We start from the raw sequence: 72089 nt of genomic DNA on the forward strand, positions 1-72089 counted from the left end.
TGAAACTGGAGTTGGCCATGCTGTCCTTGAGGGTTTGCAGCTATGCCCTGTGCAAAAGAAATATGCTCTGTTAGCCTGCCAGGTATGACCAGGCTGAGGGTATGTGACCTCAAGGACCAGCCAGATATAGGATCCCAGGGAATTGGGGCCAATGCAGTCATTCACCAAGAGATCAACTTTACTTCTTCTATTTCAGGTAGGTGTTAATAGTACAAAGGACATGAGGCAAGTGTGCCAACAAAGATTTATGAAGTTACCACACTCCTGGAAGCACCCAGCATAATGTAATTCGTGTCCATTTTTTGGTCAACTGTATGAATCAATAACAATACTATTTAAAATGATGTTGAGTCAAGGTTTTCATCCCATGGTTTAACCTAAAAGGTAAATCACATAAAAATGTTGCTCATGTAAACAATTGCTTTTCATTAACCTCATCTTTTTTTACTTTAATTTTTTTTTATAAAAAGGAAAAAATACACAAAATTTTACTTTGTGAATAAATCTGCCACATGCAGGACTTGAAGTGATATTACTAATGCAGTGAGCATTTCTGGCTTGCTTGAGATGGGGAAGAAAGTGTTAAATCTTCCCCTGCTCTAGATTTAACACAGGTGGGACCTCAAAAGGTCTTGAACATGATTAGTGGTATTTTTTTTAAAGTGTCCTGATGGACAAAGGGTTTGAATCTCATTCCCATTTGGTCATGGTCATGGCCAGGACTGCAGAAGCCAACACTGCTCTGCATACACTAGAGACGTTGGCTTCACCAAACATGGTCTCATTTTCTCATAAATAGAGAAATGCCTCTTTAGCAAAGAGCTTATAATTTTTTATGTGAAATAAAAATTATCCTTTTTGGACAATATTTCTGCTGGAGTCCCTGGATAACTTACCTCCTTTCCTTTTGCATGGCTGTAATTGTTTTGAACACTATATACATCTAGATTGAAGAAACTCTTTCAAGGAGACGTCTTAGGAAACACTTAAGAATAATACTCAGCTTCATGTCCTGCATTCTTTAGATACTTAACAACTGAGTTTTACCCAACCCCCAATTTCTCTCATTCCATTTTCACAATTTTCTTCAAAAACAGCCTCTCAAACTTCTCTATTTTATATCTACATTTAAGCACAGTTTTCTCCACCTTTGCTTTAGTAATTTGAAGAAGGCCCCTTGGGGAGCACCTCCAAACTCCATCTGGTCCTTAGTTTTATACCGCCTCTGCTCACCAACCAATCTTTGTGGTCTCTTGGAAGGAGCCCAGGCATAATGCGGGGGTCACTGAAGAGGCTATGTATAAACCATAAAAAATTACTAATTTAATAATTAATTGAACAATTTAAAATTAACTTCCATTCAACCACTGCTTCATTCATATTGGTGTCTTCCAGTTGTCTATATCTGAAAAGTCCAGGTATATTTCCTCAGTATTCTACTTGCTGGAGAGATGGGGGGAGGGCAGGCAGTGTCGGTAAACAGCTAAGCAACTGCTGGACTACCTTGATGGTATGCTGTCAATCTGCTTTGCTACCTTCCCCTAGTTCTGATTGTGGTTCTGAATTCTTTGAAGACTAAAAAGAAATTCTGGTACTTAACAATTGAACTAACAGCTTGACTAGGGGAAAAAATACTGCTGAAATCTGTCAATGAATGTCGCTAACTTACGTTGCATTTATAGACAGGGAGAAAACTAAACCTAGCAAGTTCTTGGAAAGATGTGCAAGCTGGCTGACAGGTGTGACATCTCAGCAAAATAAGTTAAGGCGACACTGAGCAGTGAGTTTTGTCCAGTGAGACTTGATTGGTCACAGATGACAATTCCAGCTCCCTGAGATGTTTCTCCAGTGTCTATGATTAATATCAAATGTCAAGTAAGGCTCACTTCCAACAATAAGGTCTAAGACATACTCAGTTAAAGCAACATAGGATTTTCATTTCCCATAACCCAGTGAAGCTATCCAGACATTTCCTGGGGGATTATCCCCAGGATGAATTACATAAAAGGGGAGCTACAAGGGCTTTCTTCCTTAAGTAAAACTTCAAGCAGTGCACAACAGAAGCAGATACGTATCACTTGCATGAGGAATGGTAGGACAGGCTTTTTTTTTTTGCCAAAGGTGTTGGATAGGTTAAGATAGAAGATTCTGAGATAGACTCAGATGAAACCTGGATAACACGTAATCAAGGAACAAATGATTTCAACCAAAACCAAAGTTTGGTTATGTATTTTCAGAGTAGAAAAAGAAGAGGTGTTCTTTGGCTTTTTCACTATTGATGCATACATTCTACAGTATAATTGATGATAAATGTGGTGCGTCTATACATGTGTGTATATTTTCTTGTTTTTGATGCCTAAAATAGCCAAGGGTCTTAGCATCAGCAGGAAGAAAATGTATATATTCGTTTTGCAAAAACATTTTTATAGGAGATGTTTAAAATCAGAAGTATTAACATAGTTTATGTAGAAGACCTAGATGGTTTTCCACCTTTTGTCCCCAGAAAGGAGTTACTTGCAAGCCCTAAATTGTGGGTGTGTCCCTGCTTCAGATGAATCACACTTTTGGGAGAGGTCATAAGTTGGTAACAAGATTATATTTATCATTTAATATTTAATTCCTTCGGTTAGTGTCTCAGAAGAAATCAAGAAAGTTCGAATTAAACCCATTTTCTTTTTTGCCCCCTACATCTTACTTATCACTTCTATCTTTATGCCTCTCTCTTTACATATTTATTTGTCAATAATTCCACAAGGATTTGAAGTTGCTTAAAACAAGAGTGTGAATAATAAAATAATATTATAGAAATAAAAAGTCAAGATTGAATAAATCCTTATTATACATAAAGGGAAAATGGATTTTAGGGAAGGGTTTAACAAGCATACATGACGAGGAGTCTGAATTTGAGAGTGCCTAGTAGAGGGATCTGTACTGCTATTGCTTTATCAGACCACATCTTTATGTACTGTCAGTGAAATGCCGATTTTTGGGGATCTTTGTGGTTGGACAACAAGTCAATAAATGCTATATGCCTAGAAGTGACATTGAGAGTTAGGTTGGTTTGAAACTAAGTTTATATGACACCAACATTAGCGATTACAAAGTAAAAAAAACCAAACAAACAGAGCGTTGAAGATGAAGGCAGATCCTGACCTCACCTTTCCGCAGACACAATAAATCTACAAATACACATGGAATAATTCCTTTGGAAAGGGACCTGAAATCCGGATGAACAGAGCCTCCACAATTTAATGTTTTGCTTATTTGATAAGCAAAATTTTTCATTTTCATGTCTTGTGTATTTATTAGTAAGTTTGAGAATTTTTGTTTTCTGAGAAAATTACATATTTATATTCTTTACCTTTGTCTTTTCCTTATAGATTTAAAGAAAGTCTGCATATATTAGGGAAATTAGCTTTTTGTCTATTTCAGTTTTAAAATATTTTCTTCAGTTTGATTTTTTTCCTTTAACTGTATTTATGGCAACTTTGTCATAGAGAATTAGGAGTTATATAGTCTTGCTTGCAGTTTTTTTCTTTAATGCCTTCCTTAATGGTTTCTTGTCTTGTTTGGAAAGACATTTTACTTGGAAAGGCCTCTAGTTGTAATTTTTTCCGTATTTTTTTCTAGTGTTATTTCAGTTTTTTTTTTTTTTTTAACATTTAGAACTTTAAGTGATATGAAATTTATCTGAATATTTGGAGTGAGATGAGCATCTAATTTTATTTTCTTCCATTTGGATATTTTTCCTATTATCATTAAATATCATTGAATAGTCCATTCTTTTTCCACTAATTTGAAATTCTGCTTTTATCATATACTAAATATCCATGTATTTATGGATCAGTTTCAGTACTGTATTTTCTTCCTTGAATCTACTTGTTAATTTCTGCATCGGGACTATGCATCAATAAGTACTGTAACCTTTATGTATCTTTTGTTATTGTAGGGAAGTGCCTTTTTATTATTATTTTTCATAACATTCAAGTCTTTTCGGTCATGATTACTTTTCAAGCAAGGGGCATTTATTTAGAACATCTGTTTAGGTCATCTTTTACGTTCGTTAAAGTTTTATAGTTTTCTTATAAATTTACACGTCCTCGTATTTACTTTTATGTAGCTATTTTATACATTTTGTTCCTCTTATTATTGAGATTTTTTTTACTGGATATTCTTGGTATAAAGGAAAGCTTTGGGTTTTTAAAAAATATTAATTTAGCTTCTTATTAAATTCTGTTAGTTCCAATTGTTTCCCATTGATCCATATCCTTTTGAAGATTTCTTCTAGCACATGACAGTATATGGCTGCCTCAAGTTCTGATTCAACCCAAAGACTTGGCTCAAGTGTCTGCTCCTCCAAGATCTCCCTCCCTTGTGCAAGGGACACCTGTGGCATAATAGAATGAGCATGGAAGGTACACTGAGAACACAGGAGCTGAACACTGCTTTATATACCATATTAGCTAGGATTGGGTTCAGCTCCACATATCAGAAAACATGAAAAGAAGAGCGGTTTAAACACAAGATTTTTTTTTTTATTGGAGTATAGTTGATTTACAATATTGTGTTAGTTTCAGAGGTACAGCAAAGTGATTCAGTTTTACATATATATATATATATATATATATATATTCTTTTTCAGATTCTTTTCCCTTATAAATTATCATAAAATAATGAGTATAGTTCCCAGTGCTATATAGTAGGTCCTTTTTGGTTATCTACTATATATATAGTAGTGTGTATATGTTAATCCCAGACTCCTGATTCTTTTCTTGCTATGAAAGAAGTCTGAAGGTGGGAGTCAAGGGCTCGTTGGGTGGTTTACAAGGTTGTCTGTGACATCCCTAGGACAAGACCCTTGTCCTTAACGTTCCAAGGAAGTGTTTCTATACCAAAGGTTATGTCTGATTCCAGGCCGGCAGCAGGAGGAAGAGCTGAAGAAGCCCATCATGGCCCTTCCTTTAAGGCCACTTCTTTAGAATCACCCATACTCCTTTTATTTACAGTCCATAGGGTAAACCTACCCATGTGGCCACGGCTAGCCGGGAAAGAGTCTGGGGAAAATGGTTGTTGCTGAAGTAGTTGTTAATGAGCCCTGAAATTGGGATGTTTATTACTTAGGAAAAGTGGGTAGAGAGGGATTTAGCCATCTCTTCTGAGTCACTAAATTCAAGAGTGAATGTATGCCAATTCACTTTTTTTCCAAAAAGAAACCATTTTTTTTCTGTTGACAAAATAATATACTTCCATTGGAAACCATTCACACAAATCAAAACATGTGAAGGTGAATAACTGACATTCTACCACTCAGATAAATCCCCATTGCTATCTCGGTGAATATTTTTTCATATATCTCCTTGAATATACACCACACAATTTTGCAGAAATGGCATCTTTTCATCCATTCCTTGCTTTCTCTAAATCTGCTGGGTGGCATGCTTTGCCTTACAGTGTTTACACTTATGGTTGTCTTGGTCTGCAGTGCCCTTTCTTCAGCTGTGAGTAAGAATCACATCCTCACTACCCCCCTCCCTTTCTCAGCATAGCCACCTCTTTGCTTCCTCACTGTGGCGAGGTGCCTCATTTCCTTCAGGGTTTTGCTCAAATGTCTTTTTCTCAGTGAAGCCTCCTGATATCCGCTCCATTTATAATTGTACTCATCACCCTCCTTTTCATATTTTATTTTAATTTTCTCCATAGAACTTATCACCTTTTAATATGTTATTTAAATTCAGTTATTTTCCTATTTTCTGTTTCTTCCCAAGACCATGGAAATTCCATGAAAGTAGGGGTTTTTGTCTTGTCCGCTGCTTATCCAGTGCATAGAATAGTGCTCAGCCCAAAGTAAGTACTCAATAAATCCTTGTTGAATGAATAAAGTCACAGCACCTCCTAAAACCCGATCACATCATTAGTTGTGAGGATTAAGTGAGATAACATGGATGACAGCACTTAGCACAGGGACAGATGGCAGAGGCTCAAAAGAGGGATGGTGAAGCTCCTTTTACGTCTAAATCTGCTTTCCCTGCTTCTACCAGAACACCTGCCATCGTATCTTTAAAGTTTTATTTAAATGTTTATTTCACCCGTAAGCCCCATGGACTCTTTGAAGGTTTAAACTATTCTTATTTGTTTTTGCATCACTGGCATTGACCATAGCCTAGTATACAGTAGGTGCTCTATAAGTCTGAGTTGACATGAATCCTTTGTGACTATTCCTAAATCTGCAGACACTGCCATACTTTCTAATTTCTAAATGCTTTCCCCTGCTCTCTGTACTGAAATATTTATGAAGCTATTTGGTACTCAGAGGAAATCAAGTTTTAGCACAGCTGAGGCTCTCTTCTCTCTCTAGTCAATGGTTTTGTTGAAAGCTCATTTTAATAAATGCACTAGAGAGGCATTTTTGAATAGGAAAGAATCACTCAGCTTTGTGAAATGTCCAGGTGGAATAAGTATTAGATACTTTTGTTATTTCTGCCACTTTGGTTAATGAAGCTGTCCCCTTTATAATATAATTAGATCAAGAACAATCCTCTCACCAAATATAAAGTGACACACATAGGGTCTTGTTATTAGAGCATTCCCTCGGAAGGGTAACAGGAAACCATTCAAACACCAGACTTGAAATACTAGGGTGAATACAGCCAGTTAAGAAAATGGTAAGTGATTTCATGAGAGAAATTCTAATCTTACTAAAGATTAGAATTCAGTGTCCCTTTTGTATCAAATAATCTTTTATTTTTTAGGATCCAGAGGAAGCTGTAGCATAAACATGTTTTTATTTTCCCTGGATGGGACATTTCTTTAAGACTGTGGTAACATTTGTACTTCTAAATACAAAGTCAGAATTCAAGGAGAAAAAAAAAGTGTGCCTATAGTGATCTCCTGGAGACTGAAGACAAAATTGGTCTTTTAAATTCAGTAGTCTAGCTCCTGTGAGCGCAAGATAAGTCAACAAAAAGCAAAGAGTCCCCAGAGGTACAATTCAGCTCCTCTTCATGGTCTATTAGGCCCGATACTTGTCTCTCAGAGAGGACTTTCTTTCGTCTAAGTCGTAGAAATCAGTGTTATACATAAAGTGGCAAGTCCACTGCACTAATTTGCACTTTGGTTGCCTGACTTTTCCTTCCATCCATCCAGCCCATCCCCCCTAAATGCCCCTGTACACATTTTCCAGAACAAGTATTGCATTTCTTCAGGGTTTGATAAACATATACATCTTTCTTATCCAAAAATGTCTACATACAGTCAAGAAAATGGACTCTGTAGAACTGAAACATCTTGGGCTTTAACTGAGATGCACCGAGTTCATCCACTAGACTAAATGGCTTGAGCTCTATATCAATCATTTACCGCTACTGTAGCTGAAGTAGGATAACTTTTTTGTAAACCATGCACCACATATTTTTGGGTGTGGCACAGATGCACCCTAAATCTTTACACAGCAAATTACTAAAGCAGTGTGAACACATAGGTTAAATCATGTTTGAATTTGTAAAGTTTTAAGGTTTCAGGACTTTGCTGTAGGATTTCATGTGGTTTATAAGGAAGAGGTAGATAACCTAATGTCCTTTCTCCTTTAAAACTTCCTCTTCTTCTGTTTGAAGATGCCAGACACCTTTTGGAAGTAGTGAGCTTAGTTGGAAAAGCCTGAGCTTTAGCATCTGGAAGAACCAGGTTCACATCTCCTTTCTGTCATTTCCTAGCTTTGTGGCCTTTGAACACCTCTTAATCTATCTGAATCTTATAAAAAACAGACAGTAGCACCTGTTTTATAGGATGAATGTAAGGGGAAAACATAACGTTATGTTGCTTGGTTTTTATATAAAGCAGGAGCTAAATAAATGGTAGCTGCTTATTTACCACATTGTTTTGTAAGATTTTAGTATTTTGTTTGGGGAATTCTCTATAACAGATGATGTTTTAGTTGACTAAAACAAAAAGCATATTGTAACTTATAACAGTCCATACAGATAAAAATTTTAGAGCCATTTCAATAGTTCTTAAAGCATTGTTATTAGTAATATTTACCCTGTCACTAAATAAAGGTTATTTAACTTACACATTATGATTTTGTGTTCTATATCCATAGATGAACATGGCTATTCTTTCCAGGGCCATTCAGAGTGGCTGTCACATATGGTAATACCATTCTGTGTATTTTTTGGAATAACCTTGAGTTATTAGTTTGGGGAAGGGGTAAGATGAGAGAGAAGATGTGCTGGGGAATCACTTAGAAATGAACAGAGTGTGGATAACTTAGGATGCCTAGAGGACAGAATGACTGAATTGTTTTAAAGGTTGATATGTAGGATGTAGAGGGACATTTAGCAAGACAAGAACCAATGTGAGGTTCATTGCACAGAGAAGGAAAATGGTAGGGGTGGGAGTGGTAAAAACATGCTGGGTTTTTTTAGACTTTAGTTGGTCAGGCTGTGGGAGGGTAAACAGATTGAAAACCCAGTTTGCTTATCGACAGAATAGCTGAGAGAAATTACATGAAAATGAGAAAAAACACTTCGGGTCATTTTGTTCTATTGGAAGTGAAAACTTTACAGACCCAATGCCGACAAACAATGAACTTTAATTAAGCCTGGATTGTTTGTGTGAATCTGTGTGTATTATTTTTCCCCCTAGGCATTCCTCTTTAGAGGCATGACGGTCCATCTGAGTTATTATTTTATTGGCTTTGATGAAATTTCCCCCACTCACTTCAGCAATGGTGTTATTGATGCAGTGATATTAGTTTCTAAAAGTCCTTTCTGGCTTATATCATGATCTCATTGGCATTTAATTCAAACCCAGGAAGCGAGGAGAGAACTCCTATTTTATAGGCAAGATGTCTGCAAAGTCGAGGGTGCCCGGCAGTGAGCACAATGGCTAATACTTTGAATTTTCTGGCATGAAAGTATCAAATGTGTCCAGTATTTTTGTTGAAACCGTGTGGCAAAACTAAAGCCTCATATTTGGCTTTGTTCAGTTACAAGTATTTTAACAGGAAGCCAAGAGGAGCATGACAAGGTCGGGGCCACAGAGGAAGGGTCCTGTGTTGGAAGGGTCCTCCTGCTTCTGGAACAGAGGCCTGTTGGGACCGTGGGGGGATGGGGGCGTGTGGCTCTGACACACTGCTGCAGTGTGCGCGGTGGTGGGCCAGATGGAGAAAAAGAGAACAACCGCATCCTGGAAGAGATGCAAAGGCCCCGATGAGAGAGCATCCTTAGGAAACTGGGAGGTGAGGGAAGGAAAAAAGCTAGGTTAAGGAGGCTCAGGGGGCCAGCCAGCTGAATTGGTCTGGAAGGATTCTGGAGACGGAGTGCTAAATCCTTTGGTGGCTCTTATGCTTTCAGCACATTGGCAAGGACAAATTATCCTTTTTGAAAGAGCTGGGAGGGGTGATCAGAATCACTTAGTGAACCCCAGGTCTGGTTTTGGGTATGTCACCAACAAACTCACTAGATGACTCAGGACTTGTAATTTATCTTGAAAAGGAGTTTAGTGGAATGATCAATGAAGACCTCAGGCATTTTGGTTGTTGTTAATATTTATTCTAATTAGTGGATGACACAGAACTGGTGTGACTTGAAAGAAAAATTAGGAACTTCAGTGGAAAACTGTCAAAGGCAAAATTTGCATATACAGTCCTCAGATATTCAGATTCAGAACGTGAAGGAGAACACCAGACAGAAGGCTTCCTCTTTACTCTGAAGTCCTGCTTGTTTAGAAGCTCCTTTGACAGAATGTCCACAGCTTGACTTTCTGTCTTTCCAATTCCACTTTTGAAAATTCAGTTTAGGGAAGGTCACTTCTGAAAATTCAGTTTACAGAAGGTCAGAATTTGTACTTATAACGCAAGGGAGATAAGAAGTAGGTGACTCTTTCTTCTTAGGAGCTGGGATCATGGATAGTACGGAATTCTTCATTTTTAAAAGCAGCAAGCAATCTTGGCAGTAGAGCTTCTTAATTCTGGTCCAGGAAACATATAAGGCCTTCCATTTAGGAGGCGGCACTGAACCAGTGAACTCTGGATTCTTTGTAATTAGTTTGTAGAAAGATAAGTGCTAGTTAAAAAAAAATAAAACCCACAACTTTGGACATTTGGTATTTACTGAGAGGACCTTTCTGTTGGGGGAAATATGGCCTTAGGAGCAATTAGCTAGCATTTATTGCTGTAGGTAACATACCTTGCTTTTCAATCTTGATTTACAGAGAAACTTGGAGTAACTTTCCACTAAGCAAGGAGTTTCCTTTTTGCCTATTCAGTTTCTCATCTTTATTTTCACAAATAATTTTAATATCTAGAACATTTTTCCTTAGGTCTTTTTTCATCTGTATGAAATTATTAAATTCTAATTAAAAATTAATTAAGGAGTTAAATCCAAATTCTAAGCATGGTTTATTACTGTTTTTCACCTCTGAATAGCCATCTTGCCTTAGGTAATTACTTCACTGAATGTGGCCTCAAGATGTGTTTTTACAACTCCAGATTCAATGTTTGCTAATGAAAAATGCAATCAAACAGCTGGTTGGTTGTTCTGCAAAATTGCAAACCAGAAGAATACTTTCTCTTAATTAACTGAATATAGAGAAGACCATGTGGTCATTTCTTCAGTGTGTCCATTATTAAGAATCTGACTATTAAAAAGGCAAATGACAACTATTTCTTACACTGTGCCTATGTGTGGTGGGGAAAAGGAGGGAATAGGAAAGGAATTAGATGATTTGAACCTTTAAAAGCAGGTTGCCTTGGACTTCCCTGGGGGTCCAGCGGGTAGGACTCCATGCTTCCTATTCAGGGGGCCCGGGGTTCGATCACTTGTTGGGGAACTAGATTGCATATGCATGCCGCAAGTTAAGAGTTCACATGCCGCAACTAAGAGCCCACATGACACACTGAAGATCCCGTGTGCCGCAACGAAGACCCAGAGCAGCCTATATAGATAAATAAATATTAAAAAAAAAAAGAAAAGAAAAGCAGGTTGCCTTTTCTTGCACAAATTTTTTTTTTTTTTCTTTCCTCTGTTTTAAGATCTGCCTTTAGAATCTTGGTGGGAACGAAAGAGACATATTTTGTTCTTGATATTTATTATAGTAGCAAAAAACCCAGTTATTTGAACAGTCATTCTCCTTTGTAGGAATTCAAGTATTATTTTTCTAGGTAAATTATAATAAAAACACAATCTGGATTTTAAATACTTAATCCAGTAAGGTAAATTATTTGTCAGAATTTAGTTATTCATTGATTCTTCATTCATTCAACAAGTTATGAAATACTATCAACTCTGAGCCCCCCAGTCCTTAAAGCACCAAGTAATTTCATACAATTCTTACAACTGGGTTCATCGATTATTATTCTGGATGGCCCACCATGGGTGCTTTACCAGTTTTTAAAAAGACTTCATTTTTCATTTACTTTGATTCAAGTTGGTAGGTTAGGGAAATGTGATGGACATGAACTTTCAGCCCACCCTAGGCCTTAATTGATTTGGTAATGCATGAGCCAGGATTTGATTTGGTGGTATTTAAACCCAGAAAAATTTCCGAAGGTTGAAAATGATTCGGAAGTTAAGATATAGAGACACTGAAATCATATCATGTTTTTGTTTTAAACAGGAAATCATTCAAAATTATCTGAAAGAAGCCTGGTTTCACTCAAAGGCGGAGAGGACTCCAGGTATGTTGATATGTTGTGCCTGAGGGGTTTGGCTAACTAGAATATCCTGAGGCCAAAGCCAAGGCAGCCAAGGGGGAATTCAAATCCCAGTAATGGGGAAAATACTGCTGTACAATGGGGTGCTGCAAATGGGAAAAGGAATAATGATGTTAGGAGCTGAAGTATCTGCACTGTGTAAAGTAGGTAGGGGCAAGCGATTCAAGACTAGTATTCAAAGGTGAAAGCCTGGAGGTTTAAAAACATGTTATAGGACAAAGCAAAAGTCCCTTGCAAACCCTATGTATTAGTTTCCTGTGGCTGCCATAACAAATTACCGTAAACTTGGAGACTTAAAACAATAGAAATTTATTCTCTCACAATACTGAAGGCCAGAAGTGCAAAGTCAGTTTCACTGGGCTGAAATCAAGGTGTCAATAGGGCTGTGCTCCCTTTGGAGGCTCAGAGTGGCCTCTGGTTGTTGCCGGCAGTCCTTGGCTTGTGGCTACATCATTCCACTCTGCCTTTGGGTCACATTGCTGCCTTCTCTGTGTGTGTAAAATCTCCCTCTGCCTCCCTCTTATAAGGGTACATGTGATTACATTAAAGGTCCACCCAAATTGTCCAGAATAATCTTCCTACCTCAAGAACGCTAGCTTATTCACATCTGCAGGACACTCTCCTCCCCACTTTTAAAACTACATAAGGGAGGAGACCTTCAAGATGGCGGAAGAGTAAGACGTGGAGATCACCTTCCTCCGCACAGATACATCACAAATACATCTACATGTGGAACAGCTCCTACAGAACACCTATTGAACGCTGGCAGACGACCTCAGACCTCCCAAAAGGCAAGAAACTCCCCACGTACCTGGGTAGGGAAAACGAAAAAACAGAGACAAAAGGATAGGGACGGGACCTGCGCCAGTGGGAGGGAGAGGGGAAGGAGGAAAGTTTTCCACACACTAGGAAGCCCCTTCGCAGGCGGAGACTGCAGGTGGCGGAGGGGGGAAGCTTCGGAGCCGCGGAGGAGAGCGCAGCAACAGGGGTGCGGAGGGCAAAGCGGAGAGATTCCCACACGGAGGATCGGTGCCGACCAGCACTCACCAGCCCGAGAGGCTTGTCTGCTCACCCGCCGGGGCGGGCGGGGCTGGGAGCTGAGGCTCGGGCTTCGGAGGTCGGATCCCAGGGAGAGGACTGGGGTTGGCGGCGTGAACACAACCTGAAGGGGCTAGTGTACCACAAGCTGGGAGGGAGTCCGGGGAAAAGTCTGGAGCTGCCAAAGAGTCAAGAGACCATTGTTTTGCGGTGCGCGAGGAGCGGGGATTCAGAGCGCTGCTTAAAGGAGCTCCAGAGATGGGCGCGAGCCGCGGCTATCAGCGCAGACACCAGAGACGGGCATGAGACGCTAAGGCTGCTGCTGCCGCCACCAAGAAGCCTGTGTGCGAGCACAGGTCACTATCCACACCTCCCCTCCCGGAAGCCTGTGCAGCCCGCCACTGCCAGGGTCCCGTGGTCCAATGACAATTTCCCCAGGAGAACGCACGGCGCGCCTCAGGCTGGTGCAACATCACGCTGGCCTCAGCCGCCGCAGGCTCGCCCGGCACTCCATAACCCTCCCTCCCCACGGCCTGAGTGACCCAGAGCCCCCGAATCAGCGGCTCCTTTAACCCCGTCCTGTCTGGGCGGGAACAGACGCCCTCAGGCGAACTACAGGCAGAGGCAGGTCCAGATCCAAAGCTGAACCACAGAAGCTGTGCGAACAAAGAAGAGAAAGGGAAATCTCTCCCAGCAGCCTCAGGAGCAGCGGATTAAATGTCCACAATCAACTTGAGGTACCTGCATCTGTGGAATACCTGAATAGACAAAGAATCATCCCAAAATTGAGGCGGTGGACTTTGGGAGCAACTGTAGACTTGGGGTTTGCTTTCTGCATCTAATTTGTTTATGGTTTTATGTTTATCTTAGTTTGGTATTTAGAGTTGGGAGATTTGTTTATTGATTTGGTTGCTCTCTTCCTTTTCTTCTTTTCTATGTATATATATATTTCAGTTTTCTCTTTTTGTGAGTGTGTATGTGTATGCTTCTTTGTGTGATTTTTTTCTGTATAGCTTTGCTTTCACATTTGTCCTAGGGTTCTGTCTCTCCGTTTTCTGTTGTTGTTGTTTTATTTAGTACAGTTTTTAGCGCTTGTTATAATTGCTGGATTTGATTTCTGGTTTGGATGCTCTCTTCGTTCTTTTTTTATCCCCTTTTTTTAATAACTTAAAAATTTTTTTAATCTTAATAATTTTTTTATTTTAATAACTTTTTAATTTAATTTAATTTCTTTCTTTCATTCGTTCTTCCTTTCTCTTTCTTTCTTTCTTTTTTTCTTCCCCCTTTTCTTCTAGCCATGTGGCTGACAGGGTCTTGGTGCTCTGGCCAGGTGTCAGACGTGTGTCTCTGAGGTGGGAGAGCCGAGTTCAGGACATTGGTCCACCAGAGACCTCCCAGCTCCATGTAATATCAAATGGCAAAAGATGTCCCAGAGATCTCCATCTCAATGCTAAGACTCAGCTCCACTCAATGACCAGCAAGGTACAGTGTTGGATATCCCATGCAAAACAACTAGCAAGACAGGAACACAACCCCACACATTAGCAGAGAGGCTGCCTAAAATCATAAAACGTCCACAGACACCCCAAAACACACCACTGGACGCGGTGCTACCTACCAGAAAGACAAGATCTAGCCTCATCCACCAGAACACAGGTACCGGTCCCCTCCACCAGGAAGCCTACACAACCCACTGAACCAACCTTAGCCACTGGGGGCGGACACCAAAAACAATGGGAACAACAAACCTGCACCCTGTGAAAAGGAGACCCCAAACACAGTAAGTTAAGCAAAATGAGAAGACATAAAAACACACAGCAGATGAAGGAGCAAGGTAAAAACCCACCAGACCAAACAAATGAAGAGAAAATAGGCAGTCTAGCTGAAAAAGAATTCAGAGTAATGATAGTAAAGATGATCCAAAATCTTGGAAATACAGTGGAGAAAATACAAGAAATATTTAACAAGGACCTAGGAGAACTAAAGAGCAAACAATGATGAACAACACAATAAAAGAAATTAAAAATTCACTAGAAGGAATCAATAGCAGAATAACTGAGGCAGAAGAACGAATAAGTGACCTGGAAGATAAAATAGTAGAAATAACTACCGCAGAACAGAATAAAGAAAAAAGAATGAAAAAAATGAGGACAGTCTCAGAGACCTTTGAGACAACATTAAACACACCAACATTCGAATTATAGGGATCCCAGAAGAAGAGAAAAGAAAAGGGACTGAGAAAATAATTGAAGAGTTTATAGTTGAAAACTTTCCTAATACAGGAAAGGAAATATTTAATCAAGTCCAGGAAGCACAGAGAGTCCCATACAGGATAAATCCAGGAGAAACACGCCAAGACACATATTAATCAATCTATCAAAAATTAAATACAAAGAAAAAATATTCAAAGCAGCAAGGGAATAACAACAAATAACATACAAGGGAATCCCCATAAGGTTAACAGCTGATCTTTCAGCAGAAACTCTGCAAGCCAGGAGGGTGTGGCAGGACATACTGAAAGTGATGAAAGGGAAAAACCTACAACCAAGATTACTCTACCCAGCAAGGATCTCATTCAGATTCGACAGAGAAATTAAAACCTTTACAGACAAGCAAAAGCTAAGCGAATTCAACACCACCAAACCAGCTTTACAACAAATGCTAAAGGAACTTCTCTAGGTAGGAAACACAAGTAAAGGAAAAGACCTACAATAACAAACCCAAAACAATTAAGAAAATAGTAATAAGAACATACATATCGATAATTACCTTAAATGTAAAAGGATAAAATGCTCCAACCAAAAGACAGACTGGCTGAATGGATATAAAAACAAGACCCATATATATGCTGTCTACAAGAGACCCACTTCAGGCCTAGGGACACATACAGACTGAAAGTGAGGGATGGAAAAAGATATTCCACACAAAAGGAAATGAAAAGAAAGCTGGAGTAATAATTCTCATATCAGACAAAATAGACTTTACAATAAAGACTGTCACAAGAGACAAAGAAGGACACTACATAATGATCAAGGAATCAATCCAAGAAGAAGATATAACAATTGTAAATATTTATGCACCCAACATAGTAGCACCTCAATATATAAGGCAAATGCTAACAGCCATAAAAGGGGAAATCGACAGTAACACAATCATAGTAGGGGACTTTAACGCCCCACTTACACCAATGGACAGATCATCCAAAATGAAAATAAATAAGGAAACACAAGCTTGAAATGATACATTAAACAAGATGGACTTAATTGATATTTATAGGACATTCCATCCCAAAACAACAGAATATATTTTCTTCTCAAGTGCTCATGGAACATTCTCCAGGATAGATCATATTTGGGCCACAAATCAAGCCTTGGTAAATTTAAGAAAATTGAAATCATATCAAGTATCTTTTCTGACCACAACATTATGAGACTAGATCAACTACAGGAAAAAAATCTGTAAAAAATACAAACACATGGAGGCTAAACAATACACTACTAAATAACCAAGAGATCACTGAAGAAATCAAAGAGGAAATCAAAAAATACCTAGAAACAAATGACAATGAAAACATGATGACCCCAAACCTATGGGATTAGCCAGATTCATCAAGAAAAAAATGGAGAAGACTCAAATCAATAGAATTAGAAATGAAAAAGGAGAAGTAACAACTGACACTGCAGAAATACAAAGGATCATGAGAGATTACTACAAGCAATTATATGCCAATAAAATGGACAACCTGGAAGAAATGGACAAATTCTTACAAAAGCACCACCTTCCAAGACTGAACCAGGAAGAAATAGAAGATATAAACAGACCAATCACAAGCACTGAAATTGAGACTGTGATTTAAAATCTTCCAACAAACAAAACCCCAGGACCAGATGGCTTCACAGGCAAATTCTATCAAACATTTAGAGAAGAGCTAACACGTGTCCTTCTCAAACTCTTCCAAAATATAGCAGAGGGAGGAACACTCCCAAACTCATTCTATGAGGCCACCATCACCCTGATACCAAAAGCAGACAAAGGTGTCTCAAAGAAAGAAAACTACAGGCCAGTATCGCTGATGAACATAGATGCAAAAATCCTCAACAAAATACTAGCAAACAGAATCCAACAGCACATTAAAAGGATCATACACCATGATCAAGTGGGGTTTATCCCAGGAATGCAAGGATTCTTCAATATATGCCCATCAGTCAATGTGATATACCATATTAACAAATTGAAGGAGAAAAACCATATGACCATCTCAATAGATGCAGAAAGAGCTTTCTACAAAAGTCAACACCCATTTATGATAAAAACCCTCCAGAAAGCAGGCATAGAGGGAACTTACCTCAACATAATAAAGGCCATATATGGGAAACTCACAGCCAACATCGTTCTCAATGGTGAAAAACTGAAACCGTTTCCTCTAAAATCAGGAACAAGACAAGGATGCCCCCTCACACCACTATTATTCAACATGGTTTTGGAAGTTTTAGCCACAGTAGTCAGATAAGAAAAAGAAATAAAAGGAATCCAAATCAGAAAAGAAGGAGTTAAGCTGTCACTGTTTGCAGATGACATGATACTATACATAGAGAATCCTAAAGATGCTACCAGACAACTACTAGAGCTAATCAATGAATTTGGTAAAGTAGCAGGATACAAAATTAATGCACAGAAATCTCTTGCATTCCTATACACTAATGATGAAAAATCTTAAAGAGAAATTAAGGAAACACTCCCATTTACCATTGCAACAAAAAGAATAAAACACCTAGGAATAAACCTACCTAAGGAGACAAAACACCTGTATGCAGAAACCTGTAAGACACTGATGAAAGAAATTAAAGATGATACAAACAGATGGGGAGATATACCATGTTCTTGGATTGGAATAATCAACATTGTGAAAATGACTATACTACCCAAAGCAATCTACAGATTCAATGCAATCCCTGTCAAACTACCAATGGCATTTTTCACAGAAGTAGAACAAAAAATTTCTCAATTTGTATGGAAACACAAAAGACCCCGAATAGCCAAAGCAATCTTGAGAAAGAAAAATGGAGCTGGAGGAATCAGGCTCCCAGACTTCAGACTCTACTGCAAACCTACAGTAATCAAGACAGTATGGTACTGGCACAAAAACAGAAATATAGATCATTGGAACAGGATAGAAAGCCCAGAGATAAGCCCACGCACATTCACTTTATTTTGATAAAGGAGGCAAGAATATACAATGGAGAGAAGACAGCCTCTTTTCAATAAGTGGTGCTGGGAAAACTGGACAGCTACATGTAAAAGAATGAAATTAGAACACTCCCTAACACCATACAGAAAAATAAACTCAAAATGGATTAAAGACCTAAATGTAAAGCCAGACACTATAAAACTCTTAGAGGAAAACAAAGGCAGAACACTCTGACATAGATCACAGCAAGATCCTTTTGGACCCACCTCCTAAAGAAATGGAAATAAAACCAAAAATAAACAAATGGGACCTAATGAAACTTAAAAGCTTTTGCACAGCAAGGGAAACCATAAACAAGAAGACAAGACAACCCTCAGAATGGGAGAAAATATTTGAAATAAAGCAACTGACAAAGGATTAATCTCCAAAATTTACAAGCAGCTCATGCAGCTCAATATCAAAAAAACAAGCAACCCAATCTAAAAATGGGCAGAAGACCTAAATAGACATTTCTCCAAAGAAGATATACAGATTGCCAACAAACACATGAAAGGATGCTGAACATCACTTATCATTAGAGAAATGCACATCACAACTACAATGAGATATCACCTCACACCAGTCAGAATGGCAATCATCAAAATATCTACAAACATAAATTCTGGAGAGAGTATGGAGAAAAGGGAACACTCTTGCACTGTTGGTGGGAATGTAAATTGATACAACCACTATGGAGAACAGTATGGAGGTTCCTTAAAAAACTAAAAATAGAACTACCATATGACCCATAAATCCCACTCCTGGGCATATACCCTGAGAAAACCATAATTCAAAAAGAGTCATGTACCACAATGTTCATTGCAGCTCTATTTACAATAGCCAAGACATGGAAGCAACCTATTGACAGATGAATGGATAAAGAAGTTGTGTGTGGCACATATATACAATTGAATATTACTCAGCCGTAAAAAGGAGTGAAACTGAGTTATTTTAGTGAGGTGGATGGACCTAGAGTCTGTTATACAGAGTGAAGTAAGTCAGAAAGAGAAAAACAAATACCGTATGCTAATGCATATATATGGAATTTAAAAAAAAAGGTTCTGAAGAACCTAGGGGCAGGACAGGAATAAAGACGCAGATGTAGATAATGGACTTGAGGACATGGGGAGGGGGAATGGTAAGCTGGGACGAAGTGAGAGAGTGGCATGGACATATATATGCTACCAAATGTAAAATAGATAGCTAGTGGGAAGCAGCCGCATAGCACAGGGAGATCGGCTCGGTGCTCTGTGACCACCTAGAGGGGTAGGATAGGGAGGGTGGGAGGGAGACGCAAGAGGGAGGAGATATGGGGATATATGTTTATGTGTAGCTGATTCACTTTGTTATAAAGCAGAAGCCAACACACCATTGTAATGCAATTATACTCCAATAAAGATGTTAAAAAAAAAAGAAAAAAAAACTATATAAGGTAATATGCACAGGTTCTAGAAATTCAAAGATTACGACATGGATTTCTTTGAGGAGAGGGAGGGCATGTGTTTAGCTTACCACATCCTACAATTCTCAAGTGATGAGAAAAGCCAGATTTGATCGGCTCAGTGGTAGGAGAGAACGCCATAAAATTTGACCCATTAAAGATACTTCATTTTAATCCCATTCTATCTCCTCTCTGTCTTCCAAGAATGAAACACGGAAGCCAGACAAGCAATTACAGCTCTCTGCTGCAGCAGCTTCTTATGATTGTCTTTGTGGGAGACATCTTGAATAAAATCAGAGAGCCATGCCGAAGAATCTAAGTTGGAAATGGTCCTATGCAGGAAGAAAGAGGGTAGGGAGGGGAAAAGGGAGAGAATAGTGAGAAGAGGGAAAGAGGACAGGAAGGAGTAAGACCTATTAGAGGAAAGAGAAAATGTAGAAGGTACTTCGGATTTCAGTACTTAAACCAGGGTTTTAACCGTTTTGACTGAACTGACCATATGTTTATAATTAAACATAATTAAGTATTATAATACTTTATAGAAACATTAGATAAATATTATTTATATGGAATTACGTGTGTGGACACGGCTTGAGAAGAAGAATCAAATGCCACCTCTTCTCTGAAAGTTTTTCTGAGTTGCTGTGTAGAATGACTCATTCTCTTTTGTTTGCTCCCAGAGTACATTGCTCACTTACCTAGAGCATTGCATCGTGAATGTGCATTGCATATTTTTCTCTCCAGTAGGTTATGCACTTTATGAGAAGAACTCTATCCATATAACTAACACTTATTGCTAACTTGCTATGTACCAGGCATTTCGCAAAGCACTTTGCATGTATTTAATCCTCTGAACAGTCCTACAAGATGCATATTTTTATTCCCTTTTTTTTTTTTTTTTTTCGTTTTGCGGTACGCAGGCCTCTCACTGTTGTGGCCTCTCCCGTTGCGGAGCGCAGGCTCCGGACGCGCAGGCCCAGTGGCCATGGCTCACAGGCCCAGCCGCTCCGCGGCATGTGGGATCCTCCGGACCGGGGCACGAACCCGTGTCCCCTGCATCGGCAGGCGGACTCTCAACCACTGCGCCACCAGGGAAGCCCTATTCCCATTTTAAAGATGATAAAGTCAAAGCATGGAAAGTTGAGTATTGTCAAGGTCATACAGCAAGAAAGAGGTAGAGCTGGAATTTGAAAGTAGGCAGTCTGGTTCCTAAACCTTCACTTGTAAGTAATGTAATCTGTTATGCTACCCTGCACCAAACATATAATAAGATAGTTCAGTTACTTCAATTATTCGTGGTCAGATTCTTTCAAAGGCTAATAAATAAACAATTTCTGTAACCTAGCTTTACTGCAGATTTTTTTAAAGATTTATTTTAAAGGAAGGCTCTTGCCTTATTCTTCAGGTTACATTTTTTTGCCAACTCAGGAAAAGTATGAAATGCCTCTAATTAGATGCATCAAAGAATGTAAGATGTTGTGATAACCTCAAACTTCAAACAGGTTCCATTGATGTTAGAGCGAGGAGAGAAAAGTTAAAATAAAGATATCATTTTAAGTTTTTGTTTCCTAATAGATATAATTTATTTTGCAGAACTCAAAAATGGTCTCATAGGGCCAAGATGTAAATGCAATCTACACACTGAATAAAAGGAAGTGGACAAAGTAGAATTTGTGGAAGGACTGAGCCACCATATTTCATTCATTGCCACATTCAGTAAACATTTATTGGGTACCAATCTGTTTAGAGTTCTCCAAGGAGAAACTCCAAATGTAAGTTGCTGAATAGTATATCTATTTACCTTTGTACCATCAGGAAATCTGGCAGTGTCACCCTGTAGTTTGAACTTTGGTGATTTCTTAGATGACTTACCTTTTTTTCTTAGAGACGCTAATAGCAACTTGAGGGTAAGGATTGTGGCTCATACAATTCCTGCTTTCTGATGATACCTACAAGGGCTATTCTCATAATGGTTGGTCAATAAATATTTACTGAATGGATGAATGAGTGGATCAATCAGTCCATTGAGAGAGTTTGACTATTCGCAGTAAAAAATAGCAAAGCGCATTAAATCTTACTAAGTTAGAACATTGGTTTGATTCAATGATCTTTAGATACTGTCAAGGACGTCATCATTTTCCTCTCTTCTACTTCACATTTGCTTTTCCTCCTTTTCTTTTCTCAGTCTTTTTTCCATTTATCTACTTTTCACTTTTTTTTCCTCTCTTCCAACTGCTAAGAAGTGTGTCCCCATGATTTCTGTCATTAACCAAATAGATATCTGTGTTTATGGGGAAAGAAATGGAATAAAAAATGTGATTTTGATTTTAAATTACTTGGGTTTGAGATGGCAATGAAGTGTCAGATACTTATCATGTGGAAATATAAATTAGGAGAGAAGTTGAGGCTCGAACATAGATTTGGAATTTATCTAGCATGAAGGTAATATTCTAAGGTGTGTGAATAGATGTGACCACAGTGCCTTAACCATGGCACCAGAGTTTACTCTGAACAGTAGCTCTGCTACTCGAATCAACACCACCAACAGCAAGGCCCTTACTAGCACTTACTATGTCCCAGGATTTTTTCCTCCAGATACACAGTTAATTCTCACAGCAATGTCAGTACTAGTATCTGATTTTGCAGAATGCCTGTGATTATTAGTATTATTCATCAAATTGCTATTCATCTAATTTCCTTTCTTTTTCTGATTGTGTGATTCAGGATAAATTACTTAACTCTCTGTCTCGCTATATATATATGTATACATATATATAACACACACACATATATATATAGTAATTTTCTGTTTCTATGATCTTATCTTTGTGTTTTCATTATTACCATTACCAAAACTCAGATGCTTTTTTACTGTTACTTAATTTTATGCATAACATAATTTTATTTATAAATATATAAGAATGTATGTTTATCTTATCTAAACCTCATAACACCCATATGAGGTAGATTCTGTTATTAGTCCCATTTTACATATGAAGAAAACTGAGGCTTTGTGAGGATTATTAACCTGGCCAAAATGGCAGAGCTAGTCAGGTGAAAGTAAAAATGGTGTGTTTCTGATCACAGCAAGTAGTAACATCTATCCACTTATCCAGACCAGAAACCTGGAGTCACTCAAGATCCTTTCCTCCAACAATCTCTGCATTTCACTGCCTAAATGCATCTTGTGTCCATTCTATCCTCTACGTTTCTGTTTGTATTGTTCAAATTCCTCTCTCTAGTGTCCAGTTTTGCCCTTATCAAACCTATCAGTCATGCCGTTGGCAGAGTAATTTATCTGACAAAAATCTTTGCCATTTATTTGCTTTTTTTGTTTGTATAGTATGTTTAGTAACCCCAGTTTACCACATTGATGCTATAGCGCCCTGTTAGAATCAAGCCACACAGGTACCCAGGCAGCACAACCATAATTACTTCACTTCACTTCTTAAGATGATTTAATGGATTCCTATGGCAGTTAAGATGAAAATTTAAATCTTTCCATGGCCTTCAAGCCCCTGCTGGTGCCCTCTGCTTGTTTCTCAGCCTCGTTTTGAACCACTTGCCCTCTTGTCCTCACTCCAGCCACAAGGGCCTTCTAGTTTGTGGGAGCTGCTACACTGCTTTCTGCCTCAGGGCCCTTGAACATGCTACTCCCACATTTGGAATCTCACATCTCTTCCTCCCTACTTGGGACACATGTGCATTCAAATGAAAGACCGATTGAAATAAAATCAGTTTTATTATTGTTGTAATTCTAGGATCTCACAGAACTGTGTCTCTTTCAGAGTACTTAATTCAGTTTATAATCATAAATATGGTAATTTGTTTAGTGGCTTCTTCCTTATTTCTCTGTTGGGCAAAGGCCATGACAGTTTTGCTTATCACAACAACTGCACAGCTGTACTGTGCATATATGAGGCACTTAATAAATGTTAATTGAATGAATATTCTCTCTAGTATTCCTGATGTTTTGGGTGACTTTATTCTTTTTTCCTTAGAGAATAATTTTCAACAGACCATGTAGAATAAATGGCAAACTGAGTTTTCTGATTGTAAAGAAACTTTGATCTCTCTTAAAATACACACACACACACACACACACACACACACACACACACACAGACTCTACAAGGAGGAAAATGCATGGGGAGAAGGCAGATGTTTTCATAGTTCCTCCAGTTTTCATTAAATTTGGGATTTTCTCACTGAAGGAATCCTATTTCCTCTACCATACTTGGTTCTGAGGCATTAACTACCCCCTCTCCTTCTTTGTATTCTGTGCCAAGAGGGAAAAATTCCCTTCCTTTATTTACTCTTAGCCTTTTGATATTTTCCACCTAAAAAGAATTGTCTAAGGAATAAGGAAGAACTGAAATAATTACTGGAGTTCCCAAGGAACAGCTAGGTTGCTGAGCCCAGGTTCCCTCCAGCTTGAGGAGGGCAGATTTTTTTCCCCCTCTCATCACATCTCTGATCCATTGGTAGTGGCTGCCTGGAGACATGTGTAAGAGGGATTCTGAGGGCACCGCCAGCCTCAGTGGGAAAGTGTACCATGATTAATTCATTGAACACATACTTACTGAGTGCGTGCTATGTAATTAGCAGGGCTGGCTAGGGGCGTGGGAGTACAGAGAGTTGGCAACCTTGTTAGCCTTTCTCTACACATGGAGGGCAGATACAATTCTGTAAGCATCTTGATTATTCTCTGTCAGCTCAAAGCTTATCCCTCTGTTACATGGCTTTCCATCACCACTGTGACTTCCTGACCCCAGAAGCAGGTCTAATAGTGAATTTTGTTCTGTTGCTAGACAAACAAAATTTGTTCGTCTAGCAAAAAAACAAAGGGAATCAAAAGCCCTTTCTTCACTAAAACTCCCTAATTTTCATGACTTGAGACAACTGTAAACCATCATTCCTCTTCCTTTTTTTTTTTTCTGCTTTCTCTTTTGAGAGACAGACTTTGCTCCCATCTAATTTGTACTGACAGAATCATGACCCTTATTGAGGGCCAGTGAATAATCTGGACCTTAATTCTTGAGCTGTGGTAGAGACTTCTAACTGTTTATTCAATATCCATTTCCCTTTCTTTCTTATCAGGGATGACCAGTAAGTAGCCATTGGGTGGGGATTTTCACACATTTTGCACTTTCAGTCTTTCTTGCTAGAAAGTGGATGTGATGGCTGGTATTTCAGGAATCATCTTGTGACTCTGAGGCTGGAAGTCATGATGGCAAAGCTGGAAGATAGTTGGAGCCTGGGTCCCTGCTGAACCTGATGGGGCTACTCTTCGAGCTCTGGACTACTTACTTTCGGGCATCATTTTACGTGAAAGAATAAAACCCTAACATGTCAAATCTACTGTAGTCTGGTTTCTGTTATTTACAACTGAATGCAATTCCTAGCAATATGGGTTCTTCAGCTCTGATTTCTCCCTGATTCTTTTATTGTATGCTTATTCAGGTGAGACCTCACTCTTCACCCAGGAAGGACTATTACATTCATGTTACTCTCAGATTGGAAGTTCCATGAGGACAGGGAATGTGACTATTTTGCTCACCAGGGTTTCCTCAGTGTCTAGCACATTGACTGACACTTAGACGTTGGCTCAAAAAATATGATGTGTGAATGAATGAATAATAACATACTTTCTTCAAATACAAGTCATAAAATATTAAAAAGAATTAGCAATCATACAATTACTAGAGAGCCAATCTCTCAATGATTAACTGAATGTTCTTCTTACCTGAGGGCCAACAAAACTATATGTGGTTATAGGTTTTGTGGAATAAGAAAAAATAATGCTTGACGTTAAAACACAGTGTAGTTTGACATTTGATAATTTGTAAGAAATTTGGTGTTGGCATCTGTATACTTTAGTTATAATAATAATGTTTCTTTAATGTGTCATAGTTTAAGAACATTTCACACACTCCCTGGCTTAGAGAATAGAAAGTATATTTAAAGTTTTCCACAAGGTGCTCCTGCACTTTATAACTTTAATATTTGCTGAGTGCTTCCTACATGATCAACTGAGTTATCATTGTTTTATATGCACTAACAAATTTAATCTAACTGATGGTCGAGAGCCATGTTATTCCCGTCGTATACTTGAAGAGACTGGGTTACAGAAAGCTTAAGTAACTTGTTAGTCTTAAAGCTAAACAAGCTATATGATACTTTATTTGATATTTTTTGGTGATGTGTACCTTTACTAATTTGTTTATCCATTCATCAAACAAAAATTATTGTTTGTTGATTGCTTGCTTGATTAATTGAATAGTTACTCAGTGTCAGGCACTTGGCTAAGCTCTGGGAAAGTAAAAGTATTCCGTTCCCCACATTAAGGTGCATAATGGTCCAATGTAGCATGATGAGTGCTTGATACAGAGGTTGGATAGAGAGGAAAGGGCAGATTCCAGAGGCTTCCAGGAGAAAATGTCACCTTACAAGACAATCAAAGTTGGCCAGATAAAGAATGGGAAGAATGGTGTTCCAGAGAGGAACATCCAGAGAGAGACAAATATCATATGATATCACTTATTTGTGGAATCTAAAAAAATGATACAAGTGAACTTATTTACAAAACAGAACCAGACTCACAGACATAGAAAACAGTCTTATGGTTACCAAAGGGAAGGGTGGAGGGAGGGATAAATTAGGAGCTTGGGATTAACATACACACACTATTATATATAAAATATTTAAATAACCAACAAGGATCTACTGTATAGCACAGGGAACTACACTCAATATCTTGTAATAACCTGTAATGGAAAAGAATCTGAAAAAGAATATATATATATATATATATTTTATATACATATACATATATAACTGAATCACTTTGCTATACACTTGAAACTAACACAACATTGTTAATTAACTGTACTTCAATTAAAAAATGTTTTTTTAAAAAGAGGAGGGCTTCCCTGGTGGCGCAGTGGTTGAGAGTCCGCCTGCCAATGCAGGGGACGCGGGTTCGTGCCCCGGTCCGGGAGGATCCCACATGCCGCGGAGCGGCTGGGCCCGTGAGCTATGGCTGCTGAGCCTGCGCGTCGAGAGCCTGTGCTCCGCAACGGGAGAGGCCACAACAGTGAGAGGCCCGCGTACCGCAAAAAAAATAAAAATAAAAAAAATAATTTTAAAAAAGGGAGGAACATGTGCAAAAGCATAAGAGTGAGGAAGTGTGGCTTATTTGGGAAACGAGAAGTCCTTAATGTGGTAGAGGCAGAGCCTGGAATGAGCAGCACAGAGAGATGGGGCTCTTGACTGTGATCCACTGCGGCCAGGTCATCAAGGGCTTCTGCTTTCACCCTAAGCAAGCTCAGATACTATTCTGTAAGTGGCAAGGGCCCCCAAAAAGAGCACTGTAGTTACCTTTATATTTCCACAGAATAATTTTGACCGAAGTATGGAGGCTGGCACAGAGAAGAGTAACACCTGAAGTCTCAGGTAAAGGTGAATGAATTAGGTTCCTACCATACTGTTGGAGTTCCAATTTAACTGGAATGAACTCCACTGCAAATTTTGAACACCTATCATTATTTAATGCTGAAAAGCTTCATACCTATGAAACATCTGCATGTGGTCAAATATTTCAGATAGGGTCAAATCTCTCTTTTCCACTCTAGGGAGAAGGAACAGAGAAATGCATGACACAAAGTGATAGATAATGTCAACTAGTTAATTCTATATGTATGCATATTGATTATATATATGTTTTTTATTATTTTTGAATTTAGGAACTTCTAAAGTCTTAAAGATTTATTCCCAATCAAACAGCAAAGTGGGCTAAAGAGAAACCCTGGGACAGGCCCAGGAACACCCCACTCTTCTATGCTGATCTTGGCTTTGCATCGTAGCCTCCGGCCATCATATTCAATTCTGGGAATTGCTGGCTGCCTTCTCAAAAGCATGCACCAAAATAGTGTTTCTCAAACCTTCTGTGATTGAAGTATTATATTCAAAATTGCAGTCGCCCCAATTCTTCTCTGTAGAATATGAAATGAGTAAGGGAAACGGGAGATATTAAACAGATTAGTCAGTGGTATCCATCCTTGCCTTCCTCCTTGTGACCAGAGTAGGACTTGGATTTATAATTCTTTATCTGTAGCTCCAAATCCAAAAAGCTGAAAAACTAAAGTGTTTTCATGGCCAATTTGGTAGCAATACCTGACTAAACCTGAACTCATGTGGTCATAAAACCCGACCCAAGCTGACGGAAGTCTATTTATAATCTGCATTCCACTTGGTGCGAAGAGTCACACGCTTTGCTGCAGAAATATTCACGTTTGATATTGTTTGCAGTGTTACCTAATATCCTGAATATGCACTTTATTGCCTTTTTAATGTTTCCTTAATTTGTTTTTATTTTGAGACTTGTAGATCTGTGTGCAGTTGTAAGAAATAATACATGTAGTAGGCGCTGCACCTAATTCACCCCCATGGTAACATTTTGCATAACTATAGTACAGCATCACAACGAGGAGATTGACGTTGATACAATCCATGGACTTTCTTTGGATTTCACCAGTTTTACATGCACTCAATTTCATTCCTTGCAATTTTGTCACATAGAGATTCGTGTGGCCACTACCACAGTCAGATGCAAAATAGATCCTTGTTCATCACAAGGATCTCTCCTGCTACCACATTACAGCCGCAGCCACCTCCCTCATCATCCCTCTCCCTAAACCCTGCAACCACTTTTACGTTCTTCATCTCTACAGTTTTGTCATTTCTACAATGCCAAATAGAGTTATACATTGTGTGATCTTTTGTGATTGGCTTTATTCACTCAGCATAATTCCTTTGGAGATCCACGCAAGTTGTTGCATACTTTGTAATATCTGAAAATTCTGAACTCCAAAACACATTTAGCCCAAAGGTTTTAGATAAGAGGCTGTGGAGCTGCACTGAGAGTCTGCTGCTGCAGTTAGAGCCTTGTCTGCTCTTTGAACCACTGAGGAGCTAGGCTGGCAGGACCTGAGGGGCTGCGTTCTCATCAGTGAGTGGGGTCTGGAGATAGTTTGAAACCAACGTTTCTGGTGTTCGGTTTGAATGCAGCTCCCGCCGCCCATGTGACATTTGTCTCCTGTTGCACCCTAATCATTCAGTGTTCACAGTCATCTGCCTTACTTGCCTTTGCCTGGGTTTCTCACTCATCGCACTTCCCTTCTGGGCCTAAATTCTAACCCTAATTTGCAATCTGCTTTCCTTAGTCTTGTTTCTATCAGTCCCTTTCCCTAGCACTGCACCTGGCTTCCTATATCACTTACATTGACTCCACTCAGCATGCAGATCTGTGACTCAGGGCTCAGATTTCAGCCCCTGCCTGTCTCAGGGCTGTGTTGTGTTCTCTCTGCCACTCAGATTTCAAGAGTTGGATACAGTGTCTTCCTTGGAGAGCTTCCCACTGTGGATTCTCATCATCGTTAGAGTGAGTTTTGATGTCCATAAAATTAAGCTTTAGAAGTATAGTTACTGTTTATATTCTAAAGTAAAATTTGCCCCATTTAAGCTGATATTCAGTTCAAAAGATAGTTTGGTAAATTCTATAGTGGAAAGTGTTAGGATTCCTTGGTGGCACAGTGGTTAAGGATCCTCCTGCCAATGCAGGGGACATGGGTTTGAACCCTGGTCCAGGAAGATCCCACATGCTGCGGAGCAACTAACCCTGTGCTCCACAACTACTGAGCCTGTGCTGTAGAGCCCGCGAGCCACAACTACTGAAGCCCACGCTCTTAGAGCCCATGCTCTGCAACAAGAGAAGCCACTGCAATGAGAAGCCCGTGCACTGCAACGAAGAGTAGCCCCCGCTCGCTACAAGAGAAAGCCCGCACAGCAACTAAGATCCAACACAGCCAAAAATAAATAAATAAAATTAATTAATTAAAAAAAAGAAATTGTCACTAAGTGTAATAAGGTAATATTCTGTTCTTGACAATTGACTTATGCACATCTCTGAGAAGTGCGGGTGTGTGTTCTAAAATGGCTAAAATGGCTAATGATATTTAGGGAAGAGGAACCATGGAAGAATGGCCCAAAGAGGGGAATTGATCACATTTGTCTATGCATCCCACTTCTCTTTCCAGCCTGCTGCAGTGGAAGACATCAAAATAGTCAATGTTATGATGTCATTGTCCCAGTCAACCTTGATTTATTTATGTCTTCCTTTTGGAGAAAGCTAAACTGAAGAAGTCATTTTAGGATCACCAAGATTTTATTTCTAGCCCTACAACTATTATAAAAACACACTTTCTGGTTAAAAGCAAAAAATCATTTCTAATAATTCATAGAATTTTTTCAGGTGGTACAATTATTTGGGAAATTTCTAGATGTTTGAGTGTTTCACGTTTCCATCTGGTGTCTGCCGTTGTGCGGAACAGCCTAGCATTGTTCTGTGATACTTTTGGTTAGCTTTTGGTTAGCACTGACTTGCCAAAGTTTCCTGTTGGGAATATCAATAGGGTCCACTAATTTCCTGATGAAATCAATTAAGAATTAAGACGAGAAAAAGAAATGGTAATATCTAATTCTGACTTACTTTCTCACCTAAGATATTGTTAGTCCTTTTCCCAAAGAGAACAAGCAACATGGATTTGGAAACTAAAAAAGAAAATAAGGGTAATTTGAGCAATCTTTTAAACATTCGTACAAAATAAATGGGAAAACTAAATAAGAAAGCTACGTATTTTTTAGGGTGAATGAAGAAAGGAGAAAAAAGAATAAACCAGTCTTTCCCTCTTTAGAAATGTTTTCTTTAAGTCTTTTTGTCTCAATATCCACCTGCCAAAATTTTTTGACAACTGAAAATCATCCCATTCTCCTTCAGAATCTTCCAGAATAGCATTGCAATGAATTCCTGTCAATGATTTTTACTTTCAGTTAAAACCATTTTTCCTTATGCAAGTGCATCATTAGCACTGAAGAAAGAGCCACATTGATAGGCCTTTGCTTTTACTTTTATGTCAAAACTACTTCCTGAAAAATAATTTTCATGTACTTTGCAAATCTGTCCACAGTTGAAAGAGTCATCAAATATATAAAATGAAATGCACACAAGGCAGTGCATGTGTGTGGCTGGTGACCCATAATGGAATGGTGAGGTCAAGTTAAATGAACATGGAAAATAAAGGCTGAAGGGTTTCTATTTTTTTTTTTTTTAGCTTAAGCTATAGACATAAATGTTTGTTGTGGTTATGATTAGTTTATCTCAAATATTTAAATCACCACTTAAAGGCGACCTTAGAAGCTCATCACTCTTGGGTGCTCAGAACAGTGGCGGCACAGAGTGGGTGCTGAATAAATATTTACCGACCAAATGCATGCATGAATGAAGATCTCGGTATTTATTCTCTCTCAATCCTTTAAAAAAATTTGTTATGACAGTCCCAGAACTTTGACCAAAGCAAGTATTTAATTTCTGAGTTTGTAACTAAACGTCGATTTATTTTGAAAAGTGTTTGGGAACGCTTTGCTTGTGGAGTGTTAGTTGCACATAATGTAACATCAGCCTACGTTTCATAGCTGCAAAAGTAAAGATTTTTGCTATCTGCTTTAATTATCTAATTAGAATTCAACAAGCGATGTAGAGGTTGCCCTTTGGGGCTCATTAAACCAGCAGCGTTACGAGTGTTGCAACTGAAGAAAACACATTTTCGAACGGAGCCCCTTGCTGCCGAAAAGTCCTTTGCTTACTACAACGCTGCTCGCGAGGAGAGAGCGGCCTTGGGCCAGATGGCGGGCAGGTACCCCGGGCGAGCAGGAGGTGCGGGGCCGGCGCGGCGGGCGGCCAGGCGGGATCCGCTTACAGCTCGCTGGGACGCCGCGCCCCGCGGCCGCAGCAGCGCGGGCGGTTCGGCGTGTTGATGTACAGGGTCAAAACAGGCTTAATCTTTTGAGCTGGCTGACCCCAGCTTCACTGAAGAAACAGGCTGAATCACAACAGTCTCTGGATTGAAATCTTAGCTCCGATGGAACAGGGGCTTTTACTGTTGATGCTGCTGCAGTGTTTGCTCCTAAAGCTGGGAATTCAAGTGTTTTAAGTCTCCAGGGACTTCGGTTGAAATCCTTCTACCAGCTTGAAAGTCTCACAGTTGTTAAAAGAAAAGGAAAAATCAAACACACAAAGCCACAAGCCCTTCACATTTCCTTTCGCTGGCCATGGAATCATACTCATTTGAAAAAAGAACACCCAGCTTATCTTTTATAAACTGAGACTTTTGTTATTTTTTTCCCTGTATTTTAAACTCGCCCTGATTGCCGTGCCATGCATTCATCTCTTAACCAGAAAACAAAAGAGATATTTTGCACCTTGACATAAAATGCCAAGTTTTGATAACATCACAATATGCTACTTTATTACAAAAGGCCAGTTCTTCTATGCTGAGTTACACTTACTATCCACAAAACCACTAGTTGTCAACATGTCTTGTTCCAAAAGGTTGGATTTTTAAAACATCCAGAAGACATTTGTCATTTTGAAGCTCCTGACTGTATGATGTGCAGCTGTATGAACGTTCTTTTCAGCATTTGAAATGGTTCTGTGTAGTCAGGCCCTTACTAAGATGAAATGCATTTCCATGTGAATTTATTGGGGTTTGCAGCCACATACTCCTGCCTGCCTCCTTGATTTTGGCTCTACTCACAGCTCCTTTTATTGGTTTTTGGCCGGTTGCTGAGGGCATATGTTTTGGACTTTTCTTGCCTGATTTGTGAGAGTCTGCTGACATCCAGGAAAGTGCCGCAAAAAACCTGTTGCTCATATCCAAGCTTATGTGTTTCATGGCAGAGCCACTAGCCCTGAGCTCAAGTTTCTTGACAACAAGTCTTATTTATGGAGAAACAAACATAGGCAGTATTTTGTGGGACTATGCTGTTCTCTTTCTGGGAGTAACATTTGGCGTTTCTCTGCAAAAGGGCAAATAGTTTTTTAGACATCTCATGTTCAAGGGTGTGACAGAGAAGGGACATTGCTGCTGATGGTGATGATAGCTGCCATTTACTGAGCAGACACCAAAACCCAAGCAATTTGCATTGACTCATCACCGCAGAATTGCAAGGGAAATGCTGCTGTTCCCATTTTGAAGATGACGAAACTGAGGGTAAGCAGCATTCCCAGAATCTTACGGAGTGTTGAAGGCAGGATTCAAACGTCGGTCTTTTTGTTTTTAAAGTTTATGTTTTTTCCCCAAAGAAACCTGAGAGGCAAATACTGCCTTTGATTTTTTAATAAAGAAAATTTTGTTCTGAAGTTGCCATTCTATTTGATGACAGTGTTTAAACGTACACTATTTATAGGAGTTGGTGCCATGAGGATGCAGTAACGGCTAAGGTACTGTTCCTGTTCTTTAAGGACTCATAGACTGGAGCAGTGGCTGCCGACTCGCAGTGATCTTACCCCTCCAAGGGACATTTCTGAAGGTCTGGAGCCGCTTTTGATTGGCAAGGTGGGTGAGCGTGTTTGGAACTATTGGTATCTAGTAGGCTGAGGCCGGGCATGCTGCTAAAATCCTACAATGAATCCAGATTTGTTTTTGAGATACCGCTATTGAGATACAGCGGTCTAGAAGAAGAAAATCACTGAAAATATGGTCAGATTTATGCTGTACCATTAATGATGGTGTGGTAGATTGTATTATTTGTCCAAAACATTTGCTGACACTCTCTATTGGGACCTTCTGTGCGGGAGAATGATACCTCTTGCCCCATTAATACCAGGCATGGCCATTTGACTTGCTTTGACCCATGAAATATGGGTAGAAATGTAAAGAGCCGTTGTGTAGTTTTGCCCTCTCTCTTTTCCCTCTGTCATAAGACCATCAGGTTCCAGGCAGGGGCTCCTTCATCTGGGACCTCAAATGAAGGCAACATGGAATAAGATGCAGTCTACTCCAAAGACTGGAATCATAAGCAAGACATAAACCTTTGGTGAAAGCCTGTGAGGTTTTGAGATCGTTTGTTACTGTAGCATAACTTAGTCCTTGCTGACTAATGTGGATGTAGTTATTATTTCAACAGGTCAGGATGAGGTGGGATTATAGTAGGCGAATAACCTAGAAGAAAAGACTGGAGCCAGGGTATGCTAGACAGAAAAGGGTGGATTTTAATTTTATGTGTGGGAAGTTTAGTAGGGGTGAGAAAGGAAATTAATTCCAAGAGCAGAGGGAAAGATGATTCAGATACAGGGGGGCAGGAAATCAGTTAGGCTATGATAATAGTAGTCCCAGTGGGAGGAGCCAGAGTCTGAACATGGGCAGAGTCCATGTACGTGAAAAGTTGGAGGCTTATGAAAGAGTGATTGGGAAAGAAAAAAAAATTAGTGGGCATGAAAATTTATTTAGTATGGACAATGAGAAGATGATTCAAAGATGATATCAAGATTTTGAGAGTGGTTATCTTGGAAAAAGGTATCACACAAGAACACATTTTGGAATGGATAGGATAAATTTCTTCCAGAGCTTATTGAGCTTGGGATAAAGATGGACTTGTCCAGTGGGAGCTGTTCAGAGGCGTTGGCTGTGAGGGTCTGGACAGTGGGAATCGTGGTGAGATTTACATAGTTGGGCATCATCCTTGCGTAAAGGTGCAAGTTGGACAATATTATCTAGGGATAGTGGCTGGAACTGAAAGTGGAACTTAAGGAAAAGGGGGTTGGGGGTTGGGAAAAAATAAACCTGTTGGGAGGAATGTCAGACATGTAAGTAGAAAATGCTGCCGTGGCTGGCTGGTAAGGAGCTATGCTTGGAGCTGGCAGAGGTGTAAGGAGGCAAATTAATGCCTTAATGCCTACTCCTTGGTTAACTGTGAAGTGCTTAAAGGCCTTTGCTATTATTCTGAAGCAGTTAAGCTTTGGATAAAAAAAAGTAGTCCAGAGTTATAAGGTAAGGAATTTATAAACACTCATAACAAAAATGTAAGTCTGAAGTTTTCCTCTGTGTAAAAATGAAAACCAGAATAACAGTAGCACTTACTTGAAAAACATTCTTAACTTATACTTGGAAGTTTATAAAGTTTTGAGCTTTATTATGTCTTTGCTATGCCTACCAGTTAGAAATGAGTTTACTGCATTTTTTTTTTGTTTATTTACTGGTTGTATTCTTATTCTTAAGTAAAAATGTTCTCCATTCGATTATTACACATTTATCTTCCTTCTCCGTTTCCACATCTCAGGGCAACCTAACTAGCAGATGTTCACAGCCATAACCGAAGGTCTGAACTTCTTGTCCATGCCCTTCTCCACCCCCTCCAGGGTTCACAGGCAATGCATCCTTTAGTTTTGAAGTTTTGCCGAGGCAGCTCGATAGATTAAATAGGTTGGTGATATGCTACGTTTCCTATGTCAGACCACCATCTGTTTCTCTTCCTCTGGCTTCACACTTCAGTGTGTTAGGATCTTGGGACATCACGGCAGAGAAATGCTCACTTAATGGTCCATCATCAACCTGCTGGTGGCTGCAGGAATTACAGACAGAGTGCTTAAGAGAAGTCACCGGGATGCGTGAGATTGCCTAGGGAGAGAAAGCATTAAGCACGCTGGTGTTAAATACCTCTCATCTCTGAGAAGATAGCACTGCTTTCTTCTGAAAGCAGCACTAACCTGAGTGATTTCACCTGGAGTAATAATTTCCTTTGATTTCTCAGCCTAAGCAGTCTGTCATTTTGTATTTACTATAAGAAAAAGTTTAGGGCCTTTCTCAGATATGGAGAGTTTAGGACATAGTCCTCTTTAGGCATTTATCAAAGTATTAAATCAGGCTAGTCTTTTGGAGAGCTTGCAATTTACACTAGAGAAGGCTGTTTAATCTTTTATTTCCTATGCTTAAGCCATCTTATAGCCATCAGTAAAACATCCTCTCTCATGGCACAGTAAATTGGAACTGTGGAATTAAGTTATGGAGCCTCATGTTTCCAGGTCCTCGAGATGCAACCTTTATCAGGAGTTCAGCATCCTCACGTGCCTGCTGCAGCAACCCATATTTTGCTTCATGCTTCTGACCTTTCCTTTACATCCCTCTGAAAATTTTGTACACATTGTAACGTACGTGGCAGTTCCTTGGCATTAGCAGCAGGCTGCTAATTCGGTCAGTTAATTCCTGGAAGAGATTACTGGGAGATGCCATCTTAATGTGCTTTATTCTAGGGATGTGCATTTTCCTGTTAATACAGACCTTCTGGAGACATAGAACGTTAACACAAGTAGCTTTCATTAGCAGAATAATGTTCAGGAAAATGAGGGAGATATTTTTTGAGAAACCTTATAACTCCTTTTAATTATACCACTTTAGTGATCAGCAGCTTTGCCTCTCCACTCCGTATGTGTAAAGAATAATAACTGAATGCCATTTTAATGTGGGTTGAGCAGAGATAAAACCAGAACCCGTGATTCACATTGTTGCATTTTTAAAATTTTATTTTATTTATTTATTTTTGGCTGTGTCAGGTCTTAGTTGCGGCACGTGGGATCTTTCGTTGCAACACACGGACTCCTCTCTAGTTGTGGCATGCAGGCTCCAAAGCACGTGGGCTCTGTAGTTGTGGCATGTGGGCTCAGTAGTTGCGGCGCGTGGGCTTAGTTGCCCCGCAGCACGTGGGATCTTAGTTCCCCGACCAGGGATTGAACCAGCGTCCCCTGCATGGCAAAATGGATTCTTAACCACTGGACCACCAGGGACATCCCAACGTTGTTGCATTTTAATTATTGATTAAGGGTAATCAGATGATTTAGCTTTAAGCAGTTTTCCAGATTCAACTTTGTCCATGATCATTCACAGTATAAACACTTTCTGAAGAAAGTGAATAATTCATAAGACTCAATCAAGACAGACAAGGAGAAGCACGAGGGCAGGTCCTGGTGAGGAGGGTGGAGTCTCTAATCTTGTGATTTGCGTAGTGATCATCACTGCTTCTACTTCTCCGCCTTGGCAGAACAGTAGGGATGATTTGGCAGGTCTGTGGGTGGTGGCGGAGTGATGTACCACTCTTGCGCTTAGAATGAAACTAGGGAAAACTCGGGGAGATGAGGAAGAGAAAAATGAAAGGGCTATGCCCCTCCTGAAACAGTTCAAGAATGGGGCTTGGGCCAGGAAATAGCTGGAGCCAAGGACTGGGGAAAGGGCAACGGTGAAAATACCCAACAAATGCCAGGAGCAGGGGCTGGACAGGAGTCCGGAGTGACTCTCCGTGACTGGCTGCTTCACTACTGGAGGAGATCTGCCCTTTGCCTGTGCTTTGAGACCACGTGAGATTCCCCCACGAGCACACATCTTTTCAATACCCAGGCCCTGTGCATCTTTGGACATCTAATGGGCTAGGAGAGTGGCTCAAATCTCCACATTTTGGAGGCCCGAAGGGACAGATGGGAGTGTTTACTTCTACTATCTGCAGACGAAAAAAGGGGATTGGATGGGTTAACTTACTCACTGAAATTCTCACAGAAAGAAGGAAGAGTTAGTATTTGAGCAGTGCATTTTTTAACTTCACAGCTGGGGCTTTCTACATGTAATCTGTTTTGTTATAATTGCAGAAAATACCAATGCAGCAAATACTAGAATATAGCTAGAGGTTCTCCTTATGTGTCTTCTCTGTTCTCGGCTGTACATATGTTCTGGGTCCCCCTTGTGGTGGCTGGAGTGGACTAGGCAAGGGTGTTGCACGGATGGGTCCACATGGAGGCCAAAGGGTCCACATGGAGGCCAAAGGGTCTACATGGAGGCCTTAAGTTCTCAGGTAAGCTGGATGAGTGAGGTGTTTTCTTATGACGCTGACAGCATTCAAGTTGAGAGAATTTATGTCGTGGTCTAAGAGTAAGGCAGAGCTGTCTGAGGAAAATTGAAATAATCAGAAGAGAATTTTCTCAGACTCCCACCACCCCATCTAACCATGAATAGCAACTGTACCATAGGCTGCCGTCCCACCTCTTCCATAGATACACTTCTGTGCCCTCAATCTCTCCACTTTTTCACAAGATCCCATTAACTATCTACCAAAGGACATCACTCCAGCCATTCGTTCTTCTCTCTCTGATCAAGTTTTTACTGTCTCCTGATTCGTAGCAAAAATCACACTTTCTGTTATTGCTCCCATCTTTAAAAATAATCTTCCCTTGACTCCACTTCCTCTTTTAGCTACTGCCCTTTTGTAGCAAACATTTTAACTTCCTTTCTTCCTATTCCTTTTTCAACCCACTCCACTTTGACTTTGTCCCAGACCACGCTACTGAAACTGCTCTTGCCAAGATCATTAATGCTAAAGCCCAGGATGGATTCTCAGTTCTCATCTTAACCTGTCAGCAGCAGCTGATACAGTTGATGCCACTCATCTCTCTGAAACACCTTCTTCACTGGGCTTCTAAGGCACCACACCCTCCTAGTGGGTTTTATAACATGCTAGACTCTCCTTTTCTGCTTTGTTGCTTCTTTCTCTTGTCCTTGACCTCCCACAGTCAGAGAGCCCCAGGGTTCAACCTTGATCCTCTTCTCTGTCTATGTTCACTTCCTAGATGCTATAATTCAGTCTCATAGCTTAAAATGTCACCGACCATCCAAAGACTTCTGCATTTCTCTGTGACATCCAGCTCTCCTATATTAAATTCTCTAGTGGAAATCTCCATTTGAAGGTCTAATAGACATCTCCACCTTTATACATCCAAAAACTGAACTTTTCATCTTTCTCCTAAAATTTGTCCCACCTGCACCTTCCCCCAGTTCAGTCCATGGCAGCTTCATCCTTCAAGGTGCTCAGGCTGAAAACCATAGTTAATCTCAACTCCTCCCTTTTGTTCATATCTCGCATCTAAACATTCAAGAGGTCTTGTTTGCTCTACCTTCTCACCCCCTACACTGCCACAACGCTGGTGTGACTGAATCATTGCTCGTCTGGATGACTGCAGTAACTTTCTAACTGGTATTTCAGCTCCCATCTTTTCCCTCTAGAATCTATCCTCCACATGGCAGCTAGAACAGTGCTTTAGAAACATAAATCAGCTAATGTTGCTCCTCTGCTTGAAACCTCCAATGGATTCCCATCTTAACTGGAGTAAAAACTGAAGTCCTTACCAGGCACCATTACCCTCAGAGCTCATTTCCTGCTACCCGTCCTTGTCTTACTTCCTTCTAGGCAAACAGTCCGTAGGGCTTTTGCACTAGAACACTTTTCTCCCATATAGCCCTGTAGCTAACTCCTTCACTACTCCTTCACTCTTTCAAGATTTATTCAAATGCCACCTTCCCAATGAGGCCCGCTTGACAACACCACTTACAACTGTAGCTGCTTCCCCCTTATTCTCAGTACCCTTGAATCCCTTTACACCGTTCTATCCATTCTTTTTTTTCCCCATAGTACTTAGCACCTTTCAACGTACCTTATAATTTACTCATTTATGATATTGTCTGTCCCTTTCTAGCATGTTAGCCCCACACAGGGCACGGATTATTGTCTGTTTGGTTCACTGATGCTTAAAGTGCTTAGAAAAGGTGCTCGGTATATAGTAGATAATCAATAAATGTTAAATAAATGAATGCATAAGTAATTTACGTTGCCAGGGACAAGAGATATCATGAGGTCAGAAGCTGGGAAAATTAGGAAATGGAGGAGGGAAACTGGAGAAACAGGATGAGGACCACGGACAAACCTAAGATGGCAGGTTTTGTCTTGTATTGTGGCAGTTGGGTGTGACACATGTAAGTTACCATGCAGCACCGAAAACCTAGTTTCTTCACAATTCTGCATAGGCTGTGGCTTCCAGAATGTCTACTATTTTGACTTTCCCCTTTGCATACATTTTAGTTTGTTGGAATCCCTTTTAAAAATATGATGCCACAATGAAACACAATATTCCAGATATACTCAGACCAGCATCCCATTTATATCATGGGTCATCATCTCCCTTTGTCTGAACCTGCATGTTCAGTAATGTAGTCAAAGAGATCATTAACTTCCCGGGGTTAAATGACACATGACTCAGAATGAGCCTGCTTTCAACCAAACCCACAAGTTACTTTTGTTTATTTTTTCACACAAACCACACTTCAACAAAATCTGCTTAACTCTATTCTTTTAACCTATGTGTATGACTTTTATATTTTTTCTATTTATTTTCTCTTTTCAGTTTAGATCTATTATTCTTACCTGTCAAGATCACAGTTCAGTTTTTTAGTAAATGCTCACAACTTTTCATTTTTGGAAATCTGACAATTAAAAAAAAATAAAGATTGTTAAGTATTGATAAAATGTTGGCCTGGACAGAGTCCTTGAGAAAACCTACACCAAACTATTACAAACCTTTATTTCCATAACAACAGGATCTATTTAATACTCAGGATATATAGGTTTAAGCCAGCTATTTCTTAAGCTTACCCACAAAACTGTTACTGAATAATTTTTCAGATGCTTTGCTGAAATTTAAATGTACTATGCCTATAGGATTCTGTTGATTTTCCAGTCTAGCATTTTGACCAAAAGATAAAATGAGGCCAGTTTGGAATACTTTTGTTAGATAAGCCTGTGTAGCCTTTTGGGGAGCCCCTTATATGAACTCACAAACCATCTTTTGTTAATTCTGTCTTACAGTCAGGCTTACTATCTCCTATTTGAAGATTTGATCTTCTCCATCACAGTGACATTTTACCTTTGTTTATTTTGTGACATATTTGGTAGGAACAATTCATATACTCCTTCTGGATGACAGGTCCTTGTCATTTAAATTTTAATATATTATTTTCTATAAACGCACATATGAAAGCTTATCATACAGATCGTAGTGTCATTTTTCTTTTCCTGTTTTGCCTGGCTCTCTTCTCTCCTTATCCCTCTTCCTCCATTCACACTGTCCATTTGCTCCTGCTGTAAATACTCCATATTGATGCCTAGTGTACATATTACATATTTCCATACATTTTGCACTCATATAATCACAGATGACTTCCTTGATGAACTCTTAGGTAGCCTATTTCAAAGAGAATCAGTTTAATTATCCTTCCCTGAGAGATAATATTACCCATAAAACTGTCCTAGAAGCATCTGTTTACTTTGAGACCCCAATCTAAAAGTAATAGAATAATTCATTTATCCTTTCACTCAATAAGATTCATGGAGCTCCTGCTGTGTCCTAGGAACTGTGCTAGGTTGTGCAGCAATTCTGAGACTTGCCAAGATATTGTGTTTAATCCACCTCTGTATCTTTTCTTTCGCCTCTGAGGAAAAAAAATCTCTCCTGCTTAGTAGGCCTCCATTTTGAACTGATTGTTTGTATCCTCTCCAAATTCACCTGTTGAAGCCCTAACCCCCAACGTGGCTATATTTGGAGAGACGGCCTCTAAGGAAGTAATTAAAGTTAAATGATGTCATAAGGGTGAGGCCCTGATCTGGTAAGATTAGTGTCATAAGAAGAGACACCAGAGAGCTCTCCCCAGAGGGAGATAGAACCTACTGGCTAAGAAACACAGTTTTATACCCCAGATTTTTGTGAGAGGGAGAAGGGGAGAGAGGTGGTGAACAAAAGTATACTCTGTGGTATACGAGGGAAAATATCTTCATTTAATAACATCAATAAAATTATAGTTATTCATTAGATGAATACTGTTACCTATGTGTCCCAATTTCTTTCAAGACTCAAACATGCAGATTTCTGCTACAATATTCAGCAGGATTAAATATTAGTGTATTATGAGCCAAGTTGTGTTCCCTTTCCCCCATCACCCCCCATCACCTTGGAGTGTGACTGTACTTGGACATAAGACCTTTAAAGATGTGATTGAGAGGGCTTCCCTGGTGGTGCAGTGGTTGAGAGTCCGCCTGCCGATGCAGGGGACACGGGTTTGTGCCCCAGTCCGGGAAGATCCCACATGCCGCAGAGCGGCTGGGCCCGTGAGCCATGGCCGCTGAGCCTGCGCGTCCAGAGCCTGTGCTCCGCAACGGGAGAGGCCACAGCAGTGAGAGGCCCGAGTACCGCAAAAAAAAAAAAAAAAAAAAGATGTGATTAAGTTAAAGTTCGGTCATTGGAGTGGGCCTTAACCCAATCTGATAGGTGTCCTTATAGGAAGAGGAGATTCTGATACAAAAAGACACATCAGCAATGTGTATACAGACAAAAGCCTGAGTGAGGGCACGGGGAGAAGGAGGTCCTCTTTAAGTCAAGGAGAGAGGCCCCAGGAGAAACCAAGCCTGTAGACACCTTGATCTTGGACTTCTAGTCTTCACAACTGTGAGAAAATAAATTTCTGTTATTTAAGCCACGCAGGCTGTGGTATTGTGTTATGGCAGCCCAGGCGGACTAATACAGACAGGATATAAGGATTGCATTTGTTTTGTTTTTCTAACCCTCCCTTCTCCTAACGTTTTGCAGGTACTGCAGTTACCTTCTGGTCCCTTTGCTATTTAGGGAAATTGTTCTGGTCTGCTCTCAGATACCCTGAGCACAGTATTATTTCTATGAGTATTAAGTACTGGCAAATCCATGTGAAGAATGTGATTCTCCTATGTTAACCAAAAAGCTGGCTATCATGGCATTAACCAGTCATTTTGAAAAACATATAGAGTACAACATTCTATCTCTTAAAAATCTGTTCTTCCGAAACAATGCATAAGCTTGCCTAGGACACACTCTGAAAGCACTTTTCATTTATTATCATTTATCATTCTATTTACTTGAATTTTCCTTCCAGGTTCTGCCTGTAATATTCTCCATCTCCTTTTTATAAGGACAGAATTACAGTGTACCCCTCCTGATGGTGGGAGGGTGGTAGAAACAGATCCTAGAACGAGCCTTAACTCTTAAACCCACACTCAGTCTTCAAGGCCAAGGTGACTCAATGTAGCATGCAGAAAGTGAAGCCAGTGTCCAGGATTGGGGCATGTGGTATTATAAATAAATAAATAAATAGATGATAGATAGATAGATAAATAAATAAATAAATAGAGATGGGAAACAGCTGGAGTGACTCAGAACTTATTCTCTGGAGCCCAAATCTTCTTGGGGTTCCTTAGCTAAATTCCCTCACTTAGTGAATTTTTTTTGAGCCAGCTTCTAATCTGTTCCCTGCTTTACCATGGAAGCTTTTGCCCCACAGCTGGGGCTCATTTGGTTTGGATATTCATCTATAAATTGCTGTCAGCAAGGAACTTTAGGAGCTAATTGGTGAAAGTAACCTAAAAAGGGAACCCCAGAAGGGAACCAGAGAGACTCTGAATTTTCATCCTTTCTCTTCCCCTAAGCATTGTGTTACCCCTTGCCAAGAAACAACTAGCTTTGAAGCTTGAGTAATCTCTCTTATTTAAAAGCTAAAAGCCAACTTAGATGAGATGCCATCAAATGAAAGTATGTTTCTCAGTCTTGTAGTTGAAGAGTATGGAGTGGATAGTGTTTGTGATTCAAAGTCCCACTTGGACGCACTTCAAAGAGGGACTCCAGGCAGGACTGCTAAAAGCTCCACCAGCACCAGGACATACAGATTTCTAGTCACTGAGGCCCGAGCTCAGTTTCTGCATCTGAGGAGGATCATAATTGCTTTCCTTTTAATCTTCTTTGCTGCTTATCAAATGGAGGTCACTTCACAGCAGGACATAGGTTCAAAATAATAAGAGAAAAATTTGTAGTGATTTGATTTTCCTTAAAAAAAAATCTTTGCAGTGATACTGAAGCTTAACAAAAGTGCAGGAATTTAAACTGGAATAAGTGAGTTCAGGAAGAACTCAGATGATGGAAAAGCTATTCTGGCATCTAAGAACTGGTAGTGAAACAGGTATAGTAGATGTGAATGTCAGTTCACAAGCTAAGGTGTACAAATGTAAAACTTTCCATTTTTATACAGCAGCTAATTTTTATCTCTAGATTCCACTCCATGAAGGTCATGTAACTTGATCTCAGTCTATTCAAGGTCTTCAATGCCCAAATGGCTGCTCAAGGTCACCTGTATACATCCCTCAAATAGGCAGTTTTGTGGTATCCATTATCCAGTAAGGATGCGGTCATTTGCTCGTATGTCTTGCCATCTTGATGCCTCTTGTGCCTATGCCTAACCTATTAGCTCCAGCAGCTCTGTTTACTCCTTTCATGTAGAGTCTGGAGCACAAGGACTCTCAGGCCACTTGACATGGCACACGAGAAATCCTCCCCCAGGTATTTAATCATACCATAGAGACGTACCTGTGTTTTGCCCACTTTCTTCTTTCTCCTAAATACTAGACCTGCATTTAAACACTGCATTCATTCCATTTTTAGGGTCTTTTTCAAAATATGAGTACAGGTTAAGTATGAGTAGAGCGCCTACTCTATGCAAAAAAAACCAAAAGCCAAAAACCAAACAACTAAGCAGAATAAAACTTCTTTAAAAAAGAACATATTTCTATTATAGTGGCTTATATTGTCAAATGTAAGAAACATGTGACAGTATAAATAATTAGTATGAGAAAAATGTGATGGATTTTGTGACTTTAAAAAAGTGCATCGGGGCAGGGTGTGAGGACACTAGGAGGATTCTTGGGGGAGAGGAGTCTTGGTCTGGGCCTTGAATGAGGTATAAATTTCTGCAGGCAGATAAAAGGGGATTGCAGGGATAATGGGCATTCCGAGAAACTCTAGTGGTTTATCCTGGCTCTAGATCTCCAATTTAGATGACTTCCAAGAAGCACAGGCAGACTTAGGGTCAACTTACAAGTTGGAATATAACACATGGGGTTTGAGTTTCTTTGAGGTTTGAGGGTGTCAAGGCCAGCTTAGGTGTACCTCAAACAGAGCCAAAACTCTAGATTAGTTTCAGAGCTCTCCTGATCTCCTGGAAATGCTCCTGACCACAAGACCAGTCTCTGGGTCAGAGCAGATGAGGAGATCAGGAAGCCCTCCCCACCAAACCTCCCACCCACTCCAGATGGAGTTTATAATTGCCCCTGTCCCAGCCACCTCTTCAGCCCTTGCTCATCTCCCTCATTGGAGTCATCACATTGCTCACTTTGTTTACAGGGTCATCTTTCCTCCATGCTCTGGTCTCTTTGAGAACAAGATTCTGTTTTATTCTCAGTGCCCCTTGGTGCCTTCAGCATCTAGTACTTTCCTAGAACCTAGCCTAGGAGGAACTCAATTAATTGAGTGGAAATGAAGAGACACCACTGCCAACTCAACTCCCTGCTAGTCTTTACGGAGCTCTGTATTTTTATATAGGTTGTTATGAATCTCATCTAGCTCTTGTGGTAGAAAGTGGGTTGAATTAGATATTCTCTCTTTTTCCCATTTATTTATTTAATTAAAAACTTTTATTTGTATACACTTTTTACAGGTTACTTTCCATTTACAGTTATTACAAAATATTGGCTGTATTCCCCGTGTTGTACAATACATCCTTGAGCCTATCTTACATCCAATAGTATGTACCTTCCACTTCCCCATCCCTTTGTTGTCCCTCCCCCACTCCCCACTGGTTACCACTAGTTTGTTCTCTGTATCTGTGAGTCTGCTTCTTTTACATTATATTCACTAGTTTGTTGTATTTTTTAGATTCTACATATAAGCAATATTATGCACTATTTATCATTCTCTGTCTGACTTCTTTCCCTTAGCATAATGCCCTCCAAGTCCATCCATGTTGCTGCAAATGGCAAAATTTCATTCTTTATTATGGCTGAGTAGTGTTCCATTGTATACATATATACCACGGCTTCTTCATTCATTCATCTGTTGATGGACACTTAGGTTGTTTCCACGTCTTGGCAATTGTAAATAATGCTGCTATGAACATTGTGGTGCATGTATCTTCTCGAATCAATGTTCTTCTTTTGTTTGGATATATACCCAGGAGTGGAACTACTGGGTCATATGGTAGTTCTATTTTTAGTTTTTTGAGAAAACTCCATACAGTTTTTCACAGTGTCTGCACCAATTTACATTCCCACCAACAGTATACAAGGATTCCCTTTTCTCCACATCCTCGCCAACGTTTGTTATTTGTAGACATTTTGATGACAACGATTCTGACAGGTGTGAGGTGATATCTCATTGTGGTTTTTGTTTGTTTGTTTGTTTTTTGTTTTTTTTGCAGTACGTGAGCCTCTCACTGCTGTGGCCTCTCCCGTTGCGGAGCACAGGCTCCGGATGCACAGGCTCAGTGGCCATGGCTCACGGGCCCAGCCGCTCCGCGGCATGTGGGATCTTCCCGGACCGGGGCACGAACCCGCGTCCCCTGCATCGGCAGGGGAGTCCTCTCAAGCACTGCGCCACCAGGGAAGCCTCACTGTGGTTTTGATTTGCATTTCCCTAACTTAGATATTCTTATATTACTATCAGACAGATGAAAGAATGGATTATGATTAAATGACCAAGGTTCCATAGTTAATAAATGCATATTTCTGGACTTTGCATATTTCTCGACTTTGAATTTCACTTTTTTATTGTGCTCTACCTTGTAGAGTTAGTTTCAGACCTATGCTTATAAAGAGGAACAAGTTCTGAAGAAGATTTTGATGGGACTCACAAAACTCTCTTATAACATTTATCTCACCCACCATTTGCCATGAATTCAGAAACACCCTTCTTTAAAATTTCATTGTTTGTTAAAACATGATTTTTCAGAAGATTACTCTTAAACTTCATGTTTTCTGATAATAATTACTTGACAATAGAGCTTACATGACATGGGTCAGTTGTTTTTCCAGTAATAATTAATAATAATAATAAACATAATAGTAATAAACACCTGATTAGTGCTTTATCTATTTTAATTAGTCCTTGCAATAACCTAAGGAGAGAGATACCATTGTTTTCCCAAACCAGTAGCCACCCAATGTCATCAGACATTTATTCAGGGTCTACCATCTCTACTGCTGTGTTCTAGGAGATAGAGCAATGTATGAATCAGAACAGTTTCTGTCTTCATGGAGCTTTTATTCTAGAAGTGGATAACAGGCCAACAGGCCAAATGAATATTATAAATCAGACAATGATAAAAGCAATAAAGCAAACAGCTATGGTAATGTAACGAAGACTGACTAGGACAAGGGAGGCGTGTGACTACTTTAGTTAATATGGCTGGGAAGTCTGAAACTTAAAGAATGAGAAGGCACCACCAGCAAAAGTTCTATGGAGACCCCTATAGAGGACATGGAATCTCTGCCCCCTTTTCCCATACCTTGCCCTATGCTTCTCTTCCATCTGGCTGATTCTGAGTTAGATACTTTTATAATAAACTTGTAAGTAAAAAAAAAAAAAAAAAAAGTCCTATGGGCAGGAAATGGAGAAGACCTTGTTCCTTATGGCTGGAGCTTGGGAAAGAGTTGAACAAGGGAAAGAGAGGAGGCAAGGCCATTCTTTATATGTAACAGTAAGAGATTGAATTTATTCTAAGTGCCATGGGAAGAATTTTCCCCAGGGGAGCTTTATAAACATCTCTGTATTTTAATAAGGATGATTTGTAGTTGTTGTAGGTATAGGAGTAGGGAAAACCGTCAGGAGGCCATAGCACAGTGCTGGTCAGAGGTGAAAGCTGCTGGAACCAAGATGGTGGCTGGGCATATGGAGAGAAGGGAGTAGGGTGGGAAATATTTTGGAGGTGGAGCCTACAACTCTTATTGTTGGATTGGATGTGGCAAATGGGAAGAAAGGAAACCAGGATGACTCCTACATTTTTTACCTTAGTCACTGAACGTTTGTGTCATTTTACTGAGTTGGGGAAGGACTGAGGCAGGAATCAGTCTTGATAAGTGAGATGAAATTCAAGAAGTTTTGTTTGAAATGTGATTTTGAGTTTCTTTTAAATATCCATCTGAAGTCTTAAGGAGGCAATTGTATATGGAGTCAGGAGCTCAGGGGTCACCGATGTTAAACAGAAGCTTCTAGACAGTGAGTTTTGATAACATCATAATAGAAGTTTTATGGTTTCAACATTTCTGGTCCAGAGGAGAATCCACTTTTTCAAAAATATGCCTTGACATACTTGAAAGTTTCAATTTTTATCAAAACAAGTACGCTGTAATTCCCACCACCACCTCAGGGTGGCAGTAATGTTAATCAGGAAGATCACAGAGGAAGCAAGCTGTGTGCAGCTGGGAAATAAAATGTGCAAATGTGTGTGCATGCTCTATAAATAAACTTACACCACTCCTGGGAAAAGTAGGTAACAGCAAGGATTGTATATTGGAAGTCAACAAAGATGCTTAAGAAGACTGCTTAAGATATTGCTATTAAAATCTGAACTTTGATAAACCATAATGGAAAAGAATATGAAAAAGAATATGTATTTATATGTGTATAACTGAGTCACTTTGTTGTACAGCAGAAATTAATACAACATTGTAAATCAACTATATGTCAATAAAATTTTTAAAAATGAAAAAAAACAAAACGAAATCTGAACTTTGAGCAAATATAGAGACTATGTCTGGTAATACTGATATCCAAATGCACCCCATTCCATAGCAGAGTGGTGCAGAACAGGAACAGACAGCCTTGGCCAGAGGATTTACAGGATGTGACAACACAAGGTGAAGATAAATTTAGACCAAATCAGAACAGAAACCATTCTCTCAGCTATATCTACCAAAGAATTTTCACCAAATTGTGGTGAGGAGTAACTACAGATTTACATCACAAGGTAAAGAGAATCCCCAGATTTTATTAGTGCCCTGCTGGCTGTCACAGTTAAGATTCTGCTGACTCCAAGGTGGACAGAACCAGTTGGTGGAAGCTCTCACATGATGCTGTCTTAGCCAGGTTAATTCCCTCCCGGATATGCTACAACTAACACCTTAAAACATGAACACAGATAAATTGGCCGTATTTCTTGTCTGAAAGCTAGCAGAGAACAGCCCTAAGCAAGCGGACCTGGCCTAGGTGGATTTTGCACTGAGAAGAGGGGATGTACAAAGGTATAGAGCACTTGTAAAGGAAAATGGGCCCAGGAGGGTGGTCTCAGCTTCTGGGAAAGGAGACCTCTGCCTCTGCTGCTCGACTCGAATCCATCTATGCTCTAATTGGAGAACCCAACTCTTCCCCCTTTAGGCCTTGTCCAAGTCACTAAAATGCTCAGGAAGTCAACCAGAATTATTCATGCTTGTCAGTTAATGTTTACGGCTCACTCACTGTATGCTGGTCATTTTAATGACGAGGCAACTTGCTATGAACCCTGCTCCTCAGGACGTGGAGAACTAAATGGAGCAAAACAGAGGATTTGGCAAAAATTTGGCACCCAGTGGGCTGGATATTCTTCTGCATTTCCCAGGATATGGAGAACGGCTGGGATAATGACTAAGCCAGAAGCTCATTTTCCATAGAGTTCTACGTGGTTTTCATTATTTTATACCACTAGTTGTGCTCTGCATTATGCCCGTAAACAAATATAAAAAAATATATCATAAAGCCCATGCGACAAAGGAACAAAACTGGAACCCATGTCAGGCCTTATCAAATACATTCGTGAAAGCATGTGGACCCATTTTATGGGGCATGTTTGGATATGAATGAGAAAAACGCTATTTAAATGATACAGACAGAGAGATACTAAGGATTGGTGCACGTAAAAGCTAAAGAAACGTCACAGGTGATACAGTCAGATGTTCCTCAAATGGTGTTTAAACTGTAGGACATTTTCTTTCACTGAAAGTTTATGCAGAAGCCCAATATACAGAGTAAAGCTTTCCTGTGCGAGGGCGGGGTAAGGGCTTTTCCTTCTTAACTGCCAGAGAACTGGAGAGCATCAACGGGATCATTCTCCAAAACTAGCTTCCTGGCCCACAGGAGCCCTGGGGTGATTAGCCCCAGGTCACATTGTAAATAAGTAATCACAGCTAGAACTTGGTTCTACTGACACCAGGTCCATTGAATCACATAGTAGGAGTCAGTTTTTCCCACCCCCAAATTACATGGAATCAGTGAAGAAAGGACTGTATGCTTATTGCTATTGCTTTTGTTTATATCTTTCTCACTTTTGAGAAGCAGTTGAATGGCCAGAAGGAACCACATGCTTTTATAACTTGGCCTTTTCTTCTGGTTTTGGGGGAAAGTCCAGCTTACTTAGCTAAGAACTCGAGTTCTTCCAGTCTGTTCCTAGGTTGTCTATTCGGCCCTATTGACGACTCCACAATTTGCCCATCTGACACGCCAACTTCTCAGCATCCTGTGCTGGCCTCTTCCCTCTCCCTGGACCCCATGTGTCTTGTCTGGGGCTGACTTGTCTTTTTCAGATGCCCTCCTCCCGTGTCTCTTGTCACTGATATCTTAACATCTCAAATCTCAACCCTTCCCCAAAGCTTTTCAGATGCCCTTCTCAGCTCTCACATCCCTTCCGCTAGTTCTCCAGACTAGCACTTATCAGAGATTGCCTCTTATTAGAGTTATTTAGTGCATATGTATCTCCTGCCTTCTCAGTTGTGAACTGCTAAGAGAGCTCTGGAAACATGTCATATTCATAACATCAGGCAAAATGCCCGCCCATCCTAGAGGTCCCCAAACTCTTAATCAAATAGAATTGCACAAAATATATAGAAATGGTCTTTTTGTCTTGTTTCGATTACAAGTGACAATGGAGTTACAAAATGGAGAATAGAGACAACCCAATTATGGGATTGTTATAAAAAATGAGATTTTGGAATTTTATATTTACAAATAAATATAGGGATATTCAATATTCAAGGAATTGGGAACCTATAAAATATGTTACCTGAGGTTTTGAGTATTTAGGACTTGAGTTGGTCAGCCTGTTTCTTCAGTTCTCTATTGAATTCCTCCCAGTTTTTTTTTTTAAAAATTATTTTTGGAGCATTGCACCTCCAGTTGATCTATAATTTCTTGCTTAGAAAAAATTTTCTCCATTTTTATTTTAAAAATTTTCTCAAAATTTACTGTTTTTCTGACTTTGTTTTTCGAGGAATTATGAAGGTATTGACAGTTAATTTATTTTATGTATCTAACTATATACATTATAAATTCTATCATCTATCTTTCTATCTCTATCAGTCAGGAGCAGGTTTAAAAAGCCGTCGTTTTGGTTCTTGCTTGATTATAGACGTTGGTAGAAGGATAGTCACTCACATTGTTGGGCCTTCCTGAATCATCTTTCAAAATATGTTCGGTTGTAACAGAAAAAACAAATGACATTATAATTAAGACCATGAACTTTGGAGTTAGGCTACCTAGGTTTGAATCACAATTTCACTACTCCTCAATTGTGTGAACGAGGGCAAGTTACTTTAACTCTCTGTTTCCTTGACTGTAAAATTGGGATAATAATAGTACTTACCTCCTAGGGTTGCTGTAAAGACTAAATGAGGTAAAATTTTAAGTGCTTAGAACAGCACCTGGCACTAGTTATATAAGTGCTACTCGTTACTATTCTAGAACCCTCTTTTTGATTTCCCCCTCCCACCTCCCTCCCCCTGACATGCTCTTTGGGATGTTTTGAGCACTAGATATATGGTTGAGATGAGCATGAGTAAATATAGGCCTATGCACCTCAAAGAACTCTGCCTATACACTTCTCTAGGGCAGGTGTTAATGCAGATGAGAAAGTTCTTGTACCAAGAGTATTGTAAAAGGGTTAATGGCCCTGCTCATAACTGAGAATAGAATATGTGGAGAAGTGATTAGAAATGCAGTCACCGCATTAAGGACATGTTCAGATAACATAGTATGGGCTTTACCATAGGTAACGTTTGGTGTATTATTAAGGTACGAGCAGAGCTGCATATCTCGAAAAGCCATTCTCGACCGAGAGGTTTGCTGATGTTAACGAAGTGCAAATGTATACAATTAATGGCGGAATGATGGGGGGAAGGGTTTGTTGACTCAGCCCAATACTGAGTTGCATCTGATTGATATTATTTGCAGCTCTTTGGGAAACAACAAGCCTCCTGCATGCCCTGAGAGGGTTTTAATGATCCCTTTGCTTGCCATCGGTCTGCATAATAAGACTAAACTTCATGGACTTTCTTCCTGAGTTTTGAAACACTGCAGGTTTTCTTTTTCCCTTACCCTTTTCATATTTCTAAAGTGTATGTGTTTAGTAGAGAAAGGCTCCAAGTTGTGCTCACCGTGCTTAATTGGACACGTAGTTTTTCCACTTTGGGTTTTAAATAGATTTGCAGCTTTAGGAATCTGCAGAGGTGAAGCTGCTCTATGCCTTCCTGAATTGACTATCTACTGCCCTTAACCAGATAATTCAGCACCCACCAAAACTTTCCAGTTATGTTTTCCATGCTTATTCATAGATATAAGTCCAAATCTATGTTTACTTTTATTTTTAATATTAATATTTACAGAAACAAAATGATGGATCCTTCATTCATAGGAGCTGTCAAAGCAAGAGAAGAGGAAGAGGAAATGGAATGTATATGTGTAATTTTATTTATTTATTTATTTTTTGCTCCATAAAATCATGGCTTGACTAAGGAGCCTGGCAAATAGTCCTAGAGAAAAGTATAGGCTAATGCCAAATACCTAAATAAAAACCAAAGACCTCACGTAAACATTCAGGCATCCTGTCTCCATAATATCAGATAGCCAGATGCTTGAAAATGTCTGCATAATGGACTGCATTTTCTAGATTTTATCTGATGTGTGATGTTATTTAGAGGCAAACCTGACTCTAAATGATTAAATTAGCTCTTGGAAGTCTCGAGTGCTGTCTTCTGTGTGAGACCCAAGAAGCGATTGGAAGGTTAGCGGCTGACCTAATAGCATTTAGCACCAGATGGTCTCTACTTAGCTACTTACTTTGGCATGATACCACCTTGAAGAATGGATCTTAGTGACCTACTAAGTTAATTTCATCTCAAAAGATAAACAGTTGTTCCCAGAGAATAATTGGTAACAGTGCTTCTGGAAATGATATGAAAACATCTGGAGAAATTTGGTTTTGTTTCTAGAAGAAATCAAGGAAAATCTTTGTTGTATTACCTGGAATTACTCTTAAGCTTGGTCATGAATGTTTCTTTACCAGTCTGAGCCTGGGTCCCTTCCTAAGTAATGTAGGTATAACCATACCAATTTTGGAGCTGTTCTGAAGTTAAATAAGAAAATCTGTGTTAAAATGCCTAGTCCAGGATCTGACACATAATAAGTGTTCAATAATGGTAGCCGGGGGGTGCTATCACATACCTAGGCTATTGACAAAGCTTTGCGGTAGTGTAGGGTAACTGCACCCAATCCTGCCATAGCTGTGGCATGAGTGTTTAATGCTGTTCTCTCCAATTACTGAGTAAAGTACGTTTTATTTTTAGTACCTAGGACTTGAGGATGCTCCATTTTGCAGAGTCTTCAGTTGAGAATGCTCGACTAAAGGGCTCTCTCCTGGAGGGAGCTCAAGTTAATAGTTGATAGCCCTTCTGTTAGTCTCTGCTGCCCAAAGGAATTTCTGTCTCTGCCCCTAGAAGAGGTAAGAGAGACAGATGCAATGTTTTATCAGATTGGGAAATGATTATTGAAGGTAATGCTTACTACTGCATGATTTGATTTTCAACTTGCCAAGGACTTTGAGGAATTTAAACTTCTAAGTAGTTTCCATGTATTATTTGTTTTTCTATTTAAATTAACGATTGGGGGAGTAAGTGTCATACGTAGATAGGTTACTTGCGCCTGTGTGTAGTACCATGTTTCAGGGACTCTGAATGTTCAGAACATTGGTGGATATATTGCTAGGAAGCAGACATGAATGAAATGTGTCAGGATGGTTTGAACTATGGACTTCTGAACACTGTCCCCGAGAACCCCAAGATGAGGGCTGGAACTTGAATTCTGAATGTCTTTCCTGTTAGGAGGGAGTGCAGAAAAAGAGGCCTTACTGTCACTCCGGAGACATACTCTCATCACTCTTTCACCACGAAGGGCAGAAGAATAGGATCTTAGCTAGGATCCAGTTTCAAGACAAAAAACTAAACTGCTCATTTTAACAGAGAAAGTGCAGTGAAGAATTGCTAATTTGGTATTAATGAACTAAAAATGCCCCAAATGAACATTAATGTATCACAGAGAGGTGGTCCCTGTCCACAAGAGTGGCTTCATGTGTTTGTGACCCCTGCATTTCCACAAGGTCTTGCATTTGGAAGGGCCCCATGCTTGGTTTAATGCTCTGCTGTTGCCATCTTGAAATTCTTAGTAATTTTTGAACAGGGATATAATGTTTTCACTTTTCACTGGAACTGTAAATTATGTGGTTCGTCCCACCTGCAGGAAGAGGCATGGGGGAACAAAGGGAAGAGGTTGAGATTATCAAACAGAAAATCTTTGAGATATGGGTGCCATGTGGTGCTGGTGTCTCTGAGTCCAGAGGAGGGACCCTGTGGGTCTGGGGCATAGACCTCTGAGAGTGAGTGCTGGCTGCCTGGTGCTGGAATCTTGGAAGGAGCACGCCAAGACCGGTTCTGGAATCTCTGAGGTGGCACCATGAGGCTGGTTCTGTGAATGTTAGAACTCCAGACTTCCTACTACTGGAAGGGATTGCTATTGATGGTTTGATGAAGTATTGCTCAGTGATGCTCATAAAGCCAAAGTCCAAGAGATTCAGGAAGCAGAAAAAAGGAGCCAATCCCCTCTCCCTCTCCCAGCCTTCCCATCTTCCCCTTGTGTCCTACGGGCAGCGTTTAACCAGCAGCCAGCTGGCAAAGCACCACTGTGGCCTGTAGAGTCCTAGTTCCAGAGTCACACATGACATCCAGAAAGGTGTATGTGGAGAGAGAGCTTAGTAGCTTTCATGAGCACTAAGACACTAGGAGAGAAGGACGAAATATCTCAAGTCTCTGTCCTCCCAGCAGCGTTTGCAGTAGCCCCGCCAGGACCAGTTTAGGCAGACCTTCTGATCGTCACATGAACCCTCAGAAGACTCAGCTAACATGACCTTTCCGAGTAGACCTTACAATACTTGTGGCTCCATTTTGCCCTGAGAACCTCATGATACTTCATGTGATACATAATTCTGGTTCAGACGGGTGGTGAAATGTTCCAACGCACACGTTAGAAAAGGGGAGGGGATACCTCACTGTGCAGAATATGGACTTTCCCTGAGTGCTTCCTGGAGGGAAACGTTTTATTTGAAGTAAGCATCAGATGTCAGACTTCTTCCTTTGTCTTTTCTCAAGTTTGGAGTTGTATTTGTGCCAGTGCTTGGGTAAAATTTGATAAACATGAAGTTTACATCTAGTACAGTTTTTTAAGAAAATTCTTTACTCGGTTAAGGTAAAGATTATTATTTCATTTTAAATGAAAAACTTTTACATTGAAGGATTCCAAGTTCCCTGTAAAGATGGCCACCCTCCAGATGAGTGGGTGTTCATTTTTCCTTGCCCCATCTCACTGAGCTGTTCCACGCCCCCCAAATTGCTCTGGCAACCAAAGCTGTAGCAATAAGGAGTTCAGCTCTAGAGGTCTGGTGGCATGAAAAAAATTAGGTTCTGTGATAGCACTTTATAAGAGTGGCATCCTCACCATACATCCCTTTCCCTATAGCTTTTTTTTTTTAAGCAACATCTGTATGTATTAAGGAAAAAGGGTTTCATCATAATGATGACGTCAAGCAAGGTAACTATATGAATTGAAACTTAAGCTTACCTTCACAAGGCTCGTTTCTCCACCTCTAGTGCTGCCTTCTTAACAACACCTTTGAAAGCCAGATAGGTCTATGGTTGCTAAAGGGCCAGAGGTATAGGGGAGAGAGACAAAGCCTGGGACAGAATTATTTTGTCAGAGCTGTTTGCAAATGAAAACCAAGTATAGTAATAGTTCATATACGTGTCATCCATCATCCACTCCCGCCTTCATCAAAGAGGAGTGGAAGGCACCTTATAATAGAATATCAAACCTCTGCCTTGAGCAGTTCAGCCAGGCCCAGCTGACATGCTCAGCTTAGAGCTGTCATTAAGGGGACAAGCAGGCAGGCTGACAGGTGAACTTGATACGCTTGATTTCAACATCATTGTTGGATCAAGGGCAGACACAGCAAGGGTGCCGAATTCAGTGAAGTTATTGCTTACAAAATGCCAAAGGTAGGGTCTCAACAAAAATATCTAAGAGAAATCCATCTGTGAAATGCATTTTCTTCATAAAGTGCACAATCTACCGCAAAGCACAAAAGAATAAAGCTACCCTTCCTGCTGCTTCGCTCGGCTCTCTTTTTCATTTACCAGCGAGGATTCCCAAATTATATAAACATGTAAAGGCTTTGGTGCTCTTCTGGAGAAGGGAAGAAAGAGACCCAGCTGAATCAGCTTCCTAAACGACTGCGTTATTTTACCCTGATGGCTTTAATTAGAGAAAAAATAACTGCATTGAGACCATCTGCATATTCATAATGTAGAACATATGGCTGGTTTTCAGGATTTTGAAAAAGAAAATGCATTAATACCATGCTTCTTTCCGTTCATTTCTCATATTCCAGACTGTTTCTTTGAAAAATAATATACTTGAAAAACCTGTTTACTCTTTACACAGGCCAAATGTTCTCATTCCTTTAGGCTTTTTGTGTTGTGTCTGCTACTATTGTATATTTTAGCAATAAATGCTAAAACAAAATACGGTTGTTTATGATGAAGAATGCCCTGTAAGTGAGTTCATAACACTTCGTAGTTGTGTATTTACATCAACACATTGTCTTTTTTTTTTTTTTTTTTTTTGCGATACGCGGGTCTCGCACTGCCGTGGCCTCTCCCGTTGCGGAGCACAGACTCCGGACGCGCAGGCTCCGCGGAGCACAGACTCCGGACGCGCAGGCTCCGGACGGTTAGGCTCTGGCCGTGGCTCACGGGCCCAGCCGCTCCGCGGCATGTAGGATCCTCCCGGACCGGGGCACGAACCAGCGTCCTCTGCATCGGCAGGCGGACTCAACCACTGTGCCACCAGGAAAGCCCAACACATTGTCTTTTGATAGGCATAAATTATCGTAGTTTTATTTATGGGAAGGTCTTGCTAGAATTTCCTGAGAGCGTGATGAGGACTCAAGCCAAGATGGGTATGTAGTGTGTGTGCACAGGAACGTGTGTGTGATTGTGTGGATGAGGGTGTGTGTATCTTAGACAGGACATAACAACATACATCTAGTTTTGACCAAGTGAAATAATTAGCAATTGTGAAAAGTAAAATGATTAAATTCATAGAAATTATTTCAGACTTAATGTTATACTGGTAAGATAATAAATAAATGGAATAATTTTTGAATTTTAAATTCTTAATGAAAGATAAAGCAATCTCTAGTTATATTAGAAGAAAATGGAAAAGCAATAAAACTTTCAGGTTTTTTGTCGGGCTTTTGGGTAGTCACTGGATCAATAAATCCAATTCCCAGTGTAAGGCAACAAACAAGAAAACAACCCGATCACTAGAATTGGCATAACTATTTTCAAAACAAAGCAGAAAAAGGTGTGAACAGGGGGAAAAAGATTAGGAAAGAAATGAAATTTTGCTCCTCTGAGACCAAGCTGCCATGTTTGTAAAGCAACAGTAAAAAGAAACAAGTGAAATGAAAATTAGATGGCAGAGTCGTGTATGTTGTAAAGAATTGGAGGAAATCCACCTTCTCCCCAGGAGGCTGTGTGTCTGGTGGACATGGGGCATCTTAGTTATTCTTGGTTCTCCAAGTCTCTCTAAGGCCCCCAAGGGCTCAGAGATGCAATTTCTTTCTTCTGTTTTGCCACACTCTTTCGAATTTAGCAAGAGGCCTTAGGAGCTTGCTAGCTCAGATGAAACCACTTGTAACTTGTTGTCCAGTTTGCAGATTAAAAAAATGCAGGTATTTGGAGAAGGTATTGTCTATTAGAAAGAAAATACTTCAAGGCAGTAATGGACATTAAAATAAACATACTGCTTACATCAAAATTATGCCAGAGTCTCTGTTTTGCAAGAGGAAATGATCTGACACTTTCATTTATTAGCAAAGGCATTGGAAATTTCCAGTATTTCACAAAATCTACTGGGATGACTGTCAAATTGGAAATGATCTTGCTTTTATGGACATAGTAAATGAGTGACTTCCTTTCAAGCAATTGACTTAATTAAAATGAATTTTGTCTTTTTTTTCCCTTCTAGTTAGAACATCACAACTGTGATTTCACAAGTATCCTGTTTTGAAATAGATTGTATTAACTCAGTTCAGTTGCTATAGCTCTTTGAAAGTAGAAAGGATGTCTTCTCTGTTTTTATCTGTCTTCTGATTGCTCGTAAAGATGATACAAAGTTAATCACTTTCATATGGTTTTGAAATTTCCTTCATATTTACTGTCCTTATATCTACCTAAAAATTCCTTTTGCTTTCCTTTTTACTGTGAATATAAAACGTTTTTGCAATGAATTCAGTCTGGTGTTTCTTGTGTATATATTTATCTTGGTTGTAAGCCGTGAAATATAAGTATTCTTTTTGCTCTGGGTCCCATATTATTTTATTCATCCTATTCATGACCTTTTTTCTCTGAATTTTATAGTATTTGGAACTCAATTATAGCTGATAAAGTTGTCCCCATTCTTTTTCAGGGGACAGAGTGTACTTAGATGTAGCAATGCCATGTTTTAGTAAAGTATGGACAATTCAATCAGTGTGACACTCCAGCTTTCTTTTTTAAAATTTGCTTTGGCTTCATGCCAATCCAAAAGTGAACATGGAAGATCTCCTAATAATTGTTTTCCTTTCCTTACTGACTTGTGATAGAACGTGATATACATCTTTTGGTTCCATGCATTTAACAATGCCTCAAAAATCTCAATGTATGTAACATAAAAGTTACCATTTTAACCATTTTAAACGTACAGTTCCATGGTATTAATTAGTACATTCCCATTGTTGTGCAATCATTACTACCATTCATCTCCAGAACTTTCCTATCACTCCAAACTGAAACTGTGTACCCATTAAACAATAATTCCCCATCTGCCCAGCCCCTGGTAACCATTATTTTACTTTCTATCCCTATGAATTTGACTCTTCTGGGTACATAATATAAGTGGAATCATAAGGTATTTGTCCTTTGATGTGAATTTTCCCTTTTAAAATGGATTTTACAGCTTTAAGGAGATGACTTGGACTCCCCAGATTGCTTCTCCACTTACCTTCAGTTTCCAGTTCCGTCACCAGCCCATGGAGTATGGCGGGAGAGCCACTACCCATTAGCCCCGGTAAGGCCGTACCTCAATTCACTTCGTCAAAGACGTTCATTTTGCATCTTATCAGGCCGATAGAATATATCACACTCATATAAAGAATAGTTTTAAGTTATGTAAGTTAAGGAAAGCAAAATGTATTGAAATAATGAATTAACTGAAATGATTCCCTCTGTATCTTGCGTGTGTGCGTGTACTCAGAAAGGAAATTATTTTGCTTGGTAACATTAATAACTAATCTCCATAAGTCATAGTATGGTTCACAAAGGACTTTTGTGCAGACACTTTCCTATCAAACATGGTTAATGTTTACTAGTTAACTTAGTAATGTTTATCCCCACATTTAGATGCTATAATTCAGGCTCAGTGAGATTCACTCCCTCACATTCACGAGGCAAGTGAGTGGTGCTGCTGGGCCCCAGTGCAGTCCCATTGTGTTGACTGCCACCTCCTAATTACCCCCCAATGGCACAGGAAGCCCCGTCTGGGCTGCGTGGAGTCCCAGTCTGGTGCGCTAATCAGCAGATGCAGTGCTGGCCTTCTTTTAATTTGACCTTCCAAGAGACCTTCCCCTGTGTCCAACACCCTGCTACTCACTCTAAGGACCAGACACTTGACCTGCACATTGTGAGGCTCCGTGAGGGTCAGAAACTTCCCATGTCTGGCAAACAGCTTCCCTCAAGCTGCAGTAATTAAGGATCAGGAACTCTTTTCTCTCACCAAAAGTGGGTCACATTACAGATAGTGGGGAGAGATAGTGTGGAACTCGTTCGGAGTGGCAGCTGACCAAGTTCTGCTGCTGGCAACAAACGTGGAAAACAGCCTTATGTTAAAGTCCAACATGAAATTGCAAACGATTAAAATAATAATAAAAAATGCTGCCAACGGTATTTAGAAAAAAACCTTTCAAAATGCAAGGAACAACGTGTAAAGCATATTGGTTTACTCTGTGATCTCTCAGCTGTATCTCTGTGCCTGGTTTGTACAAGAAACAGCGAAGACAAGAAGGTATGAAGCAGAAACCTCAGCTCTGTGCTTTCTTGACTCTTGGAGCCTCGCGTTCCCAAGAGTATTGTCAGAGTGGTTTAAAAAAAATTTTTTTTTAAATGTAGCTTGGCAGAGCTGTAGAAGTGTTTTATTTCTTGAACCCTTTCTGGACAAGTCTGTTGACAGAACCGTGTTCTGCTGGTCCGGCAGAGCTGCCAGGCGGGGAGACATGTCATGCTGAGTGGATTCATCCCTCAGTCCCTCCTCATTCGCTCCTATTTTCCATGGCACTTTGATCCTTTCTCATTTCCACTCCAAATTGATCCCTGTGTATCCTGTGTCAACCGGCACACTAATATTAGAGAAATATTTTGCTAATAATATCCTAGCTGTTCTGAATTCTCCGCAGCCTCTTTCATCCTATCTGCGTATAACGCTGATTGTTCTAAATCCCACTGTTTAACCTTGCTAATACACGCTCGACCGCTTAGCTTTCTGTTCAACCTGTTGATCGAGAGATTCACCAAACACCCTGACTCCAAAGAGTTCACATGTTTGCAAAAAGTTGTTTTTATTGAATGACATTTTATTTTAACAATTTGAAAGGTAATTATTTTTAAAAATCTATAGTGGTTTGCTAATTTGTTAATGTTGCCCAATGTGCTTAGGCGAGTTGAAATCGTTTTTAATAGTTTTAATAGTTTTTAATTATCAAAAGATACTTACCTTCGTGGAATGGCTCAAAAGACTCTCTTTCTAACTAGCTGTGCTCCACTGCATGAGTTGCTAGACCTTTCCAGACATGTATTCTGCATCAAAAATAAGGAGTGGAGACTTTCACTTGCCCCTGGGCATTAAAATGCAACAGTTTTATGAATTTATAAGGTAAAAAAGTAAACTTGGCCTGTTGCCTGAGGACTCCTATAGCAGTTACATTTCAGATGCTCTTGGCTGTGTATTTCTAGAAATCAACTTCCTCATTAGTCCTCTTTCAAGTTGTTTTGAAATTCAGTCTCTGTATTTCTTCTGTCTCCTTTCCACTGCAGTCCAGCTCAAGTTGTTTATTTCTAGAAGCCAGAAGCTTCTCTATGTGTTTTGAAACCAAGCTCTATCAGCTACTGAGAGCTACATGTGGAATTTCAGTAAGGGGATTTCATAAAACAGTAACTGTTAAGGCAGTGAGCTTCTGTCCTTTGTTTTCCTTTTTAGACCATTGAACCATTGTCAGACGTGATTTCTGTGTTTTGTTTGAATTGGGGGACTTGGTTGATGTGAATATTTTGTTATTATACATTAACTTGATCTGGAGCATGATTTTTTAAAGAGTTCTGTTTGAGTAAGGATGTTTCTATTATGCCCGAGACCTCGTTTTTCTATGGAAATGTGCTTTCAAATGTTATAATGGAAGTCTATTGGCAAACAGGATTAAAATGAAAGCATTTCGTTCTGAAAGCAACTTTTCAATAATACTACGTCTAAGATCTTGATACGGTTTTTAGGCTTTTTCTATCTCATGAGGTGGTTTATAAGTTTGAGAGAAAAGTCTATATTCCTTAGAGACAGAATACTTCTACATATTTCATGAAGGAAGATGTCTAGACTTTAAATTTGGTAGCTTTGGACTTTAATCTCATCCCGCCCTTAGCTGAATGACCTTAGACAAGTCATTTGGCCTCTTTGAGCCTCAGTTTTTTACCTGTAAATTGAGGACAGTAATAATTACTTCCTAAGATTAGAGCTAAATACAATCTAGCCCACAGGACACACTTAAGAAATGGGATGAATGGGATGAATGATTTTCTATTAAGCGATGGGAGAGTTTTTAGTTCTCCTAGGCTTGGGGTACTATTTATTTTTTTCCTTTGGACTTGAAGTAAGAATTCACTGGGTACAACTGTGCAATTTAACGATCACTTAATAAATTTGGCTTTAAATGATATCTACCAATGGTTTCCTTCATACTTTTTATCACAGCCTCAGCCTTCTTAAAAATTAACTGTCAGCAAAGCAAGTGAACGGTGTATCAGAGGCTTTCTTTTTCTTTTTTTTTTTTAACCCAAACAATACTACCAGTATATAATTTGAGTTCCCCTTATATACTTCATTTCCTTCTCTGCTGGTTTTCTGATCTGAATAAAAAACACTTCTCTCTTTTTCTCTCACTCTCTCCTCCATGTTTTTCTTTTTTCCTCTCATTTACCATGTATTTATTGAGTGTAGTTACTGGCCAGACACTGTTCTAGGTCTTGTGGTAGAGCAGTGAACAAACTAGGAGGCTTCCTTTAAATGAGAAGGTCAGAGAGGGTAGCATTTAGGCTGAGCAATCTTTATAATATAACATTGAATATGACATACATTTCTGAGGAAGTCCATCATTTTTCTGAAACATAGAGAAAGTTTGCAATATGAAGCAAAGTACATACATAACGCACATATGTAATCTCTTTTTCTCTCTCTCTGTCTCTCTGACTAGATACCTAAACAAATTCTGATGAGTAGGGGCATTTCAGGAAGCCATAGAGAGAAGGGAAATTTAGAGATTATATTCTAGGCTGATGAGGAAAAATGAAGTGCAGAAGGTCTAAATACATGCCTATGTTGACGGCGCCAGAGTTGAAATTTAAACCAGGGCTTGTGATTCTTACTTTGGTGTTACTTCTTACAAACTCCACTGCCCCTGAATCTTTCAGAGGTCCACCAAATTTGACTGAGTTGGCAGGAGAGGTAGAAAGCACTTACCATATTCTGGGAGCCATGCTCAGTGTTGCAAGCAAAAGATGATCCCTGATCTCATGGTGTTTATAGTCAAGTGGAGAAGACAAACCGTTAAGTTAGTCCCGGTGCCTGTTATGTTTCAGGTATTACCTGGGCCCAGAATGGGATCTAGTGCTTAACACAATTTAATACTTAAGTTTACAAAAGTCAGTGATTTTGTTCATTTTTTCATTCTTGAAGGAGGATGTGATAATATTGCAGGACACCAGGATATGGTTGAACCAATATTCACCGACAGCCTATTATGTACCAGGTATTATACTGAAAAGTAGGGTATAATACTTACGATATTGAACTTGAGTCCTGCTCTCATGTAGATTACATTCTTGCAGAAAGGTAGAGATTAAGCTTCTAAACACGTGATTATTTATATAAGTATATAAATAATTAAAGTGCTTATGTTTTTTTTGCATATGTTATAACAATCCTGTGAGCTAGTTACTGGTTATGGCCCATCACTTAGGACGCCCCCCTTCACCACAGGATCATAAGGCTTTTACAGCATCATCTTATTCTCCAGCAGCATTCCAGTAGGAGTCCAGCAAAACTTGCATGGCTGCCGTTTTCTGTTGTTATCCTGGTATCTACATGAACGGGGGCAGTGCGGCCTTCTTACCCTTTTAACAAGGATTTCTGACACCTCCCGTCAGATGATCACACTGCTGCCCTTCGTAACTCTAACTTGGGTCTAAACCAATCCTTTTCCCTTATGGGCCAGCTGTTAGGCTGCAGAAAAGGAGACGCTCATAAAATTTATGGACTTCACACTTGCGTAGCACATTTCTATTGAGGAATTCAAGGCACTCGATTTTTTATTGCCTTTCATTTAAAATAACCCTGAGATTTAAGGTGAAAATGGTATTTTTCTTGCCTACAAAATGGAGAAGCCTGAGCACAGGGTCCCATCCTCCATGCTCCAGCTCTGTTCCTACAAAATGGCACCTAAGCTGATGCTTGCAAATCAAGCAGGTGACAGTGGTGATACAGTTTGCAAGGTAAAGAAATCCTATAGTGAAAGTGCTCGTGAAACATACGAATTCTCCTGTTTTTTTTTTAATGAAAAATTCAGCTTTATGTATGCTTGGCCGAAGGAAGTAAGATGTGCCTAAACTACATTTCTTGGACTAGAATTGTTAGTAGAATCTTCAGTCCAGGGCCCTTTGTTCTGGATTTTGTTGAAATGTCGGTGACAAATGAACTTCCATTTGCCTATGGAAAAGATGATCTAAGCTCCTAAGGCTCGTCAGCAAGACTTTTTAGAATCTGCATATCACCTGTATTTCCAATCTTATTTTTCTGCTCTTGGCTATATTTCTTTACCCAATTAAAGTATACTTATGGTTAGTTCTGGTGGCCGCAGTTCAGCACATTGGCCGGTAGTACTGAAAGCTGTAGGCTCACCCTGCACCAATAAGCACAAAGTTTGGCAGGAGTATAAGGGAATTTCTTCTTCTGAAACAGAAAATATTCTGCTCCTCTGAGCCTTAAGTGCCTGGAGTGGGTCCTTGGGTGCCCCTCTGTCCACAGGCATCTGCCTCTCCTTTGCCCCCCAGGAATCTGCCCTGCAATTTCCTGTTGGACTTGAGCCAAATCAGAATCTGTCCTTTTCCAGTCAATTGGTGCAGACACCAATAGTCTCTTCTTGACCTTCCACAATTTTCAAGTTCCTCAGAACAATCATTTTAGAATAAAATTTGCTCAGGGACTGATTCATATTTCAGATTTATGGTGCTGTTCTTTATTGATATTCACTCCTAAGGTGATCTCATCTAGTATCGAGACTTTAAGTACCATCTATGTGCTGACACTCCCATATTTATATCTCTGGCCTGGACCTTTCCTCTGAACTCCAGATTGGATTTCCAATCACCTACTTCACACCTCCACTTGGTGTCTAAAAACATCTCACACCTAACATGTCCAAACAGAAATTCCTGTTTTTCCCACCAAACCTGTTTTTTTCGAAGTCATCTCCAACTCCATGAATGGCAACTTCATTCTTAAGTTACTCAGTCCAAAAACTTGGGATTATTCTTTTTTCCTTCTTTCACAACCCTTATTCAACTCCTCAGCAATTCCTATCAGATTTACTTTAAAAAATGTTTCCGAAATCTGATCCCTTTGTGCCAACACCACTACCAAGCTGGTCCAGGACAACATTGTCCTTCATCTGAATTATTGTAATAATATTCTAACTGGTCTCCATGTCTGTTGTCACCATGGAGTTTCCTGTGTGATCCTTTAAAAATGTAAATCAGAATCAAACCTTCTGGAATCTTCCCAACATATGGAGGTTAAAACAAAACCCTTAAAATAACCTACAAACCCCTATGATACGTACAACCTTCCTACCTCTCCGTCCTCATTTTCTAATAGTCTTTCTCTTGCTCTGTTCCAGGTACTGGGCTACTTGCTCTTCCTCCACAATGCCAGGCACACTGTAGTTTCAAGGTCTCTGTATTTTTTGTTCCCTTTTCCTGAAATGCTCCTTCACCAGATTGTCACAAGGTGACCTTCTATATTTGTCTTTCAACTTTCAGATTCTGCTAACTGCTTCCTCCTTTCATTGCCACCTTTGGACTAGGGGTGGTAGCAAAGAGTCTGGAATAATACATTATCACTTGTGATTCTTCCTAAATCTCATTTTAGTAAATTGTCCTTTTGTTATACGCCTCCTTTGAATTATTCTAATTTGAATGTGCTCTTTCCTGTTGTGACCCTGAGTGATGCAATAATTAGTATTACATTTTGTATTTATTGATACTGGAAGTGGCCACAGGAAATAGGCCTTCCAAATGGGACTGTGATATTGAGTTTCTCCTAAATTCATGGAACACAGTGATAATCATCCTGCTAAGGGAAAGTGGATACAGAGGTATTTCTATTACCCAATTTATCATCACTGATGGTGGTAGAGAATGATGTGCAGTTGGAGGGGATAGAAGTGGGAGATCACTATGGCAACAATAGAGATTATAAAGCATGTGGAATAAGCTGACTTCGTTTTTCACTCAAGGGCTTACTTAGGGGAAAAAGAAATTAGGAGATACAAATTTATATAACACATATGGAGAACAAGAAACTTTGAAGGAGTTATTCATCTTCTACTGTTGCAGGACCTATTTGTCCAAGGCACAAGCCCAGGATGTGATTGTGAGAAGTGGGAGACTGCAGCGTCGCTCAAATTCTCCAGTATGTCGTTTCTCAATTAAAAAAAAAAGCTGGTAGAAAATGAGTTGTACTCTGAGGCAGGGGATTTGGACATTTGAGCAGACATTGGGATGAGAACTTTGATCCTCCAAATTCTCTTGAAATTCTCTTGCCTGGGGAGTTAGTCTCTGCTCCATCCCCTCCCTCTGAATAGTCTTCTTCTGCATAAAGGGTTTTCAATGATTGAACCTAAGGCAGTTACCTCGTAACCTGGTGCTGATTTCCCTTAGGACCCAACGTCATCAACTCTTATTCTTTCTAGACCTATAATGATAGTTATTTTCTAACCTAGCACAGTTTAAGAAATTCAAGACCTGACTCCATGAGGAAAGAGCATGTAGAAAAGGAAAGAAGAATCAACCAATCTCTATCAGCAGATGCCTGTTTAGTCAAAACCTTTGGGAGGACCCAAAGGGCGCACCATTCACCAAAGGATTAAGAAATGTATTGGTGTGGGGACAGCTGCGTGCTTGAAAAATTCTGTGATGGCTCCTTTTAGGAAAGAGATGATGGAGGGGATGATGCAGTGTAATGGGTTCACTGACCTCAATGAGAATAGTGGAAACCTTAGATTTGTAGAGGATGTTTAGTAGCAATTAACTGTCAGAGACAAGGTGGGTGCTATAATAAGCCACAGGGTTTGAATGATAATCATAAATTTGGATCTGAGGGGTCTGTGACAATGCTGATTTGATGAGGAAGTCCCTAGTAATGAAATAGATGGCAGCCTACTAATGGGCTGTTTGACATATGTAAGTGGAAAAATTATTGGCCCACAGTACAGAAACCTAACTTGAATCTTTGAGGTGAACTTCATGCCTTCTATCCATTTTCTAAATCCAAATTGATTCATATACCTGAAGTCTCTTAACTGAGGGGTAGTCCACATCCCTTTGAGGAAAGACATTGTAATATGGACTTATCAATCCTGTAAATCTCGTCCCAAGACTTCCCTGGGAGCTCTGAAATAATTTATTATGGTGACTGTGCACTGAGAAAATGATGAATGCCCACACTTCCTGGGGGTTATTTTTGTCTATGAACTGAAGTGAATCCCCTAAGACTAAAAATTCCTTTTGTCCTAATAAGCAGGGGCTCACAGAAACCAAGAAGAGATGAAATCTTGGCTCACATCTAATAGTAGTTCTCAGAAGACTGGGGATAAATACTACAATTAATTCCTTATCTAGAAAGTTTAGGAGAATTAATTTGTTTAAGAAGAGACAAAGTTCCCATATTGGTACACTGACCTATGAAGTGGGGGACGTTATGATAGAAAAGATCAATAGAAACCCCTGAAATGGGCTCCCCTGCTCCACCAATAAGATGATGAACCAAAACAATATCTCATTTCTGAGGATATTCTAAAGATTAGTGTCACTATCAAAATTTTAAGAAATGAAATCATGGCTGTGCTTACCACATATTACTGAACATGCCTATTTGGTTGGTACAAAAGCCGGATGTATCATGGAGAATAACAGTAAACTATAGCAAACTTAATCATGTGGTGATTATATTTGCAGCTGTATTATCATTCCATTTCAATCAGTGAGGAAAATCAGAAGCAGTTCGCATTTACATGGCAGGGATTACAGTATACAGTTACTGTTTGGTCCAGGTGCTATGACAACTCCCCTACTCTACGTTATAATATAATCCAGATGGACCTTGATCACCTTATTTCACTAAACATCTTACTCGCCTACTACATAAAGGTGACGTTGCTAACTGTGTCTGGTAAGTAGGAAGCAGCAAGCACTCTAGATATCTTAATAAGACATATGCATTGTAGAAAGCAGGAATGAAAACTATAAAATTTCAGGATCTGAAACACGAGTGGTCCAGTAGGCATAATGTGACCTCCTTTCTGAAGTAAGGGGCAAGTTGCTACACCTTACACAAAACTCATCACTTAGAAAAAGGTATATACCTAGGACCAGTTAGGATTTTGCAGGCAATGCATATATTTGAGTATGATCCTACTACCTATGTATTGGTAATTTATAAGGTTACAGGTTTTGAGAGGGAAAACTATAGCAAGAATGGGCTCTGTAGCAAGTCTAGATTGCAAATACAGGCTGTTCTGATATCTGGGCCTCTTGATACAGGACACATGAATAAAGGAAGTATTTGTGGCAGACAGAGATGCTCTTTGAGCCTCTGGCAAATTCAATAGGAAAATCAACAGCATAGATACCCAGGTTTCTGGAATAAGGCCACGTCCTTCTTTACTGACAACTATTTTCCATTTGAAAAGCAGCTCCTGGCTTGTTACCAGACACTAAATACTTGACCATGGAAAGTAAAATGACTATGCAATCTGAACTTCCCATTATATCTGAAGTACTATTTCAGCCACAGAAATTAACACTGGACATAAACAACAATTTTATACTATAATTGAAGTAGCATACACAAGTCCAGTCCTAAGCATATTCAATCAACTGCAGGAGCTCAGACTCAGTATTGTACCTGCTTCTACTGCTTTGCCATCTTTCCCTCATTCACATCTATGGCTTCACGGAGAGTTCAAAATGACTAGTTAATTGTGGAAGCAAAAGCATGGACCTGATTTAGGGATAGATCTGCGTGCTCTGCTGGCATCAGCTGAAGAAGGATGGACTTTGCAAAACAATCACACTCAGTGGTGACCCTGAAAGACAGTATGATGGAGTTATTACCACTCCATGATAATACAACAGCTGATGGGACTTCATATGTCTCCTGAGATAAGAATATGTATTTTTCAACTAATGAAGGACAAGAATGAGTGGTGAGGGACAAAGCACATAGGCTGTGCTGAATATCTCTCATATGAAACTGCAGATCAACTTTTCCCCTTCTGAATTTCCATCTCTGCCCAGGGAGACTGATTAGTGTGGTTATGTCACAAGCTTCTCCAACATTCAGCTGAGTAAGGCCAGTAGGGACCACAGGCAGATCAGAACTAGGGGGAGGTCAATGTGTTGATTCCCATGGCTCTTTTCTCGTGAGTTCACTTTAAACTAGCTGTGTCTCTTGACTCAACATCACTCTTTATTTCAAGGTAACTATTTCTACATGATTCTCCCCTTTCATGATCTGGTAACTAGTCCCTCCCTTGTCCTTTTAGGCCTATAGGTGATTATAGTACTGTTCTACCCAACTCTGAGTTAACACACCACCCTCGTGTTCCGATCCATCCTACCTACACCTTTGTAAATAGAATCTTCGTTTTAAAAAATCCTCTAAAATTTTCCAATTTGAGAGTACCATCTGTTTCCTATTGGGAAATACACCTCATGCAGTCATCTTTCCTCTCAGCTACAAACTGTTTACTATTTAGAGCTCATGCGTTTGCAAGTGACAAAAATATTCCAGCTAACCTTGCTTAAGCTAAAAAGCATAGGAAGTTATTAGCTTGCATCACTAGAAAGCCCAAGGGATAGCAGTTCTGTCTCCAGGCACGGTTGAATCCAAGAGCTCACATGATGTTGACAGGGCTCTCTCCTCTTGGCTCTACTTTTTGTTCCTTTTTAAGCAAGTCCTTTCCACAAAGTGACAAATATGGACACTGGCAGTTCTGGTTTATAGTGGCTTCACAGGTTGCGGTCCCAGGAAAAAGAGCATGAGAGATAGTGCAAGTGTCCTAACGCCTGTCATGATGTGATTCCAATGGTGAACTGCTGGGTGTCGCTGAGGTTGCTTCCCTGGCTGTCTCATTGGCAGTCACATATGAATAAATGAACAGATCCACTGCAGTTTGACCGAGGAGTGGCTGTGAATAGAAAAGAACATTGCCTGACTCAGAGGAGTACCATCTCTCAATCCTCAATTAGAGCTCATTCTCTTTGAAGTAGTATAGACTTGAAAACAAGGAAGGATGCTGATAATAGAGTGACTAGGGCAAACTAACGGCCAGCTTCTGTTTTGACTGGAATGCTCTTCTTGCTAGAATGTGGCATCACTTGTCTGCCTCAGAAGAAAAGCTGATTCAGCAAATCCATTTGGAATGGCCTCTCAGCCTCCATCTGATTGCCAAGTTCAATAGTATTGTAAAGAGGGATTCCCTTGGGTAAACAGTGACGTAGATTTGTTCTAAGGACTTTATAAAAGGCAAAAAAAGCCTTTTGGCAATGTTGCGTTTCTTCTTTCTGCAGATATGACTTGGAGCAGTTTGTGTGAGCTCTTGGGGTGAAGGGAACTGGAAGGGAGCAAACCTTGTCTAGGATGGAGCATGTACTCCACCCGCTGTAATACAGAATAGATAACACAGCTGGATTATAGCAACAAAGGGAACAGACAGGTAGGATGGAGTGAGCTCCTGAAGGGAAGAGTCCCCATTAACGTAATTAGTAGAGCCATGGAAAACCTTGGGGGTTTCTTATTAAAGTACAACGTGAGAGTGGCAGGCATGGAAAATAGCTTTGGCCATGGTGTTAAGAGACTGGCAGGAAAGAGGTTATTACTGTCCAAGAAAGGAGTGCTGGGGGGTCTAGACATGGGAATAAACAGTTTATTGGAGAGAAAGTAAGACAGAGAGGTAAAGAAATTGCTCTCTGCTGCAAACAAAATAATATGTGCTAAGAAATAGTAGACAGAACTCATTTGCCTCTTAAATTCTTGTTTGCACACATCAAGCCAGGAATCAAAGTCCTATAGAAAGACACATTGCATCTTTCGTAGAACATATAACATTTTGTGACTGGAGCTTTTAGCATCCTTTACTCAACAGATTTTTGTTAAATTCTTTATTGACTACTATGTATTTAGTAGCTACTAGGACAGGTAGTGTAATAATACAATAGAAAAATATGGGTTTTGGTGTCTGGTAGGATGGGTTTTAAATACCTATTCTGTCACTTACTAGCTTTGTGCTTTTGGCCAAATATCTGAACTTCCTGTGTTAAAGGCAGAACACAATTGCTACCTCATAGGATTGCTGTGGATATTAAATTAGATAGTGCATACCAAGTGGTTGGTACAATAATCACTCAACAAATGGTTGTTGATAGTATTACTGATTCCTTAATGAAAAAGGAACTGTTAGAACCAGAATGGCATCATAGTTAGTTGCCATGTATATGAATGTTTATTCCCACTTCTCTTTCCCCACAACCATAAATTATTTGAACAAACTGAGCCTGTTAAGGTTCAACACTTTTTACTTTCGTAGCCTTTTGGGAAAGGAATTTGTGGCTTCTCCGTGGTGTAGCTTAATCCCCCATTGGGATCAAAAGGTGGTATATACTTTGTCTGTCAATCTGGCTCACAGCCTTCACCAGAGGAGACATAGACTACCTCTGCTAAGGAAAATAGCTGTAGTGTGAAATTTCTGGTTGCCAGCATGGGTGTGTTCCTATTCATCCCAATAGCTCAATATTTTCATTGTGTATTTAAATGTCAGTGTAGCTTAACCTCTTGGATCTCCCCTCATTTTGCCACCAGATAAGCCACTGGTGCAGAACTTGTTGTTTATTGCTGTTGCTGTTGTTACATTAGCAGATGAGAGGGGCACATTTAAATGGCATATTTGTGCCCTTATTTTAATGGAGTGAGTTAGCTAGGAGGATGGTGCTATAGCAACTGGTTACACAAGTGTGCCGGCAGGAGAAAACTTCTGAGTTAGGGGAAAGTGTCTCTTTTTTTAACTTTCATGCACACTCTTTAAAACATGGTTACAGCAAATTGTTTCCCCCTTTGCTATTGGTATCTCAAGATAGTTTTTCAGTTTAAAATTTGACTTATTGAAATCACATTTTGAAAGTTGGAACTTAGAATCGAATATAAGAAAACGCTTTTCTTGATCATTTTTTAATCAGAGAAAGTATATGGTGGCTGCTGTTCATGGATTATCCATTTCGGAAATTATCTGTTTGCTTTTTGCTCTTTCTAATTCAGAACTATGTATCCTGCTTTCATTTTCTTCTCAGTTACTTTGTACTTACAACTTCTTTCTGATTTTCCTAGGTACATAAAAGAGAAATCTTGAGATGTGCATAAGAGCAACACCAAACAGGGACACAGGTATGTAGAGCAGAAGGGCCTCATTAAAATTATATTGTTGTTTTTTAAGTTACTTAAAAATGAATAATGACCTTTTAAAACTCAGAACATTTTTTGGTTTTAATTAATACTTTTATGTCTTTGTTTAAAACCTCCATGCTGGACATTTTCAGGTTGCAGGGAAGAGAGGCATGCTCAGGGTATCAAAGGTCACAGTTTATGGGGAAAAGATGTCGAAGCGAACGCAAAATCACTAGAGTTCTTGTGACCTGATTCTTGGTCAGATTTCAGGAACTGGTGCCTGTAAATCTTCCATCACTATGGTGTCTCAGATACTCCACCTCTATTTCTATTACTTCTCCTTCTCCTGCCATTAAGGACCAACTGACCCTGTGAAACTCAAACTTTGTGAGTTTAATCCTGTGAAGACAGACTGTGGGATGGAAACTGCAAGAGGAGATATGGTTTGATGCCCTTTGTGAACACCTCTTCTGCATCAAAAAACGTGGTTCACCTGTGGCTCAGGTACCATTCTTTGGTCCAATCAGCTGTGGCCAGAAGAGCAGGATTACATACATAAGGCATGAGATCACATGCCTGAAGGGCCATCTGGTACAACTTATGGTGTCTTATGCCTATTACCTCTTTCTTAGCA

Source organism: Grampus griseus, assembly GCF_964374135.1.
Source record: "Grampus griseus genome assembly, chromosome: 4".
Classification (NCBI taxonomy): Eukaryota; Metazoa; Chordata; class Mammalia; order Artiodactyla; family Delphinidae; genus Grampus; species Grampus griseus.